The sequence below is a fragment of the Ptychodera flava genome, chromosome 10 (genome assembly GCF_041260155.1).
Source record: "Ptychodera flava strain L36383 chromosome 10, AS_Pfla_20210202, whole genome shotgun sequence".
NCBI lineage: Eukaryota > Metazoa > Hemichordata > Enteropneusta > Ptychoderidae > Ptychodera > Ptychodera flava.
In genome coordinates, this window is record NC_091937.1 from 9987881 (window position 1) to 10059969 (window position 72089).

The window sequence follows — 72089 nt, forward strand, 5'->3', positions numbered from 1 at the left end:
ATTGATAAGCGTTGACTTTGAAGCTGTCTCTTTTTAGATGTTCAAAGTCACCAGGAAGGCGGATATTCCAAAATACAACGAAGAACGCGGAAGCACTCATTATTTTGATGATGATGATGATGATGATACCCTCGTATATAAGTATAAACTTCCAGCTTTTAGGACGCATCCTTTAACAGGTAATTTCAACATATTATTTTGACCTTGTATTCATTTGATAAAATTCTTATTATCTGGTACTGTTATTGTTCCATTTTCTTGATGAAATTGAAGCTACAGCGGGCACTTCTTTGATCAACATGTAGCTACCATATTTATGTCTGTTTGCTGAACAACTGCAGCAAAGCCTTGAAAGTAGCATATAAAGTAAACAACGCGAAGGGCAAGAAAAAGAGTTTTCAAAATATACAAGTACGGTTTTTTGATAATTCGTTTGTGTGTTTCTTATGGACGTAAAGCAGTGATACAGTCCTCGTATTTTAAAAACTGGTTTGTCACTATTGTTGCTCCACATACCTGAACTATACAAAATGTTATTTCAAGCCTGATATGAGGATATACTTATTAGTGGCCTTCTTGGAGATACCCTCGATCGGTTCACGTTTCCGCATGTTCCGAGATGATCATAAATTAAACGATAAAGCCAATTGGTACAGATTTGTTAGATCTCGCATGTTATAAAGATGAAGAAATCCACCATTCGAAACAGCGTCTCGTCATTATAAACGTAACTTTGATCTTGAGAGATATATTACAATTTTTTTGCACAGGTTTTGTGTCCGTGTCATTGTATAAACCCAATACACACGTACTGTATGAAGTCTTATCAACTTTAATTATGCAGCGGGCATATCTGCCGTAATTTCACTGCATTGAATACCTTGTCCCTTCAGAAATTATAAAACCATGTAATAAAAAGAAGAATCATTTCCAAACTGCTTTATTCTGCATTGAATCAAACCGTAAGTCGCTGATTTTATGTCACGTTTGTGAAAAAAGCCCAATTTTATCAAAGGCAGAAGCAGTTTATTCTTAGGACCAAATCAGTTCCGACTTGACTAACTACATTTTTCACTGAATACAATTTGTAGGAGAAGAGGTTTGGTGTAATCAGATACAGTGTCATCATGCAGACTACTTTAAACACCATCCCCTGATGGCCCACTTGGATCTCCCAGACGACAAATATCCCTTTCACTGTTACTATGGTGACGGAAGCGCCTTTGAAGAGGAGGTACTGCAGCATTTGCGGTCTGTCGCATGGGAAGTAGGGGTTGGTTTCCAGCTGCAGAAAGGCGACATCTTGGCCCTGGATAATCATTACGTACATCATGGAAGATTAGGATTCAGTAAGCAGAGAAGAGTCTTTGTTGCCCTGACCAAGGATTGAACGTTTTCAATGATACTTTGTTAACCATCAACTCTATCGTCATTATTTTTAACAGAATATTATACCACACGGCTTTCCTGTTGTAATAGTAATTAATCACAATATCTCTTCAAACATTGTCGTCAGTTATCTTTACATCAATACACACAGAGTATATGCCATAAAACGAAAGCAATTTAATATCCCACGTGAAGGCAGATCCGAGGATAAATTTGCAAGATCCTCTGAAGGCTCGTCTTATTGGAATGTCACCTCAGCAAATAGAATCCAAGCCGACTTGGACACTCTTTAGACACGCCCTCACCAGTTTCCACAAATAATGGAAGTTTGAGTCTTGCCGAATGTATATTTACCTTTAGTGACTCTGGGTAAACTATAGCTCTTTGACAGCCTTAGGGAGCCTTCAGTAATTACAGGGGGTGGGCCGGGGGAATTTTGCGCACACCTGTACAGTAAAATGATACCCTCCCCCTTATCCTCTTTTCTAAAATGTGACTCCCGCCCTTGTCCAACATTCTAAAACTTGACCCTCCCCCCAACCACTGCGGTATTCTCCCCAGGAATAACTAATAAAGTATCAGATAATTTACATAACAATTGGTTCAATTGTTATATTAGGGACAAATTACAGAAGGGAGGGCTGGTGTTTTTGGAGGGACAGTCGCAATTTATCACACAAGAATTTTTGAAGAGATATGGTATTTCATACATTTGAGGGAGGGTTACATATTTTTAGCAACTTTAAGAAGGTATGATGTGGTTGATTTAGTGCTTCGTCCAAAAATATCAAATCATAATAATGGAGTATATCAGGCAAATTATTGACAATTTACCCCCACAAAACATGCTATATCTGTATATTATATACAATTTACCCCACAAAGCATGCTATATCTGTATATTATATATGTTTGATAATGTATTTGAATGTGCATTTGTGTACAAAAATTGATTTCTGAATTTCATCTAAAAAGTTGGTTCACTATCCATGGTGTCTATGATGAAATTATGAATAGTTTTTTCCAATACAAAAATAGGTAAATCTTTGCATTTGTGTACTCTTGATTATTGATATTAATGTTCTTGATTAGACTAGAGTGGTTACAAGTCTATGGTTGTGTAAGAAATTTGATTTTGGAATTTCACTGAAATGTTGATTCACTATGCATAGCGGTCTATGATGAAACTATGAATAATTTTTTTTCAGTACAAAATTAGATAAATCTGTGCATTTATGTATGCTTGATTATTCACATTATTGTTCTTGATTAGACTAGAGTGGTTACAAGTCCATGGTTGTGCAAGAAATTTGATTTTGGAATTTCACCGAAATGTCAATTCACTATATAATGTGTACATATTTTGTTGGTTATTTCCTATTCAGGAAATATCACATGGACAATCAAAGTTTTGGCCATAAAATCAGCTTCTGTCAAAAGTGACCCTCAAGATAGGTTAATAAAAAGTGACCCTCCCCTTGAACTGTTTTCTAAACAGTTACCCTCCCCCATTCCCCTGGCCCACCCCCTGTAATTACTGAAGGCTCTCTTATTGATTTTTTTGGGTCAAAATTTCGCATAAGCAAGGAACAGATCTTCACACATGTGTGTAAAGAAATTGTGAAACTCACATTTGGTACTTTTAAGTCAGAGTGTATTACCTTAACACAGACTGGTCTTAGCTTCTCGCCAGAGGTTTTAAAGTCAGAAATATTATTTCCTTCTGAAGATGCACAGTCGACGCTTACAAGGTCAATAATAGTATCGATTGTAGATCTGCGTGGCATGGTTGTGCGTTACCGGCTATAGGCCTCCATCGTGTTGTCAATAGGCTACACGAGTCAGTGGTTATTGGCCGTTCTGTCAATGGTGCCAGCACACCTAATGAATGCTAATGGTCGATCCACCCATCACCGACGTCACTGCCTGAAACCCTAATGGTACTTGCAGTACAAGCATGGGCAATTTCATGTATATTTTACATGAAGACAGGCTAGTCCTTGGTTAATACAGAAAGTATTCGCCGCGAATACGGATATCACGATTGGGACTAATTTGGGATAATTGGATCGTGAGGTTATCTGTGAATTTAAGCTCATCTGCTTTTCTTTCTGAGAAATACACTTGCTTTATGAGTAATTTGTAATATTGTAACATTCAGCTGTAGGGCACTTAACACGTTTAAGAAATTTGAAAAATATAATGATCCAATTATCCCAAATTAGTTCCAATCGTGGTGAGATATAGTCAGAATGGATAAACGTTGTCAAGTGTAAACACTCTGTATACCAGATAATACATTGCGTGGATTCATCTTTTTTATTTGAATTTGTCTTTATTCGTCTGTTTTTCTTTATTCACCACTGAATTATTCTGTATTAACGTCAAATTAATGATTTTGAGCTATACAGAGGGATTCTCTTTATATATGAATTAATGTCAATTTGCAAAACTACCCTATGTAATTTACAGCAACCATTACAATTCATATATGGCATATTTAACTGTTAGCACTTATATATATATATATATCTATCTATCTATCTATCTATCTATCTATCTATCTATCTATCTATCTATCTATCTATCTATCTATCTATCTCTCTCTCTCTCTCTATCTATCTATCTATCTCTCTCTCTCTCTTATCTATCTATATTTATATATACATATAGATAGATAGATAGAGAGATAGATATATATATATATCATAGGGCACACAATGCTATTACCCAAATGCACACGATGAAAACCATGAAGGGGCAATTTTTCATTATTATTTTATTATTATTATTATTATTATTATTATTATTATTATTATTATTGTACTTGGGCCTCAGCCCAAGTACATTTGTTTTCATTCCGTGGGAAAAAACTCTGTAAGGTATAACCATTTCTGGCTGAGACCAGGGAGGGCAAAATGTCTTGGCTTCATCTTTCTTGGCATAATAAATGGCGTAATGATGCTAACTTAATGGAAGTGCTGCTCTCAGCCAGTCATGAATAAGTGAGATGTGAATATAAATGCTTCTCTATCTGAGTTTTTGCCACAAAATCTCTGAATATAATCAAAATGTGCATCGAAATGCAACAATTAATGCACCCTCCGTTTCCTAAGCGATGGCACGACCCTTGCTACACCCACTGGACGAGCCAAAGTAGGAGGGGTAATTTCAGTTTGGTCGAACAGGAGGGCTCGAGACCAGAATTTAACATTTAAACTTGAAACATGTTAATCACTGACAAGATGTGGACCAGTGTTAATCAAAGTGAAAGTTTGAAAAGGAAAGGTTTTATATCCGGACACAATGAAAAACATTACGACTGGAAACTGTACCCCCAGTTGAGAATAGTAATGCCCACAGCGATGGAGAACACTTATCCTTGAGCTGAGAAAACCAGACCATCATTTCGAAATAGAGCTGCAGATTCGAGAAGCTCGTTCAAAATAGCTAGGTACACCCCATAAAGGGGTGGTTTCGAGTTTTGAGGGCAAATTTCGCCTCCTTCATATAGAAATCGTACGTTTGTTTTTCCAGGAGAACACACCATTTGACACAAAATTTGCATGTAAAGGGGTCGCCAGTAAGTACGTGGTCAAATCTGGCATAAGAAACAATATGAAATGTTGGGTAAAGCCAGTCCAAAATAAACTGATTTGAACTTTTGTGTTTTGTAATTTATACCACTGCAGTAACATTACCTTTTTTTGACAACATCACACAATGTAATACGTTTTGAAACTGAATACTCCGACGTATTCTGTGTCTCCTTTGCTAAAAAATACGGTATGCCGATTACCATGTAAGGAGATGATGACGTCAAGACAGATTTGTAGTGCGTTTGGTCCTGGATGGTGCACGAAGTTTTGTCGAGGTAGCTGTGTATTTATTTCCTAAATGGGAGAGATTAGGGTCGATCTAAACGAAGGCCGAAGAATGTTATGATACTCTAAGCGAGCTGAACTCTAACGCGAATGGTTGGATAATTTGGAGGATGTCTAGAACCGGGGTCTAGAATGATCTCGTCTCATTAAGATTATTTGGCGGTCAGTATTGAATTTCAACTGCGTCACAAGTTTGCGAAATGAGTATTCCGTCGAACGGTCAACGAACGATGTGTTTAGAAATCTGGAGACATGGCACATCGCATTTTATTTTAGTATTTTATATTTTACAAAAGATTAGAAGCAATGATTTTGTCGAAAATTCTGAAAAAAATATAGGAAGATTTGATCGCGAACACATTTTCACTTGGGGTCAACTAGCCCTGCGTACGATGCTGTGTGTTCCGCTACAGCTAATCGCCCCGCTCACTGGCACAGCCCTGCAAAGACCCGTACGTAGGGTCGGTGACTTCAAATCCATTTTGGGACTTCACGTAAAAAGCCAAATTACTGCCGAAATTCAGCGTTCTTGGGCCCAAGTCGTATCCCAGCCTACCTCAGCTACTCGATCGCTTCCAAAAATGACAGTCTTTTATTCACTTCTCGTAAATAACCGTCGATGTCGGCAACTCTCTCGCTAGCCCTGCGTACGATGCGGGTTAGCTGTAGCACATAGCATCGTACGCAGGGCTAGGCAGGGTCAACCGGATGCGCTATTTTGCGGGTTGCGGGCTGCGGGTATGAAAAAATGTGTGTTTTTTGATATCATTTTCGCCCTTCTCACACTTCAGATTAGTTCAACCGCCGATAAGAGCACAATTTTCAAAATCATTTTCAACGCCGTTTCAAATAATTTTATTGTGGTGAACACGATTATAGTGCTAGGAAACTTTTCAAAGTCACGCTGGATCAATGCTTGAAGGGGGCATACCGGCAATGGCATGGAGCGACTATCATACTGCAGGTGCAAGTCATACGTTCATGATATTAGGAGATAAATTATTGAGAGCTGCAGAACACAAACTCATCCAAAAATATTCATATTAGATCGATTCCTGAAAATAAGGCAACGCACCGGCGTGTTTTTCCCACTGAAATTCTCGCGTAAAATGTTAGCAGAATGTCGTTCTCTGAGGTCGCGACCTCGCTTGAACCGAAACGGCAAAGTAAACTAAGTCCTTTGTTGTACGTCTTTTTCTTTTTAAAGATTTCATGAAAAATACACGGCATTTACCATACACATCACTTCTACGCTTTTTTAAGTCACATCTTTCCTTATGCATTGCATTTAACTAGGCATTGTTTAATTTTCTGTATGAGTTGCCCTGGAACCGAATTGTGAATGGATGCATTACAGAGAATTTACTTCCTATGGCCTGATACTAGAAATGTAACAATTTTCATTCCGCGATAAGTGGCGACATTTCCGAGGCGCGATTTTTTTGTCAGTCTGGTATTACGTATATTTCTCACTCACATCCATGGCAAGAAAGAAAAGTGATTCAGATCCCTAATTATTTGTAATGGCCAGGCAGCTCGGAATAAATAAATTGGTCCTCGGAATCGCCGCTTTTAGTTTAGCAGATTTTGATTTTTTTCAGAAACATGACGTATTTTCACCCGTTTGGTTTGGTCTGTTATAGCATCTTTAGTCCAAAAAATCAAGTTTACAGCATTGATGTTTTCAACAGCCTTCAAATATACAGTATTACGTTAAAATACACCATATAGTAGTGTTTCATTAATTTTAACCATCTTGACCTGATGGTGAAATATGGACTTCGCAGGAAAAGGGATACTGTACGATAGACCTGATCATCATTATTGATAATAGACACATTATAAAGGTTTTATTTCTTATATACTATATGCCATATTACATATATTAGAAATCTAGCCATAATTCTAAAACTCGCAGCCCGCAACCCGCACTTTAGCAGATACCGGGGTCAACATGGGTCGCAGCCATGTTGCCTCAAAACTTATTTCTGTCTGCACTCAAAACTCAAAAATGTCGGATATGAACCTGAAAAATCGATGCAATTTCGTCAAAATTCGGCGAAATTTCAGCCTATAGACAAAATTTCATCTAGGTAAGGTAAATTTACTGAAATTTGATCGACAAATAATCCTAAGCTTGAACGTGACAGCTCGCCTTCTCCGGGAAGTCAAGTATCCAGCTGCCCATACACAGTTGCCCATATGGCCAGGTTTATGAGATTGTTTGCAAGCGAGCGAGCCAATAGAGCTAGAGGTCTGATTTTGGTATATAGGAATAACTTAGCAATACAATTATTTTGACAAAATGTCACGTGACCTCAATGACCTTTGACCTCAAATAGATATATTTGTCCACAACTCAGTAACCACAAGTGCTACACCCTTCATATTTGGTATGATGGGACACCTTATGACACCACATATTGTACCTCATTAATTATGCGCATATCTAATTCTGAGCAAGCCAATAGAGCTGGATGTCCGATTTTTGGTATATAGGAATAACTATAGGGTAGAAATCTAAATATGCCCATCTAAATATTAGACATCTACCATCGAGAACAAAAGAAATTTGCTGTAATTTGAATATTTAAGGAGTTTAAGCAATTTCACTATAAATAAAGAACCCCTGCCTCAAACTCCACAAAAGTTGCTAGACATATTTTGCCGTTGTCATGCCATTGCTTCGTTTAATAACCAGTTAATCAAATGCCTAATTGACAGGAGGAAATTCAAGACCATATTTGAATAGTAGTATATATTGTCCTCAAAATTACTCTATCACGGCCCAAGTGCTCATTGCCTTCAGCAATACTGCCTTGTTATTATTATTATTATTATTATTATTATTATTATTATTATTATTATTGTACTTGGGCCTCAGCCCAAGTACATTTGTTTTCATTCCGTGGGAAAAAAACTCTGTAAGGTATAACCATTTCTGGCTGAGACCAGGGAGGGCAAAATGTCTTGGCTTCATCTTTCTTGGCATAATAAATGGCGTAATGATGTTAACTGAATGGAAGTGCTGCTCTCAGCCAGTCTTGAATAAGTGAGATGTGAATATTAATGCTTCTCTATCTGAATTTTTGTCACAAAATCTTCTGAATATAATCAAAATGTGCATCGAAATGCAGCAATTAATGCACCCTCCGTTTCATAGGCGATGGCACGACCCTTGCTACACCCACTGGACGAGCCAAAGTGGGAGGGGTAATTTCAGTTTGTTGGTCGAACAGGAGGGCTCGAGACCAGAATTTAACATTTAAACTTAAAACATGTTTAAGCACTGACAAGATGTGGACTAGTGTTAATCAAAGTGAAATTCTGAAAAGGAAAGTTTTATATCCCTGACACAATGAAAAACATTACGACTGGAAACTGTACCCCCAGTTGAGAATAGTAATGCCCACAGCGATGGAGAACACTTATCCTTGAGCTGAGAAAACCAGACCATCATTTCGAAATAGAGCTGCAGATTCGAGAAGCTCGTTCAAAATAGCTAGGTACACCCCATAAAGGGGTGGTTTCGAGTCTTGAGGGCAAATTTCGCCTCCTTCATTTAGAAATCGTACGTTTGTTTTTCCAGGAGAACACACCATTTGACACAAAATTTGCATGTAAAGGGGTCGCCAGTAAGCACGTGGTCAAATCTGGCATAAGAAACAATATGAAATGTTGGGTAAAGCCAGTCCAAAATAAACTGATTTGAACTTTTGTGTTTTGAATTTATATCACTGCAGTAGCATTAACTTTTTTTGACAACATCACACAATGTAATACGTTTTGAAACTGAATACTCCGACGTATTCTGTGTCTCCTTTGCTAAAAAATACGGCATGCCGATTACCATATAAGGAGATGATGACGTCAAGACAGATTTGTAGTGCGTTTGGTCCTGGATGGTGCACGAAGTTTTGTTGATCAAGGTAGCTTGTGTATTTATTTACCTAAATGGGAGAAATTAGGGTCGATCTAAAAGAAGGCCGAAGAATGTTATGATACTCTAAGCGAGCTGAACTCTAACGCGAATGGTTGGATAATTTGGAGGATGTATAGAATGATCTCGTCTCATTAAGATTATTTGGCGGTCAGTATTGAATTTCAACTGCGTCACAAGTTTGCGAAATGAGTATTCCGTCGAACGGTCAACGAACGATATTTTAGAAATCTGGAGACATGGCACATCGCATTTTTATTTTAGTATTTTATATTTTACAAAAGATGTAAGAAGCAATGATTTTGTCGAAAATTCTGAAAAAAATATAGGAAGATTTGATCGCGAACACATTTTCACTTGGGATCAACTAGCCCTGCGTACGATGCTGTGTGTTCCCCTACAGCTAATCGCCCCGCTCACCACAGCCCTGCAAAGACCCGTACGTATATAGGGTCGGTGACTTCAAATCCATTTTGGGACTTGACGTAAAAAGCCAAATTACTGCCGAAATTAAGCGTTCTTGGGCCCAAGTCGTATCCCTGCCTACCTCAGCTACTCGATCGCTTCCAAAAATGACAGTCTTTTATTCACTTCTCGTAAATAACCGTCGATGTCGGCAACTCTTTCGCTAGCCCTGCGTACGATGCTGTGTGTTAGCTGTAGCACGGTCATAGCATCGTACGCAGGGCTAGGGGTCAACATGGGGTCGCAGCCATGTTGCCTCAAAACTTATTTCTGTCTGCACTCAAAACTCAAAAATGTCGGATATGAACCTGAAAAATCGATGTAATTTTGTCAAACTTCGGCGAAATTTCAGCCTATAGACAAAATTTCATCTAGGTAAGGTAAATTTACTGAAATTTGATCGACAAATAATCCTGAGCTTGAACATGACAGCTCGCCTTCTCCGGTAAGTCAAGTATCCAGCTGCCCATACACAGTTGCTCATATGGCCAGGTTTATGAGATTGTTTTCAAGCGACGGCGGCAGACCGTACGGGGCTCTGGATATGAACCTACCACCGGTGTAGCTGTAATAACTGTTGCGTTGTTTTTAGTGCCCACGGACGAAGTCCTGGGGGAGTTATTGATTTGGTCATGTCAGTCCGTCCGTCCGTCCGTTCACGCAGATATCTCAGACATGCCCTGGTCAATTTCTTTCAAACTTTGCATAAGAATAGTACCCAACCCCATACAGATGCACGCGGATTTGTTCACAATGCGATCGAATTTGGCCGTGTTAGAGGACTTTTTAGTTTACACCTCCATAGACTCCCATGTATAAGGCAGTTCTCCATAGACTCCCATGTATAAGGCCAAGAAAAATAAAAATTTAGTTCTCACCGATTCATATTGCCTAAAGGATGCAGTGACACAGTTTTTTGTCCCCACGGATAAAGTCCAGGGGGCTTATAGATTGGGTCATATCCGTCCGTGAGTCCATCAGTGAGTCCATCGGTTCACGCAGATATCTCAGACATTTTGACAAAATATCATGTGACCTTGGTGACCTTTGACCTCAAATATACATTATTGTCCATAACTCAGTAACCACAAGTGCTACACCCTTCATATTTGGTATGATGGGACACCTTATGACACCACATATTGTACCTCATTAATTATGCGCATATCTAATTTTGAGCGAGCCAATAGAGCTAGAGGTCTGATTTTTGGTATATAGGAATAACTTAGCAATACAATTATTTGACAAAATGTCACGTGACCTCAATGACCTTTGACCTCAAATATATATATTTGTCCACAACTCAGTAACCACAAGTGCTACACCCTTCATATTTGGTCTGATGGGACACCTTATGACGCCACATATTGTTCTTCATTAATTATGCACATATCTAATTCTGAGCAAGCCAATAGAGCTGGATGTCCGATTTTTGGTATATAGGGATAACAATAGGGTAGAAATTTTTTGACAAAATGTCATGTGACCTCGATGACCTTTTACCTTAAATATACGTTTATGCACCACAAGTGCTATGTCTTTATATTTAGTAGGATTGAAGACCCTATGACAACACACGCTTTACCTCATTAATTATGTACATATCTAATTCTGGGCAAGCGAATAGAGCTAGAGGTCTGATTTTTGGCATATAGGGATTAATTAGCAATACAATGTTTTTTTCAAAATGTCACGTGACCTTGCACTGGGCAAAATGCTTGATATACAACAATATATACACATATACTGATTCTGTACATGTGTTAAATACATTAAGTATACAGTAAGTATGCTAATAAAATGCAAAACTACAGTGTACACTTAGTGTGCAAAGATCTGCATTACGTATACTCATGATCTTCATAGAAATACGATACGCATATCAACGTATTGGAATGTTCCATATACAAAAATATATACGCTGCATATGCAATTAGTATTGTGTTCCATATACATCAATATACGTAAATATGCTACACGCATATCAAGCATTTTGTCCAGTGTTGATGACCTTTGACCTTGATTATACATATATATGCATAACTCAGTAACCACAAGTTCTATACCCTTCAATTTTGATAAGATATTAGACCCTAAGATGTCACATCTTGTACCTCATTTATTATGCACATATGTATTTCTTGGCTGGCCAATACAGCTAGAGGTCTGATCTTTTTTCCCGATTTAGAACCAGAACTTAGACATGCCTGATGTTTCAAATTGGGAACAACAACATAGACCTACGTGCCCATAGATCTCAACATGTACACTTCAGTGATACTTCTTAATGACCACATTTCCCTGCCCCATCAAGACTAATACTCCTATTACAAGTGGGGGGGGACTATGTCATTGTCAATGAATCGTTTTAAAAAAGCTTGCATGCATGCATGCAATCACTTCAGAATCTGCGTCTGGATACACCAAATTAGTGCTAACTCGGCCATTTCCTGACAGTATATTAATCGGTAATCCTGCAGTGTTAAACAAAGCAAGTCTACCAATTGTAAAAATGCAGTGTAATCTGTTGTGGTGACATTTTGCTAATTGTCATAAAAATAACCTTAAAAGCCAATTATGTTGTGTTTTTCACTTCCTCTCATTGTTCATATAGAATGGCAAATTAACCATGTTTCACTGACAATTTCCATTCAAACAACTATTCAACTTGTATAGATAATGAATGTTTGATAAACGTGTTCAATAGTTTCATACATGTGTAGGTTACCACTCGTTTAGTGGATAAATCTTGTATTTTTTCCAAACCCAATTGTCAAGAGAGTTACGTGTAATAATTGCACATGTTGTTTGATAATATAGTTAATTCATTTGTGTTTTTAATGTTACCTCAGGAAAAAACTCGCAAGTTGTGTTATTTTCAAAAAGGTTTCCAGATTGTGCTTCGATTTCTGGTGCTATGTTTGACACTTGATTAACAGTTCAAAAGTTTGTCTAGCAGTTCATAGATTAGTAGGTTATATCAAACACTCATTAAGTTGATGCAAATTTTGCACAACTTTTGAGAATATTTTTTGATTTTATTATTATATTAAAGTTAGTTCATGGAAATGTTCTTACTCTGCGATGTTTATTCAAGTATAATTATCCATTGAGTTGAACTACAAGGATAGATTTCTGTAAGGCAACCAGTTCTCTTCCCGAATATGGCCACAGTACTGCCATACAATTATGATAAACACCAAAAATGGTGCACGTGCAATCTTTCCATCTTTACAAATACAACATGGTGCAACCTACTTCAGGATGGGACAAGAATCCACTCCATTTATACCCTTTTTTCAAATAGTATGGCAAGCTTTGGAAAATGGCAGAATTAACAAAAATCTTTTCTTTGTTTCGCCTATTCTGCCATAAGCAAAATTTATAGATAGCAATGAATATCTGCGAAAATTAAATGGTAACTTGAGGTTGGTTAAATTTTGCAGTTACCTCTCAGGCCCTTTATCTGGCTCTAATAAAATCCTGTAATGTTGAGTTTGCTTCCCAGAACAATTCACTTAGGGACGCACCATTACACTTTGTGAGGGGATGGTCACGATCGGATTCTGAAATCTCCACCAAAATATAGTTAAACAAACACCATCTTATTTGTGCACATACAAATATTTATTAGACATCTACCATCGAGAACAAAAGAAATTTGCTGTAATTTGAATATTTAAGGAGTTTAAGCAATTTCCACTATAAATAAAGAACCCCTGTCTCAAACTCCACAAAAGTTGCTAGACATATTTTGCCGTTGTCACGCCATTGCTTCGTTTAATAACCAGTTAATCAAATTCCTAATTGACAGGAGGAAATTCAAGACCATATTTGAATAGTAGTATATATTGTCCTCAAAATTACTCTATCACGGCCCAAGTACTCATTGCCTTCAGCAATACTGCCTTGTTATTATTATTATTATTATTATTATTATTATTATTATTATTATTATTATTATTACAAGTTTAGGGGCTATAAGTATTATATAGAAATCTAATAATAGTTCATTGAGGCTGTGTGGGAATTCTGATAAAGAGGTGTTATATATTTTAATTTTGTCAATAGGGGTGACTTCCCATTGATGTACGTGCAGCGCAGTTTTCTTCCATCAAAAGTCACGACTATGAAAAAGATTTCCAATATAAATTAACTCTCTCTCTCTCTCTCTCTCTCTCTCTCTCTCTCTCTCTCTCTCTCTCTCTCTCTCTCTCTCTCTCCTATGAAAAAGATTTCCAATAGGCCTATAAATTAACACTCTCTCTCTCTCTCTCTCTCTCTCTCTCTCTCTCTCTCTCTCTCTCTCTCTCTGCAGTGAAATTTCTATGCTGCGACCACCGAACGAATATTTTCCATACATTAGGAATAACATTAAAGTTCATTATATAATCTAACCAGTGTAGTCTGGCGTTCTTCGCGTTCTTCTCTGTTGGAACACGCGCGCGCCCTTCAGAGGGACGACGCGATTCCCAGAGCATGCGCAATTGAGAGTGCGTGGCGTGACATTAGAACGTCTCCGATCTCGTGCTATCGTGTCGTTAGCTTTAAAAATGATGGAATGTCAACAGAAACTGGAATTACTGCAGAGAATACTTTTCAGGATATCACATGTGAGTGTCTAAGGTACCAAGTAGGACGTTTAGGAAATCCTTTCAGAAACTTCACGCCGCCTGTGGCCATTTTGTGGAGTATAAGCTTATAAGCTTTACGTAACTGCAGCGTAAACAGTATTTCTACTGTATATATTGCCGGAACATATGCGATGGAAATGTTTGCGTTTCACGTCTTTCAATTATTCAGATGGAAATGCCGCCCTCTACTCAAAACTTTGAAAAAAACATGGTGACAGACTTTGGAAGGCTAATCTTGTATAACAATGACGTAATTTTATGGGAAGACATTTGTATTCGAGCACGGCTACAGTACAGTTTTTGATTCGAGAACTCTCATCATGTCGGATTCACTGAAACAGTCAGTTGTATGCTCAACAATCCAGAGGGTGAGTCGAACTTTTTCCTATGTCCATGTAGAACTTGTGCAAAAATAAGCGAATCCACAGGCCTTGGCGAATCAATAAATGCGTTTTTCACCAAGCTGAAAGGTGGAAAGATTTATTATTTTGTAGCACGTCAGTAGTTTGATATGACTAACGCCTTTCACAATAATACTGGCTATTCCATTGAGCATCGTGCTACAGGTCAAAATCTTATTCCTCAGGTTGATATACATATGTAGAGATTTTTATAGAAACTATTCCATAGCTATTTACATTTCTTTATCACTTTTTGCGGTTTTGCGGTTTCCTGTTTTTTGTTAGCCGATTAGCCGGCACACGCCAAAACGACTAGTCTTTGCGGTTTTCTATAATTTTGGCACGCGCCAAAACGATTAGTCTATTGCGCTCGTATGGGCACGTTTAGTCTCACTGTTTACCTCCGGTTGGTTAGCAACCACAGTTTAATTGACAGCCGATTCTTTATATTTAGGGTAAATTGTTGCAATAAGTGTTTCCTACGACGTTCGCACAAGTGAGAGCCCTATACTATGTCAAGTAGGGCAGTATTAAACGTGATATCTTGTAAAATTTCCCCCTTATCTTGGCCTGCTGGGTTTTAAAAAGTGTTTAAAGGTATACAGGCACCATGTTCAAATTAAGCCGTTGCTACCATGGAAAGGGATCTAGCTAGTCATAGAGTTTATGGGGTCACGCCAGGTCACACTTAAATAATGCACCACTACATGGTCATAATTTTACTATAGTTAAACAATCAGAAATAATTTGTCTTCATTACTCTTCCTGGAATGGGACAAAGAAATTATTAATTGTCAATCCATAAAATAAATAAGTACCGGTGAATCTTGAGTGCTAAGGGGAATTGGGTTCACAAATTAATTTGAGATACTAGTAGAATTAATTTTATCACATAAAATTAATTTGAAGGCATAAACTTAATTCGATGAATGCGAAGTTAGTAATATACTACATAACACTTATTTGAGATGACTGCATGAAACAAAATTAAAAATGCTTGAAAAATTATTTCTGGTCTATATAAAATTAATTCTAACACACTAAAATTAACGGAAAACATAATTTTGACCAGAATGGCCCCAATATACATTATCTTTATCATTATACACCTGCGTCTGCAATCTTTGGAGTTTTCTTCGTACAGTAAATTTCGGTATCAGAGGACGCAGAGTCCAATACCTTTGCCGCGCAGTACAATAACTTTTGGTGTTATTGGACGCTATTTGACCTTTGACCTCAAAACACCATTACGTCAATGCGGGGAAATACTTCTAATATTGGGTACTTCACAACGTTAGTAGTGGTGAATCAAAAGCTGTGAATTCGGGTGAAATTATGCTGCCGGCCTACAATTTCTCACACGTACACTGCGCTGGGCGGGTTTGAAATTTCGTTCTGTGCGCCTAGCGGACGCGCTTAACGCGTTCTCAGTTTGCTCGCGATCGCTCAGTGCAGTGTGGGACGGTCATCCCCAAAAAAGCTTTAATTTTGATTTTTTCGAGGTAAAATTGGATAAAAAAGGTGTATAATAATGAGGTTATTCCCAAATACCGGGATTTATGTCCGAGTACATTTTTAATAGAAATAAGGGAAAAAGAAACATTTTCAATGCCAAAATAGTTACCATGGCAACTCGAAACATTAAAATAAGTCTGGTTTTTGTGTTCTCTGACCCAAATTCCCCTACTAGATAATTTTCATATCAATCAAAGTAACTTTCATGGGATATTAGAAAAATTGATATTTTCAACCCCTAAAATGGTTACCATGGAAACATGGGGCAGTGAAATCGATATCATATTTGGTCTTTCGACCCAAAATACCCTACTTGTGAAATTTTCACGGGAATTGAACCTATTATTATTCGCGTTATTATTTCTATATAATACTTATATTAATTATTATTATTCAAATACATGAAAATACAAAATGTCACCTGCATTAAGATGCCCTGTTAAAATACAAAATACTTGAATTGGCAAGTACAATGAGATTGATATAATTATAATTCCCTGTAGAAGAGGAACAAGAATATAAAAATGAAAGCAATCCGTCAAATTGACACTGATGCTGTGGACAAAAATAGTCTTAAACATTGTTAATTGGCATATGTGAGTTGTAATAAAATGATTGACCTTAGAAAAATACAAAATGGTTGTTTTAACCAGCGGTATTCTTTCTCATTTTACATGTGAACACTGTAATCCAATAAGAGGAAGACACATAAATAATACAAATTATTCATTTGACCAAAATTTTATCTTAATTCGACATGCCCCCCAAAGAAATTTCGCTAACTTATAATACAGATTTAACACCAAACAAGATGAGTCATGGTCGGTCTGTCAACCAACTGTTATATATGCTGCACTCCCCATTTTAATGAGGAATTTTTCGTGATGTCCTTCTTAAACTGGTGAAAGGACGTTTACGGACACAGGAAGTCAGTAATTTGTACCGACTGTTTATGGCTGAGTCGGTTGAATAACATATAGAAGCGTCCCTGGCTGGACTTTCATAAGTAAAGCAGCTATCTGGTAAGCAAAGTTCAACAGTTGAAAGGTCAGTGATCGCAACCAAAATACACCACTGAGCTTTTAGCGATTGCAAAAATGAAACAGAGATGCTTGTACATTACAAAGTGTCCTGTAACGAGTTGGCAGTGCTGCTTGAATTATCATGTGTCCCTCTAAAGGCCTATGGTGCACCATCCTTGGGCTCTGGCCTGATTGACGTTAGCCCCTAAATGCGAGGTATACCTTTGCTTTAGTGTAAGTGTTTTTCCACACACAGTATAAATTCAAAATCGTCTCTTTATATTTTACATTTCTTTTTCTGTCCCACAGCAAGGGCCTGCGAATATAGGCACTAATCTTGCCACTTTTGTCATGCTTGCTGTCCGCAGGGGATACATACTCAATTGTCAACATATCTGCATTTTTTCCCGTCGCCTCAGCAGGCCAGTCAACCTTGGAGAGCCCTTTTGTAAGTGCTTCAGTTTTATAGATAATGATACACAGAATAAACAGTTTTAACATTATTTACACTGTTTCTGTCTTTGTTTTTATACAAGTGACTAGAAAATGGCCAGAATTCTCAAGCTTTGCATGTGGCTCGGCCGAGCGTTTTTAACCAGGTCACTTCGACGTCCGAACTATCAACCTGATTTAATGCGGCAGCAGTGAAGTAAACGTCAGTTATTTGAAGGCATGTGCACTGCTTGGGTGGTCAGAGTTGGCCCCTTTTCTTTTGTTCAGAGAGCCTGCCGAGGCAGTACAGTGACCGCGCGCATCAAGTTACCATGAAATGCTACTGCTGCAACTACATTGACCATATTTCTGATGGCCTGTGCTACGACTGCTTGAATTGGCCAAAATACTGATCATCATTCAGGTTTCGAGTGCTGTCGGGTACTTTTGTAACTGTACAATAATGACAGGAATATTAATTATTACTAAAAATATTCGTAATCAAAATATTATTAAACATATAACTGCATAAATTTGGCATGAAAAGTAATCGACATTCAGAATCAGAGTGCGCTAGGCTACTGAAATATTTATTTTTTATCAACAGTATTCATAATCATTCAATTGACACTCTTGCTATGACTGATAGCACATTGTGAGCCTATTGTCAGACCAGGGCAGATATAGATTTTCTGTTTAATTTGTCAAAACTGTTGAGCATACATAGCAGATTAAATAAATAATATTTTGCATCACCATGATGATAAGCCACTGTGTTCAATGAGGACGTAATATGCCGTAATTATCTTTGCCATAGCAACTGTACTAGCCTATGTCCAGTATTGCAAGCTGAAACCTTTCTATCTGAAAACTGGCGATTTGCATCTAGACATTGACACAGAGGGCGCGTTTTAGACTCGCAAAGCGGCTAGAACTTGTAGATTCGAACGTGTAGATCCGTTTGTCCGTGCATCCGTCAACAGCGATTCCGCAGGCGTTTCTGACGCAATTTTTGAAAAAACGGGCCTAAGTATAGTACCCTATGGCCTCCAAATGCACGCCACGAGCTTTCACAAAACAATCAAATTTGGCCACCAAGTATCCACTTTTATGGATATTCAGTGTTTCATCTTTTTGATCAAAATTACCCTATTCAGACTTGTATTTTCTGAATCTGAATCCGAAATTTGTCCCGATGTGAATTTGTAAAGACACTTGAATCATTCGTGATATTTTAAGAATTACCGACTCGAATTTGATGAAACTTGATGAGACAGATGTTCATATATCATAACTATTAGTTGCAAAGATATATAGAGGTGTCATGTCAAAAAATCGCTAATTTGTATATTTGATGACCTTTCTAATTAGTATATGTCTAGAGATAATGTAGCAAAATTATGAGCCACTAGATAAGTGTGATATGCATTTTCCAAAACGAAAACCAGATGTAAACTGAATGTGCTCATGTGGTTTACAACAGGTTCATTACAGACTAATAAGTTTCACAGAACAATTAGACATCTGTCAGATCATTATATAGCAGCTTTCATCAACTTTAGCACAGTTCTTTTGGAGTTAAATCACTAATTACAAAACTTCACCTAATATGCAAATTAGCTGTTTAATAACTTGACACTGCTCAATGCTTCACGCGACAACTAGATATTTATCAGGTTTCACAAAATTTGGTGCCATAATTTCAGAGTTATGTCGCTAATTGCAAAGTTCATTAAATATGCAAATGAACACTTAATTAACTTCACACAACTAAATGCTTCACAACACAGTCAGAAATCTGTCAGATCATTCTTTGCAGCAGATTTCATCAAATTTGGTGCAGTCGTTTCGCCTCGGGGACAATTCTGTCCACCAGCAGAGCTATCATCCAAGGGTAGAAAAATACTGTGTTTTCAATCGGGTTCGAACTCACAACGTACAGTACCCAGTCACTTAGTGGAGAAGCTACAGACAAAATCGCTCGGCAAATCCCCACTCTCAAAAAAGGGTGGTTCAATCAGTGTGCAACAACCGAGCTAAGATGTAACAATTTCTCTGACTTCCACCCCTCCACACACTGTGTAGAGTTCGTGAAGCACTCACGCTCGTACACTCCCTATCACACATCGCACACAACCATGTGATTCACGGCCGGATTTCTTCAAACTTTTGAAAGATTAAGAGCAGAGGTCAACAATTAAACTCTCATATGGCCAATTAAATGAATTTTTTTACATTAGCTCTCGTCTGTGAACCACCTCTTGCGTATCGATGCTAGCCTAGTGAACATTATACTCTGGATATGAAACATTCATTCAAGTGAGCAATCCACGGGTTGTTATCTTTTTTGATTTCGAATGCATTCAGGTATGCCTTTGAATATGTCTTTGATGTCTACGTCACTTAGGGCTTTCTCAACTGACATCCTTTCAGTTGACTGAGTACTACACTGAGTACTAGACCGCTACCAATTTAATCTGACATACTTTGCAATGGATGTGGATAATATTTTATACATTTATGTGTCATGGTTTCTATTTGTAGAACTCGAATGATAACTCAAGGATACTTGTTTGTCAGGGAATATATCTCTGACATGTCTTTTGCTTTGTATGTCTTCTTCATTCATACCTGCGTTGTATAGGTTGATGTGACATGTCAAAAATAAACTAATATCTCTTAATGATAGGATATGTTTTAAATCGTAAATTCTGAGTACTTTGTTATCCTTCCGTACTATGTTTTATCAAAGATGCTTATCATGAATGAAACTCGAGGCAATCTTAGTACGTGCCTAGGAACGGATATGACCACTTGTTGACAATACGTGGGAAAGATTCTGACCTTAGTGTCCTTCTAGGTGTAGCTCGCTCGACCAAAATCGGTAAATACTATTTTCCAAACTTAATCACTTGGACTAAGTCCTTAAATTAATCTTTCAAAAAACACTGGTTTAGTGATCAATGTCGCCTCCCTGACGTCTCATGCATATCAATTGTTTTAAGCATTATGTGTCTTACCAACAGAGGTTAATGACAGTTGACATGAACAACCAATTTACGAATTCGAAGCCACGCCAATTCTGGCTCAGATAATTTATCAGGCCGTTTGATAAGATTTTTACGAGGCAGACAGGAGTGAACTTTGAGTCCGTTTTGTCCGCACTAATGAGACATTAATTTTGAAATTACTGTATTGTCATATCTCTATCATTTCCTTATGCTGGTATGAAGCCATTCTCATGTTTCCCTCATTTCCAATGCCCGCAACCTTGAACGTGAGAAAAATTCCTCACATTCCCCTCCTTTACCTCCAAAATAATAGAACAAAAGACCTGTCGACACATATGCGGCACAAAGATACCAGTATGAAGATTTGATAGCCGGGTATTACACGTTCACACACCCAGTAGCCTATGATCGGAATTCAAGACATTTCTCAACTATCAGCTAAATTATTCAAAAAAGTGTTTAAAAAGAGTGAAAGAAAGACTGGAAGAGGAATTCCGGGAGGCACTACGCTGGCGTGTAGATCTGGGTATGACCCCGTAGTTAGAGTAGTCTTAGTTTTTGACTTAGTTTATTGTTTAGTTTAGTTAGGGGCATCCTGGCGTCACTCCCTTAGCAGTAAAATTGCCAACCACCGCATATCTTCGTCTCCGTGTGAGTATATAAGGTTCCCCAGTATTTCCCAGCTTAAGTTCCCGTGTACCTCGAAGCTAAGCCAAGCGAGTAAGATTCCCCGACGACCAAGAGATCTGCCTAGACGTTCCCCACGACCTTCCTTTTTTATTTTGACAGTACAATCATTAGTGTAGGACTTTGCATTAATGAAAGCCAACAGAAAAGTGTTATGGCATTTTTGATCACTTTAAGCTTAATAGAAACATCCCTTACTTAATATTAAGAAGTGACCTTGCATGACCGTATCATCGATAAACGAATTATTTTGGGATTCTCATTCGAGAGTGTCAACAGTTCAAAGTTAATATATGCATCAGCCACATTTACTCTTTAAGACCTTCAATTAGCATTCTTTAAATGAGTATACTCAAATGCAATGGCTGAAAGAGTAATCGATTAGTCATGAATTGTTAATTTGATCAAAAAATATTGATGTGCGTAGACCATTCAACTATATCTCTCTTGCCTGTCCTCTTTTCCCTTTAAATCCCTCAAAGCAGGTCGGCTTATCCCTGTGGCTCATTGTAGCCCTGGTTCAGTATCCCGAACTCCCTGTTAAACAGTGTTGACATGATTATTATAAACAGGACGTTGAAAAATAAAATGAATTTACACTTGCTCTGAATTTGTTGTCTTGTTCACAACTCAGAAATATTTAGCCTAACCCAAGATCATGCCACAGGGTCAGTTACTCTCAAACAGAGCACACCTCAAGGTTTGAGAGCGGACAAATTTCATGAATAAATGCAATACTTAACTTGATTACGTGCTTAAAGTTAGCGATCGTTAGAGTCCAAAGAGGGCTTTCTGGTTGAGGCAGAGATGCGGCACATTTACATTTCTACATAATTCTCGGCCTTGCTGAATGCATTTATAATCATAAGTCAACGGATAGAATTAGTTGAAGGAATAGATTGAAATTGCGATCGTTCATCATGTTTCCCTCTTTATCCAAATTGTCTTAGCCATTGCCGAGACTCGGCTAACGTAAGGAAATTAGGAAATTGATAAGTAACTGAGCACCAAGCGGATTGTTTTGCTACGAAGGGTCAGCTTGTACACTATCACAGACTGGATAACTTATTGGAACGGCTAAGTATGGTGGTATCTGTCTGATTCATGCCAAAATTAGACATCTGTGATATGAAGTCAATGTTAGTTACACATTGACTTCGTTCAAGTTTGTGATTTGTGAATGTTTGAGTGAGATCAATGCGATGATTTGTGTTCCGTTTTCATGTGACATGCGTGAGTGGGCTAAACACGATCAGCGGGGTGAACGCTATGAGTGGGGTAAACGCTATGCAGGGGAGTTTCTCCCGAAATCACAGCAGAAAATAACTCACTACTGCGCAGACTCAATCGCTGAGAAACCTGCCCAGGCTGCCAAATTTCAAATAGGTTCGTATGAAATAGGAGGGACACTAGAGAAACTATTACATCTGATTTTATATTTTTTAACTTCACCGACTTGAGCCAAGTCTAGGTTACACATTAACTGCGTCTTTTTTCAGTGGTCATCCTGCTTTACCAAGTGGATGACTGACGGTTCAATTGACAACAGAACGTGTCAATCTTGTGCGTTCACATACAACAAGTAAAGACGAGAAAGTACTTCAATAATTATTCAATATAGATGTACATGTAATGTATAATCAATAACTCTGGCCACATCGCAAATATACGATTGCAAGACTTTAGCTATACATCGATTTGACTTTATAAGTTTCTCAGTTAAATGAATAAGTCTGACTGACCTAAATTTAACAATTTGTGTGCCTCTGGATCAGATAACGGTTCACTTGTCTATATCCACCGAGTACGTACACAGAGGTTGTACAAGGCTACCTAAGTATAGCAAGAAGAGAAGCATCTTTCCAGGTGATTGGTAAGCAAGGCATTTTAAAATCCGGGTTCGGTCCCCCTGCCCACTCGTAAATGCGTGACCCCTTCTGACATAACATCACATACACGCACACACAAAGAGCCCATAAGCTCACGCTGATATGAAATTTCAATCAAGTTAAAGTTTACCATTCCTAGTAGATTGCTTTTGATGAAGATAATTTTAGAATACTCCTCTTTGTTAAGGAAAAGCCAAAGTCAACAAACAGGATTGAACTAATTTGGGACAATTGGATAGTGAATTAATGTAGATTTAATCTGCAAATGTAAGCTATCAGCTTTTCTTTTTAAGTTAATACCTTGTTTTTATGAGTAATGTGTCATGTTGCAACATTCATCTATAGGGCACCTAACACTTTTGAGAGGTTTGAAAATATGGAGATCCAATTATCCCAAATTAGTTCCAATCGTGTCCACAGTAGACGAGAGTAGATCTACGGACGGTCGGCAAAAGACATATGTAGATCTACATCAGGGTTTTGCTTTAGGCGGACAAAGTGTCATCTACTTCTACTTCAAAAGCACAATGTGTCTACATTTTAATTAAGATGACAGGATGGCGAAATTGCTCCGTGCTACTGCTTTTCCTTATTTTGCATACTGGGGAGTATTACTGCCTTACAGAATGGCTGGCTGTGCATCAAACATACAATTCGTTATTTATTCATTTGAATTGTTTGTTATAAAAATCGAATCTTCAATTCGCCCAGTATCTTCCAGCAGTGAGATGTAACAAATGCAATGATCGTATTTTACTGCAAGAAAATACAAGGACAGTTTGGTGCCAGATGTGGCATGTGCATAGTAACTGTAACAACTGGGTCAACAATTTTGAAGATCAGATAACATTTTCATTTATTTTCGTTATTGTGTAGACCACTTATCTGATGTTTTCATCAAAGTGGTGATTGGAACGAAAATAATATCCAAAGTGAACCATAAACAGTAAACTTATGCTATTTATGTGTATTTTTCGTAATTCGTTTGAAATGTAATGTTTTCAGATTGTAATTGTGTTCTGTAACATGCAAGCGTCCTCATGTCAGTATTTTGCACAAGATGTCGTTCAACTTTAGTTAATATTAACCTCTATTTTTTCCCGCGTCCTTCGGGTGTAACGTGAATCTACCCGCCACTGAATACCAATTTTCTCATGTGTCAACCAAAGTGGTTCATGCAAAAAGCGGTAACAGTCGTGGTTAGCTGGTATTGCAATCTTGAATACTCCTTCCCTTGTGTATGAATGTTCACGAAAGATGAAATGGCGGCAACATAAATTGTAGAAAAACTTATCATGAATCATGATATCACCCGAAAATCTCGTAGTGTGGTAAATACGTACATCATAGAGACTATTCGACAATTTCATGAGAGTACGGTCATGTCAAATCCTTGCGTTGCAAACTCACATCTAGGATAAAGAGTGTCAATTTAACCGAAACTTATACACAAACATTCTTCCCTGTAATTCAATCACTGCAAGCGTAATTTCGTGCATGCTGGTTCCATGCCTTGTAGAGATTATCGTATTGTGGCCTTGAGCTTGACAAACGGGAACTTGACAATTGTACCATTCACGTAAAGTCATCCGTTCGTGGCGATGATGTATATTAACATCAAAACCGTTAGTCCACCATGGGATCGAATACAAGTCCTGTGTAAAAGTAAAGGCGTAATGTCACGAATTTCAGCTTCGTCATCATTGACTTGTGCATTACGTACTTGTGGCAATGCCATTTCAAATTTGACGAGGAGACAGCTGTTTTTCGTATCTTCTAAACAATTAATATTCAGATCATTTGTGCAACAAAACAATTCAATGGTAATTGAATTATATTAGATACCATGGGTACTTCATAATTACTTTCATTTATTGTTTACAACTTTCGTGTTACTTTTGGACATTGTTTTATGGTCGTACTGATGACGTAATCATGCATTACACAGTACATCGAATTGGCCAAGACAAATTACGCGTGCCGCGAAAAAGGTCGGTTAATACGTTGACGAAACCCTAAAATATTGTGTTGAACGTAAATTTTGGATTTCACACGTGCGCGTTAAGGCAAAACGTGTACCCCAACCTGTCATACCAAGTTCTGCCTTTTAGATCGGGTGCTTTTTGTTGCCCATGTCATGTCAAAAGATGAAATTTTACATGGCAAAATTGTAAAATGGAGCTGCGCCTGTCTAGCTTTTAATATTGAATTGGACGAAAATTGAGAGAAAACTGTCGAATCACGGTTCTCCTCATACTCGACTCGCAAACATGTGCCCATCGAAAAACGACGCTTGTGAACCTAATTTTATCTCACTGATAAACGAAAACTGTCAAGACTCGCAAATATTTGTTCCGCGAAAAACGACGCTCAGTTTATCAAACTTAAATCTCATCCATAAAAGGGCGCGTATTCCGGTTGCTTGACCCATCCTGTACGATTGATATTATTCAAGGTCCCTGGATATATATTTTTTCAGGACCTGCACCGTTCCCTCAATAAGATAGCCCATAAAAAGTGCTGTGTCCGAGAACCTGCAGTTCGTGATATTTGTATCAAATGCATTGAAATGTAATGATTTATCTTGCGACGCGAAAATCGTAGGATCCGAAAGAGGGTGAGTAATTCGTTGTTACTCAGGGTCCTGGATCCACGGTATACCTTTCACTTAATGTTGAGGATTCCATGCCGCTGACAACTTGAGACCAAAGTTCGGTAGCCAACAGCCGGGACAGAAAGACACTCCTCCCAGTGCAGAGAAAAGGACGGCAGCGCCCTGTCCGTTTAAAAAAACATGAAAAAAATCTGCGACGAGACGAAACATACGCCTGCACGCAGAAGATGCGTTATTTATGAGACTACATTACTGGATGGAGTATGATTTGAATCATGATGTTTCAGGAAGTAAAGAAGGAATTGGACATGTAGTAGATCTACAGAAAAATCGAGTCAGAATTGAACATTTGATGTTACAACCATATAGAACAAAATAAAAAGTTGAGAGATAGAGATAAAATTTGATTAAGTCAGAGTAAGGGAGAAGTATAAGTGAAGTGTTGTTGTTGAAAGCTACTCAAAATACGAAGTTTACGATTGACAGCGCACGTGAAATCAGGAATAAACTTTGGTGCGCGGAATTCTCTGATTTTCCGACGAAACTTTAATTGAATGTCAGAATAAACCTGGACACAAAGACATGCATGCTTGTAGAAACAGACTGAAATCGAATATTGACAACATACTTCGAAAACAATGGCGCAAACTCTACTTAGTACCGAACATCTCTCAAAATAACAATTAGTACGCATTCGGGTATTTTGTGTAAACGACAATGCGTCTCCAAACTGCGGAAAGGCATTTACGGTGTATGTTTTAAGCCACCCTTTCTTGAAATATAATCGAATCAATTTGTAGTTGTGCCAAGTTTAGGGCTTTGCATAGTGTGCAAGTGCAAATGAGCTCCCTCCCATTGGTAACATGTTCTGAAGAAGGAGAGGAAAGGGAGTTTATTGTTTTACAACTTTCGTGTTACTTTGGAACATTTTGTATTCGTTGTGCCGATGACATTTCTACACCGAATAGGCTACGACAAAATACGCATGCAGCGCAGAAGTACGGTTAATACGTTGCCAAAATCCCCCTCCAAAAAAAACCATTTGTGTTGTCGAACGCAAATCTTGGATTTACACGTACGCATTAACGCAATTACGTGTAGCCCAATCTGTCATAACAAGTTATGCTTTCAAGAGCGGGTGCTTTTTGCTGTCTGTATCATGTCAAAAGATGCACTTATACATTAATAAATAATAAAATGCAGCTGCGTCTATCTTGCGTTTAATATTGAGCAATATTCAATGGAACGGGGCGAAAATGGAAAAAAAAACCTGTCGAATCATCAACTGATGGTCTCCTCAGATACAACTCCGCAAATATGTGTTCACAGAAAAACGACGCTTGATAACCCATTTTTTTCTAGGTGATAAACCAAATTGTCAAATCATTAATTTATGTTCCTCTCAAATAAGAGTAATATTTGTTCCTCAAAAACGACGCTGTGTTAACCAAGCTTTATCTCATTGATAAAAGGGTGCTTGTTCGGGTTACATGGCCCTCTCTGTAAGGTCGATATTATTTAAGGTCTCTGGATACGCGATGTCCTAGGTAGAGCCCCTAAATAAAGCTCTGTCCAAGAACCATTCTCGTAAGCCAGAGCATAATCCCCCCCCCCCCCCCCCCCCCCCGCGGAACTACGCAAAAGCTGTTGCCGCAAAGTGGCACGTGGTTTACGACGATGTCTAAGAACCAGCAATTCGCAATATTTGTATCAAATCCATTGAAGTGTACTTGTATATCTCACTTGCAAGACGAAAATCGTGTATTTACACGCGATACACGAACCTGGAGCCAATGATGGTGGTGACTCAATGTCGACTGGAGACCAAAGTTCGGCAGCCAACAGACGAAACCGGAAGAATGTCGTCCCATTGCCGAGAAAAGGACAGTACTGTCCTGTCCTGTAAAATCATTCAAAAAAATCTCCTACGAGACGAAACATACACCACGGCCTCTCCACGATCTCTCCTTTTGTGGAGGGACCGTGCATACACCTGTACGCAGAAGATGCGTTCTTTATGAGATTAAATTACTGAATGGAGTGGTTAAGGGATGTGAGCAAGGAAATACAGTTCTGTTGTTCAAAGCTACACAAACACAAAGTTTCCATGATTGGCATCTCACATTATTTCATTTAAATGTGCCAGAATATCTCTGACTTTCGAATGCAACTGTTGTTGAATGTCAAACCTGGACACAGAGACATGCTTGCTTGCACATCGAAAGCCATGGCGCAAACTTAAGTTTTAGTAGCCAACATCTCTCAAAATAAAAAAAGGAATTTTGTCTTAACGGCTTCTCTGAACTGCGGAAGGGCATTAGGCCTAACGGCGTGAAATAAAACACTGACCGATCGACGGGAGATAAAACATCTGTAAAAATGCAGAGGATAATATAAACTACATCAAGTGCACATGGATACAATAAAATACTGACCGACCAGCAGGAGATAAAGCATTTATAAAAATGGATCGGAGAGGATACAAGTGTTTTACTGTTAAACAATGCCCTTTTTGTTATTTTTGTTATTGTTTACAACTTAAACAACTCTGCTTGGAGAATCAAGTACTGCGTATCACTTCTGAAAACTTACAGAAACGTGTAGAACACACTGAAATGATCATCAGCACTTAGCATTTCGCGATGTCGCTCTGTGCTGTGTTATTTCAGGAGCAAAATGCTTCCATTAAGTTTCTGGAATTTCAGCCAGTCCGTCAACTTTTTAGCCATGTACCTTTTCGAACTCTATCGTTTTAATTTCAGACTGTGTTGAGCACAGCAAGTGATTGTTTCTATGTTCACTGAGTTCTACTGCAAATACTTATGCTATCTATCCTGTTGCAGGTGGGAGCTTGATTTCCGTTCTGTGACTGTTGTTCAATCAACCTACTCCTTTTAGAATGTCAATTCCTTGGAGAAACTCATCATAACATGGCGGTCGAATTTGATATCATAAGTTAGTATCAATCAACGGTAACTGTTTATTACATTAATTGTTTTGCTTTTGGTACAACTCGTTCTAAATGGCCTTCCCTAGGGTACAATGCGCTTCGGGGTCAGATATTCGGCCTAACAGTTTTAATTCGGTCTCACAGGCTACTTTGAAGTTGTTTGAGTTAGTAAAGTTTTTGCCTCCTTAGTTTCGTGACAATCAAATTCGTAATTTTTAATGCCATAGTTAACCGTACTGATCCTCGACGGTGTGAGAGTTGGCGGCCTTTCTAGATTTCGACTTTTACATACATCTTTCTCTACAACAACAATTTGCACAGTATCCTCTGACTTTCAATCTTAGTGACAAAATGGTTTTGCCGAGGAAAGTTTGAGAACGAGTGAACTCCTTTTCGAGGCGTGTTAGCGTCATCCATCCAATTTGAATAGATCACAGTCTCTCGTGTATGGAGGGACTGTGAATGGATGTGAGAGAACACGCCAGTGTTTGAATGTTTGTTAATGCAGGTGGCCATTATCTGTTATGTTAATGCTTTGTTGACATAACCTCCGAAAGCATCACTCACTATAAATTCTTAAATTAGAAATGATCTCAGAGAGATTCTGTTGGTGTCAACTTGTACACATACTTAGCTATGCTTACACAGAAGAGTAAACTACAAGTCAAATCGGAGTAAGACTCGCGACATTTGAAATGAGTAACGATATCATATCGTCGAAAGCCCCAGTGGCGGTTGAAAGGCATTCACACGACCCTGACGAGAGTTCCGGTAAACAAAATGAAAACAAGCAGGAGGCTCCACAGCTGCTGCAGTTATTTCAGGCGGTAAGTTAAGTCATCGGAATCATGCTGTATCTTGGTCATCTGCATTTTCACTTGAACTATTCATCAATAAAACGGTAAAACATGACTACTGAACCAGGTATCGCCTTGTACCCTGTATCAAAAGATATGTACGCTTATATGTTACAGCATTCATTTACACTTTACCTTATAAGAATATCAACTCACTCTGCATTATTTGCAAATGTGTAGTTAGCATTTTTATCACAAAAGACACCGCTGTCAGCAACCAAAATTCACTGACAGCGGTGATGATAACGAGAGGTTCTCAAAAATAGCGAGAAAGGGTCAATTCCTCTTTCTAAGCTCCCATTATTTAACCATGGCAATTCAAAATGCTACGCATATTTACCACTCCCGGCCCAATTTTTTTCGACACCAGCAGCCAGGGCAGAAGGCCATGGACGATGCCAAGTCATACGATGAAACCATAGGCCGAGTCTTATTGACGGTAGACCACCTCTGACTTGTTACTGCAAATACCACAGCAGTACGAGAAGCAGTCGACAGTCTACAAACTTGACCCTTTGTCATGTTCAGAGATTTAATAGAGATATGACCGCCTTCATGTTCAGTGCAACTTATAATTATAGACGTCGGTGTGCATCGTCACTTTTAAATAATGAGTTCAGGTCATTGCAGATTTTTCGGCTAAAGCTAAATATCACGTTGTTAAAACTAATCATTCTTAGCACCAAAATAATATGCTTCTCACCTATCGCAGGGTTGCTTTTAATATGCTGCGGACAAACATTTTTTTTCTATCATGACGACCTTACTTGACAGTTATTCTTCAGGAAGGAAAATTTAATATTCCCAACCATTATTTTTTTGAGAGAAAGACAGACACAGAGACCGAAACAGACATACAAACAGACATAAACAAAGAGACACAGTGACTACATTCTTGACCTCAAAAATTGGCGGCCTATTTGATTTAAAGGGATAAGAGTTTGAAAAAAATGTTGCTGTCCATTTATTGGAAAAAAAATTTCTCAACCAGCGTGCAGAGGAAACTTATTCCAACGAAAGATGTTAAAAATAATTTGTTTCCATGTGCCCTAAGACTGTGTCTTCATTGATCTCTGGAGCCACCGCCTACGGCTGTTGATTACGGCAGCTTTCACAGATTGTTTAATGATTAATCTGTTACACAGGATAAATGGTATGAATAGGTTTGTGAAAATAAACAATCAGAAACTTGGGTATGCAGGAATGTGTACTTGCATTTCGGATATTTGCAAGCTGATTTCAAAGGCATACTGCTTAACGTCAGATAATGCATCGTAATGTTTGACAAATATCAGTGTATCGTTATTAAGTATGTTAAACATCACCATTTTCTCTTGTACCAAATTTTATCGGCATAGAAAACAATTGTAATGCCAATGACATATATGTAGAATGTCATTTGATATAATCATCAATGAAAGAAGCAAAACGTTTCAGCTGCAACTCAAATGTCAGTAAACTTCATATTTTGTATTCTGTCACACCTTATGTTGACATTTGCTTGCCTCTTAAGGGTTTTAAAAATGTTAGGATTGGTTTATTTTCTTAAGAGGTTGTATCCATTTTTTTTCAAAATCCGTTTCAGCATAAGTAAATTTCCAGGATTTTCCTATTTTCAAGCCATTTTGTACAGTATTCAAGCGAACGTCTTACGTACATTGCTGTATTTTCTATGACCAGTGCTAGTCACTAACAGTGCAAACACAAGCCTTTTAATAAGCAGTATGACACTAACAGGCAAACAAAAACTTGTTTTGCCCCTCCACCCATTGCATTGTGTTATAACACATATCCCTGGGAATGCACTGACGTAAGCTCCCATTGACAAGCCCAATCTTGCGTCCTCGGGGGCTAGGAGAAACACGTGCTTTACCTTATAACACGTTTCCCTGCCAATGCACTGACATAACCTCCCGGTGCCAAGCCCAGTCTTGCGTCTCTGGGGCTTGAAAAACATGGGCTTTTCCACTTAATAATATTATAACATGAATATTTCCATCTGCCTAGAAATTACCGTTTCATGTGTCATGTATTAATCAAAACAACTAATATTCTTGCAATAATTACATGTTCGTTTTCTTCGGCATTCTGAAACAAACCGTAAATATCCAATCTTTAAAAACATGATTTGCTGGCATTCGTTGATAAAGCAAAGAACAATCTTCTGCAGGTCATCATCTTGCAGCCTTTCTTAGCGATCTACTTGAAGGATGTGTCTGTTTATCCTTCATAGTGTTGTCTGTTTATCCTTCATAGCGTGCACTACTCTAGTTCAATACAGAAGCTATATTATCCCGATATTTTTTAGAAACTTTGATCTTTTTTCACCAAATCTCACTATATAGTGCTTGTATGCAGTGTTGAAAACAATAATATTTCAACATATCAAAATTCTACCAACAGCACGTACGCAGGTCATATAAATGCATGCACATTTCTTCTGGCTGTAGGAACGGGAATGATAGTCGGCAAAGTCAGGTTTCTGCAATTATCCCTGCATAGGCATTCTCATGAAGATTGTTGCATTTGTCACACTTAGCACCCTCTCATAAATCTGCATTGTATAAAGTATCTTTTTGCTGCTAATAAATTAGTTGCTGTTGTACATGCATGGTACTCGACCTGATAACCTTTGACCAGGGATGGAACCTTATTAAACCAGATGTGAACTGAGTTTGCTCACATGGTTTACAACAGGTTCATTACATAGTAGTATACTTCACAGAACGATCAGATATCTCTCAGATCATTATGTAGCAGGTTTCATCAACTTTCGCACAGTACTCTCGGAGTTAATTCACTTGTTACAAAACTTCATTTAATATGCAAATAAGTTTTTTTTTAAACTTGATACTGCTAAATTATTCATTGGATAATTAGATATCTAGCAGATCGTCATCTTTAGCACATGTCATTAAATTTAATGCTGTAACTTCGGAGTAATATCACTAATTACAAAGTTCATTTAATATGCAAATGAACCCTTGATTAACTTCACTCTAAATGAATGCTACACAACACAATCAGATATCTATCGGATCAGCATCTGCAGCAAATGTCATCGAATTTTGTGCAGTTATTTCGGAGTTATAGGACTAATTACAACAGTTAATTAAATATGCAAACTAGCTATTTATTAACATGACACTGCCCAACAGAGTACAGTTAGATATCTATCTGATCAATGTCTGTAGCAGGTATCATCAACTTTGGTGAAGAAATTTTTGAGTTATATCACTACTTACAAAAGTTCGTTAAATAGGCAAATGAGTACATAATTAAATGACACTCACAGTATCATTAAAATGTTCTAAGATTGTCATCTGTGAAAAGTTTCAAGAAATTTTGTGCGGTATCTCTTGATGTATGTCGACACTGTCATTACTATTTTCATAAGAAACCATTACATGAAAAAATGAGAGTTCATTACTTCATAAATATGCAAGCCACACTAACCAAAATCTAATCAGCTCTTGTTACTAGCATACAGTACCTGTCTACCAAATCTGACTTGAATCCCTTTTGATATCGTGTAATCAGATACACAGACAGACAGACAGACAGACATACAGACAGACAGACACACATGGACAGACAGACAGACATAGCTATGGTATAAATTCACGTGTTTACATACGTGAGCTAAAAAAAGTAATATGATACAATAAAATTATTAAATCGAATTTCGTTTATTTCTTCCACAAGGCAAAGCTTGGTCATAGTCGTACAATTGAGCGAATAATACAGAAATGTTTTAATAAAAGTAAGGATGACATAAAAAGAGCTGTCAACTGCCGCGACAAGGACAAATTGGGCCCTCTTCATCATGCTGTCCGCCATAATCACATGAATGTGGTTACGGTACTGATAAAAAATCATGCAGGTAAGCACTTACACACATAGTATTACAATGATCGTAAACAATGTTCGACACAATGTACTAGAGTGGAATAATATTGTACAATATTTCTACTCTGGTCACTTTTAAAAGCATGATTTCCAATGATTTCCTAGGGAATCTATTGATCATATATATATAATATATATATATATATATATATATATATATATATATATATATATATATAACCACGATTATAGAAAGATAATCGGATTTATATACATGCAGTTGTAGTTTTCATATTTTCAAGGGTAGACTGCCCTCTACGGCAAATAGAGTTCCATTCATTAGTGCCTTAGAGGGGGGTCACAACATTGACCTGCCTCTTTTCGATCACACCGCCAAACAAGCAGCTGGCATTTTGGTTTTTCAACAATTTTATCCTCGTTTCAACATTTTTCAGGCAAGCTCTCTTTTGTCTTAGGGGTCCTACCCTTATATAAGTGCTGATATATATAATGAGAAAATTTCATGTGCTATGCATTTTAAGTTACACATTTCCTTTTTTTTCATTTCCAAAGTTGTTAACCAGGTGACATCACAAGATGTGACACCACTACATATTGCGACAAAATATATTCACGGCAATGATGTGAATGACCAAATGAAGCCTGAAGAGGTATGTGTTGTAAGCAAAAACTATGTAAATACACTTTTCTCTTTTAGTTGATGATCTAATCAAAAGTCAAAGTATGGTACATTTTCTGAATTTCGTACATGTTTTGCTGATTCATCATAGTTATAACAAAAGTCGAAGTAGAAAAGTTCCCTGAGCTAGGCAGACTAAGCGAATTAATATAATCAAACCACACCTGTGGTTTGATAAATAACATAAACTGAAATAAACAGAGAAAGACAGGCAATATCCTGTTTGAAGTAAGGTTTTTAGGGTATACACGCCTCGAGCTGTTTCATAAATCGGTAATTTTGTTATCAGCAAATCACACGCCAATATATTGTTCCGAAGGATTTTCATTTCCCCATATTTTGCATTGTCGTACTTATAAAGTCTAATGGTCATGGCGCATCCCTCCCAATGCCTCTTTAACTGCTCCTTTTTAATTTTTGATAGATTAGCAAATCCCACAGCACGCCGAAAAAAAACTTGTCAGGGAACACTGGCATTTTTCTGAATTTTTATATGTTCATTTCTTTATGCAAACCTATTGGACTGGCTGCTTTGTGCAACCCTTTGGTAGTCGGCAACTTTAAGTGTGGGAATTGTACCTCCAGTAAAACGAAAGTATGCGAAACTTTTGTGTAAATGATTTAACACACGATGGTATAACTTCTTTCAGGGTGTAATCAACTACCTTGTCAAAAAGGGCGCTGATTGCACAGCAAAGGATTCGTATGGTTCTACACCATTGCATTTCGCTGCAATGAGAGGTAATACACACGCTGCGAAAGAACTTATGAACGCAGCGAATGAAAGGAAGATATTTTCGAAAATCTCTACCCTTTGTAAGGTAAATACCGTATATTGTTGTTTCTGCAATCATGCTTTTTGCAAATCACTTATTAGAATCATATTTTGATACCAATCATAAAAGGATTAAAGGAAAAAGTCAATGAGAAAGAGTTAGCCTGAGTTGCAATACTCATGCGTTCTCGACTCCGTATAGTTTATTTAACCCATATTTCTATAATTAATAGTTTACTGTATAGAAAGCTCTTTAGTGAGGTTGAATAATGAATGTTTTACAATGAGGTTGGGAAATAAGGCAATTTTTTACAGTTACGTGTCTTCATTTCCATGAAAAATTTATGAAAAATTATTCGATCAAAAATGTTTTCGTCTTTTGGTTCTACTCTATAATACTACAGATTCAGTACAACCAACAGATCATTTGATATCGGTAGCAACAAACCGACGTGTATAAACTCGTTTTGGTGCACGTTTGTGCTGGTTGTTTTGTTTGTACCGTTTGTACCGTGCTCAATTTGAATTCCGTATTTTTTACAGCTGAGATAAACTCAGTGGCCATCGAAAACAAACTTCCTTACTCTTCTTATTGAGGTTTTCTTATTATTTGAGTTGATATTGTCTATCACATTAACTCATGAATATTTTGACATCTTAGGCAAGAGATATACAGGGAATGACACCCCTTCACGAGGCATGCCTTCATGGAAACGAGTCGGTCGCTAAGCTGTTACTGGAACACCAGGCTGATCCTTGGGCAATTGACTCTGAACGACGAACACCCTTACATCTGGCATGCCTCAGCGGGTCTTACAATATATGCCGAGCCATTATTGATAATATCAAGAAAAGGATGAATACGACGAAAAAGGTAATGTCGGATATATATATATATATATATATATATATATATATATATATATATATATTTGATATATATAACACTTCAAGAACAAAGTAATGATAGATGTTACTCTTAATGTCGGGCGTCTGGATAGCTACAAACCCTGCCGAAAGGGTTTTAAATATGTCACTGCTGTTCACAGAATACTGAAATGTTTACACAACTTCATGACCGCTTGTTGACAATTTCGGCCAGTTATACTTTCAAAGCCGGTGGCAAAAACTTTGCTGAATTTGAAGGGGCGTCAATTCAATGCAGCTTGCAGTCCGCCGAACTGTTTCCCTGTCTTTTCAATCATGAATCAAAAATCGCTGCCTTTGTGCTTATTTAAATGACATTGTATTGAACCACAAAAACCGTGTCGTACATGTCCCTTGGCCGGTGATAAATACATGCAAGCATGTACAAGGCAAACTTTCCACTTGCAGTATGGATAGTTTCGAGGCGATCACAGTCGCGATGATTGACTGTGACTGCAAGTGAACTCAACGGATTGCATTGCTATGGGTTTGTATGTCCAATGTGTAAATTAGTAATTAGATGAGGTAAAATGCAAAATAAATTCAAATAATATTGTATCATAATATATTTAATGTACATAGCAAGTTGCGTCACCCTCGATCAAGTCAACCAAAATATATATCCTTAATTAGAAAAATTCGTTTAATATGCCAATTCGTAATCAGCTGATCTCAAAAGGCTAAATAAACATCCATAATGTCATATCACACTATCTTAAATACATATCAAGCTTCGTCAACAATTAATATTGTATCATAGTATCTTTAATGTGCATAACAAGTTTCGTGACCTTCGAAAAGGTCAACTAAAATATGCATCCCAAATTAGAAAAGTTTGTTAAATATGCAAATTAGTAATAACCTGATCTAAAAATGCTAAGTGACTTTCAATAACGTTATATTATAGTATCTTCAATGTACATAGCAATTTTTTACAACTTTGATTGTGTCAATCTAGAAATATCTGTCATTCTGAAAGTTTATCAAATATATAAATTAGGATTTAGCTGATCTCAAAATTCTAAATGACTTCTTGTTATGTAATATGGTAATATCTTCAATGCACATATCAAGTTTAATGAATTTTGATCTGGTCACTACTCAAATTTAGTCCTTATAAGGAATGTTTGATTTATATGCAAATGTGTAATCAGCTGATCTAAAAATGCTTATACTGATTTCATGTAATGTAAATATCATAATAGTTTCTTAAATGTACATATCAAGTTTCGTCAACTTTGACCTAGGCAACTTATTAATAGCCCGAATAAGGAAAGTTTGTTAAATATGCAAAATCAACTGATCTCAAAATGAATTTCAAATATATCACAGTACTTAAATAACAATATCCGGGTGCCTGTACTTCGGTCAAATCAATCCATATATATATATATATATATATATATATATATATATATATATATATATATATATATATATATATATATATATATATATATATATATATATATATAATATATATATATAATATATATATATATATATATATATATATATATCTCGGTAATGAATACAAATATTAGTAATTAGCTGAAGTAGAAAACATACGGAATGTTTTTTGAATATGCAAATTAGTAATTAAGTAATTATACACCATCCACTTTAGAAGCTAAAACCGATTTGAAATAAAATTGTATACTGTGTTCCAAAATGTTTATGTGATCTTTTAACCAATTAAACGATACAGAAACCTTAGGTGTTATGATTTACTTTCCTTGGATATTCTTTTGGTTGTCAATTAGGTGACAGTACCTTAATTATTACCGTGTTGATCTACGTTTTGGCTTTTTTTGGTTATAATGTTCTAAAGGATGGTTCATTTAAGAACAACGACATGGGACATATATTCTCACAGCCACAATTATTTTAGCGGCATAAACGTAAGACAATTTTCCAGAGAAAGTTCAAATATTGCTATCTATTATCATTAATAGCTAAAACACACTGATTTTTTCTCAATCGTTCATAAACTAAAGCGCGACAAAATCATCAACATGGCTGATATTGCTGGAAAGACCCCGCTAGAGAACGCTGTGGAAAGTGGTCAAAAGGAGGTGGTCAAATTTTGCATTGAACAGGGTAAGTTTAATTAGATAAAGGTATGATATTTGTCGATTTTCGTTTGCTTATGTCAAACATCTAAGATCCGCTTCATCCTTTCCTTCTATTTCCGCAAATGATCATCGTCATCAACATCACAAATCATGGTTGCAAGATTGGCATAGCTCATTTTTTGTTACAAAATAGACCTGTGGATATCGCTATGAATTGAAACGACTGATAAATTAAACCATGATCTCTAATGAAGCTGTTATCATGTTTCTAAATAAGTTTCGATGGAAAGTATTGCCGTCAGGGTAAACTCTAAAAGTACTGACTGTAAATAACATAAAGAATTTTTTTAAGTTAAGCAAACATGTAACACACTCAAGGAAAGAGCTGTTATTCTATTCATTGATTTCTATAAATTTAAACAGATTTAGAACAACTAAACTATGATAACTGAACATATTTTCCTCGTCATTTTGCGGTCAAAAATTCTACCTAACTGTGAAATTTCGAAATATATCAGTATGCATGTTGTAAAGTCATTCACACTGTCGCTCTGATGATCTGAACTCATTATGTTTTGAAGGCGCAAATATACCAGATCCTGTAGCAAGAAAGCGATTGATAAGAGAAGCTTCGCTGTCAAACTCATGGAAAGAAATAATGGAAGAATTGGTCAAGGAGAAAAGATTCAAGCAACAAGAAACCATGCTCAAACGAGAAGTTGTGCAAATTGCAGCAGCAAATGGCCGGCACAAAATAATCGAACTTTTGATGTACGTAAGTCGACTAAGAAACTAAAAAATGGTTTTGATGTATGTGAATATTTATGAATATCTGTAAGATGGTCTTTTTCATTATATCTTTCGGTGACACACCATTATCAATAAATTACACTCTTTGCATAGAAAAAATGCAAAATACATTCTTAGTTGCCTCTTGCCAAGAGTGGTCGTAAGATTGTGCCCCTGGCGGAATAGTGAAGTCCTTGTTCACAGGTGCGTAAATATTTACACCAATCAACCTCTCCATTTGGCTGTCTTATCCTGTAAGAAAAGGCCTGCACAACAGATTCCCCGCATATTCATTTTCCTGCCTTCAGCTATCGGGAAAAATCTGAGGGCAGTGATGACAAGAGTACTGGTGAGGAAGTTGACACGGAATTAATAAACCATACAGACGAAGAACTCAGAACTCCTTTGTTAATCGCAGCTGGAAATGGCCATCACAATACTGTTAAATATCTTCTGAAAGTAGAAGCAGATTTGGAAGCGACTGATAAACATGGTAAAACAGCCCTTTTCTTGGCTGCTGAAAATAATCATGAAAAGGTTCTTAAGGTAGGTATCACAATCGTTTTGTTGAAATACGATCAGTTTATAGTGTTAATTTTAATGGGAGTATACGTTCCACAGAGATTACTAGAAGGTTAAAAGTTGTTGCTCCAATTTGTTCTGAAACCGAGACCACAACGGACGGGTAAGACAGAGGGCACATGTTTTCACTAATTTTCCTATAAGGTTGAGGCTCCGCCATGTTTCAATATTACGCCGAGTCATCCTGTAATTGTTCATAATCTATCACAGCACAATCAAGTGTTCAAGATGCTAGTCTTGCTTTCCTGTTGTCTACATAAGCTTCTAGTTCTTCTTCCTCCTTCCATGTTCAACTGAACTTTTTACGGACTTTCTTCGACTTCCATAGAACTCAACAGATAGGATAGCATTGCATGCTTTATCTGAGTCTCGACAGCTTATGATTGATACATTCCGGTGATACCAGATAGACATCGGACGACTCTTGTCATAGAAAGTATTTAGCGCCCAGTAGGAGTCTCGTTTGAAGTTTCTTATTTGTTGAATGCTTGCCATAAGTCGAGCAATATTTTGGGGAATATTATGGTGAGACCAATATATTTTGTAATTCAATTGATAACCGATTCCACATTTTAAATATTTTGTTTTCAACGTCATATCAATAAATAAAAATAAATTTCAGATCTAGTATATATTCAAACAGTCTAACTATGAACTTTTTTGTATTCATTTTTCGTAAAAGTAATTGCTGACTTATTCAAAACCGTCTGGTTAAAAGGGATCGTTCTCAAGCAGCTAAAAATCCCGTTGTCTTACAGATTGAAGTCGATGTAATTTTAACACTATCCCTTTTCGTTTATTTAACCGTATTATTATATAGAAATTGTTATTTTTATTTTTGTGTTCCACTCTTCTAATTTTTAATTCAAATAGGTATTACTGGACATACTGAAAGAGAAATCTGAACGAAAAAGATGTGAAAAGGAGTCAGAGACGAAGGTAGCTTTTGTGGATCGAAAGAAGGAGACACACACGTGCTAGATGAGATAAAAGTATCGGATCAGGTGATATACTTACAGAATCAACATTCTTTTATTGTCACCCTCAAGGCAAAGGAATTTGAAAACGTTTGTAATGTTTATCCTGTTAATGTTTTATTCCGATGTCTATCGTTGATACAATAAAGTTACTTTGCGACAACTAATCTCAATTTTAAGGGGGCGATGCCTTGGTGGGGTTCACCTTTTAGCTTGTCAAGCAGTCGTAAGTTTCGTAATAAGGAAGTGTTAATTTATGGAAATGAATGCAAATCACCCAATATCCTGGCTTCTGTTTCCTCCCAATGTCAAAATTTCCAAAGAATTTAACTCCACTCTAGCTGGGTCAAATTTTCTAAAATTTTCACATTCTGTTTTTTAAATGCTCTTAAAAACGACTATTTTGTTTGGCAATAAACCTTTTACATTTTAAATAAAAAGCATTTGAATTTTACTAATTATGATTTTAATCACTTTTTTTAAGTGTCAGTTTATCAATCCTTGCCATTTTAGAATGAGGATAGATAATGCAAAATAAAGATGTCGTTTTTTCTACATATACTCTCTTTCAAGTTAATATTACATTTAGAAAATAGTGTCAAGATTTTTACTTAGATTATTTTTATCATTAATACCAAAATTGAGGGTTTTTACCGCAAATATACACTTACTTCATCTTTCGATTAAACTACTGCTACCATACTAAATTGTAGAGTCTCTGCTTTTTGAAAATGTATGGTGTGAGGGGTTTCATTGTCATCTTTGATGAGAGATATTGCTTTGAAAAAACTTTTTTGGCAACATGCAGCTCCACCTTAATTACTTATGATAGGACGAACATGATGAAAATAAAAAAGAACACAAAGAAGAAGTCTGCATTCTATAAAATGATTTACATGTTACAGCCAAAGTTTACTTGATATTAATAAAGGCAATTTGTCCGACATTAAGAATTAACGTTGCCAGTATCAGGTTTACTTTAGTACTTTAATCATTAATTCTTTAGACTTTGATAACATCCTACATCCAAATCGCATAATAATTACTTTCAAGATCTTAATAAATTTTACAATCTTCCATTGTAGCTTTATGCAATTTTACAACTTAGTGTTGCATATTGTTAAAATATTAAAAGTGTAATTACGCAACTTGCTTAAGGATGTACGATCGGTAAAATTAAAAGTAATGTCATTTCTCTAAATTGTCGATTTTTGGATTCTCCTTTGTAAGTATTATCAAAATGTGTGATAAAATATAGGGGTCACCGCGCTCTTTCTGAGATAAATGACTCTGAATTTTGCCATTTAGGAGAAAAAGTGCTGAGTCATCATTTTTTCACCAATGCATTTTCTATGGACGAAATAATTCAATGCTGTTTATCTCAAAAGTTAGCGCGGTGACCATATCATTTTATTTGATCACTATTATTTATTTCTCTAGACTGAGCTTCGTGCAAATTTTCATGAAAATGACAATAGTAGAAATTGATTTTCCAGCAAATTTCAATGTAATCCTATGGGAAGTGACAAATTCCACGCGCGCGTACCGCTCGTACATCCTTAAGAGAACGTGCTTTTATTTTCTCTCTGTAATGTTCCGCTTTCTCAGACAACAACGCCAGTAAGAGCTGATCTGAAGGAACCAGCGATTGAACAGTTACCAGACAATAATGCTCAGGATGAAAATAGAGAGAAAGAAGTCGAACACGAGGAAGGAGATAAAAGAACTTTACCAGAACGGAAAAGTCTAAATGGTTATCGTGGCCAAACTTCGGAAAGAAGAGGGATGGTCCGAAAGGCAATGACCGCACCATTGAGGAAAAAAGTAAACCACCACTGGATATTTTAAACCATTCTGATAATTACGGCAACACACCTCTCCATATTGCATCTCAGCGTGGAAACAAACAAATTGTAGAGGTTTGTAATCATAAATGTGATGCGCATTTAAAAGTATTCATCCCTAATAAGTGCTTTAGAGAATCAGTACATTAGATATACATGATAATAATTGTAACATCCTTTCCACTTCAGCAACTGATAATAGCCGGGCTGACTGAATGGAAAACCACAAACTGTGAGGAAAATACGCCCTTACACCTTGCAGCTGCCAAGGGGCGCAACTTGTGAGTATCTATTTTGATTTCATATAATACCATTCATTATATCCTCCCTCTTTTCCTGATTTACGCAATCAAACATATCCCTCATTGGTCAGTTTGACATACACAAAGAAACCACTGGTTAGATAGAAAAAAACATCGAGTAATTTTAACATTGATGATCTACTGACTTTTGAATTAGAATGAAGTATATCATAGAATAAGTTATCATATATAGGTCTATATACTAGGTCTATAAAAATTATCTGTTTCCTTTCCCGTTTTACTTAAAATTAGCATTATACTTAAACTGATCGAATACGTTGGTCAGGAGTCCACATGTACAAATAATGATGAGAGCATGGATGAGGACAAGCAGCATGGTGGAATCAATATCGAGAAACATGAAGAAGGGCAAACGGCGGATGGTAAACCTATCGACTTGCCTAAAGACGTGACGAAATATGTGGATGCAAAGAATGACGTCATGAACACACCACTCCATCTAGCAGCACTTGGAGGTCATAAACACGTAGTAAAACTCTTGATTGAAAAGGGTGCGGATGTTAAGGCCAGGTAAGTATATGCTTATGTAATGTAACCGAGGCTCATAACGTACGAGAGCAAGCACGTCATACAAAAAGTATGTACACAAGCACTGTAGTATATTCAAGGCAATCCTATGGTAAGAGGAAAACAACAACTGCAAAATCAGTGTAAATATAGCAGATACCAAGTTTGCTTCAAGTCTCAATCGGTGATAACATAAAACATATTTTGAACCTTTCATTTCTCTTCAAATGATCTAACCTGCATGATTTAATCTTCGATTGTCGCCTGACAGCCAGCCATGCCGAATATTATGTTTTTGAATTGTCATATTACAGCCAAGCAGAGCTACGCTTCCGATCAATTTGCCACAAATTTATGTACATGTTTATGCCTAGAATTTTTTCATAAATTTTGTTTGATATGAAAAGCAGTTTGTATTATTTGGCGTGAAGTCTTGAAATGCCGAAATACTAATAAACTAATCACCATCTAAACTCTGCTTGCATCCAGACAAGATTAAACATTCAATGAAATATTGTACAGTGTGAACAAAACAATACGGTTCTGAAATTCGAGTGTAAAACTATCGCCATGTATTGCTGAACATTTACTATGAGGTTATTACGAAAATACCGCAAAGGATGCACGAGGACATTGGCGCAGCGTATCGCCCTTCGCGAAACCTTGTTATTATAGATCTTAAATTCGTGACTGAGTCATCAAATTGTCAGAGTAGTGACCATTTTCGTGCAATGTCGACAATTTTTCTTCCGATTTTATCGCGCCAGGGTGGAACACTATCTCGGACGCGCTTAGCACTTCTTCTACACAAGTACGTACGTACAGAGACATGTTCTGGCACTCGTCCAATGAGTCCCTTGAAACCGTCACAGTGAACGCGCAGATACAGCCGCAGGGGATGGGGCGCCAGAAACCGTACGTGTTACGGAACGGGCGATACGGCTTTTTAGCGCAGGCAAAATTATATTGTTCTCGCTGGTAGATGTATAATAAGTAATAGATAACCACCAACACCGAGGAGTTTCGGAAATAGAATCGCCGAGGCCGTAGGCCGAGGCGATTCTATTTCCGAAACTCCGAGGGGGCGGTGGTTATCTGACTTAAACCACGCGGTCACTTTTCATTCAAACCACAGTAACTGTTCGCTCCATTACTGTCATTACATACCTAAATGAACAATGGTCGATACCAAAGGGTTCTGGAGAACTGACCGCCCTTTGTTTTCCAAGTGAAATTTTGAATACGAAAATCGATGATAATTTACATATTAACTTGTCCACCTGGTCGAACTTCTCACCTGGTCACCACCAGTGTATTGGAAACATTCAGCGTTTCATTGGCTGATGAGGTAAATTGCACTGATTTGAATTGCTAATGTGATATAAAATACACCGAAGCACCAAATTAATTTCAGTCTCGCCACGAGTGTCTGACCGTGAAATATGGCAAGTGACAGCGATAGCGACTCGATCTTTATCACACAAAATAAGGTCAGAGAAGCTTCGTCAGACAATGCTAGCTGTAGCGAATTTGAGTTTGACGCTGAAGAATTTCTGGCAAAATTTCCAGTGGTAGGACAGCAGAAAAATGTAAGTGACGGCAAACGACTAGGTGATATCAAAAGCGACGAGGAGATAGCAAATTTGATAAAAAGTAATATACCCCCAAATACTAGAAGAAAGATGACTTGGGCTTACAATACATTCGAAACTTGGAGAAATATGAGGAATGATTATTGCAGTAAAAATGAAATTTCGGGTCTCAGTGTAATTGGGCCTCAGTCACTCGAAATGACCAATGATGAGTTGAATTACGCGCTTTCTCGTTTCGTACATGAAGTAAAGAAAACTGATGGTACCGACTATCCCGCAAACACCTTGTTTGAAATAATTTGCAGTCTCCAAAGCATCTGCACGACAATGGTCGTGTTGTGAGCTTATTGAAAGATGATATCTTCAGAGAATTGCAAGGTAGCTTAGATGCCGTCATGAAACTAAGGAATAAGGCCGGGCTAGGTTTAGTAAAAAAACAAGCGCAAACTAGAAAGCATTTGCAAGCAAAAGCGAAGTTCCAGAGACCAGAGCAGCGGAAGAAACAAGAGAATGTGTGACAAAGATAGGTGCAGAATGAAAGAGTGCTTTGGATTTAATATTCAGGGCTGATAGCAGTAAACACCATAATACAACTAAAAGCAAGGCAGTCCGGGGAATTACAGTACACAGATTACAAATGCCTACATGTACGGTAAAAACGCAACAGATACATACGGGGGCGACGACGCACGGAAATGTTTATCAGACGACATTCTCGCGAGCCAGAGCAATAATTTTCGCTCCGCTGACCTACGCAAAAATCAATCGCTTGACGGGTAGCGCTGAGTTGTTGCCGTAAAGAGGCTTGTCATTTACGACGATGATCAGACGAGAGGAAACATCGGACCTAGGCCGTTGAAATTGAGCCACATGCATTTTCATTTGATTAAAAGCACAGACTAAAACAATTTTCATTGCTATGTCGCTGTTTTCACAAGATACTGACCATTTGATCTTGGAATGTTGAGTTGCTTTTACGTGCAGCCATGGAGGTAGGAAGAGACTACCTCCATGGTGCAGCCAACGCATGCCGGTGCATGACAGACAGTACGTTCACTATGAATGCCTAGCTCTGCATGGCACGGCTGTGTGTTACCGGCGTTAAACGGCCTCCCACCACAGCCCCGCAGACTATAGGAAAAACCGCTGGTGGCTCCTCAGAAATACGGCGGGCAGTTTCTCCGCCAAAACAGCCGATTTTGAGTCCAAATTTTGCATTGATCATCGTTTTCGAGCACACCCACCTCGCCTAGGTACACGATGTGCCAAGCCGCGCTTGTAAAGTTAGGGAAAGGCTACTTTTCTGTCTCTGTGCGAGCGAGGCGATCGATACGCGGCCATGTTGTTTCATGAGCATTCGGGCGAAACAGTATAGCGCCACGTACGGCGAGTATTTAGAGAAAAATAAAATCAAAAAGCAACAAAAAACAAAGCGAAATAAAGCTAGAATTATTAATAACTGAACGCAATATGATAGTTGAGCAATGCCAAATAAAAAATAAATAAATAAACAAACAAGAAATGCCCGTAAAACCCGTCCGAGCTGAGCGATGACGTCATAAGCGTGTCGCAATGCATTCTGGGTAATTAAGGTAAAATTTGTGTGTAGCATGTTCTATGGTAGTAAAACCGGAAATAGAGAAAGAAAGAAAGAAAGAAAGAAAGAAGGAAAGTGAGCAAAAACTAACAGTTCCAGAGCTGGTCTCTGGAACTAATTATAACACTGGATGAAGAAAAAATTCTTTGGGAAAAGGTTATACTAGGAAAACAAAATGGTCAGAGACTCATGGATTCTATGGTATATTTAATTGGACTGAATTTTGCGTTGAGGGGAGGCCAGGAACATCGAAACATTAGATGGAAAAATTCACAAATATCTTTAAAAGTGTGTAGTAGTGGTCGCCGTTATTTGGAATATGTAGAAGATGTAAGCAAGTGTAATCAGGGTGGTTGAAAAAACCGTCATATTAAGCCGAAAGCAACCCGGGCGTACGAAAATACTGACGACCCAAGTCGATGTGTTGTCGCTTATTTCGAATTCTACAATTCTAAATGGTAAGTGCAGTTTTTTTTTTCGTTCTGTCACCAGCACATTGATGTGCATTTTGCGTACACATAATGAACAAGACGTCCTTCACCATTGCCATGTATTGTTAACGGTGTCTCATTCACATTTGCAGTCCTCCTGATAAACCAAAAGACGCTTTCTATCTGTACCCCTTGAAAAATCCAACGAATGACGTATGGTTTTCATCGAGGATAATCGGGCACAACCAACTCAACACCGTTGTTGCAAGAATGTGTGCGGAGGCAGGATTCGAGGGATTTCGGTCTAACCACTCTCTACGTGCCACAGCTGCGACAAGATTGTATGCAAGTGGTGTCGACGAGCAACTGATCCAAGAGAAAACTGGCCATAGAAGTCTAGCCGTAAGGAACTACAAAAGGACAGCTGACGTACAGAAAGAATATGTAAGCAACATCGTGCAAGGTACATACTTTTTCAAATGGCATGCGTGTGCTTGCAACATGCATCCGTAAGATGCGGTTTTCAAGTGATATATATTCAAAACATTTTCAGCTCTGTTAAAATGACGTATACTTTAATCAAGGCGCGTCAAATGTAATTACCTGGCAGCATAGACAGTTTTAAAATATCTCAAAAAATGCTCCATAATTTTGCAATTGTTCAGAGGCGACTTTATTTAGCGGGACTAACAGGTACAATTTGCCTTATTTTGCAGGAAGAGATGGTCAGCAAAACACCAAGAAGATCAAACTTGGAGGTGGTTGCACGAATTCGGTTGAACCAGAAAAAAATGAAAATATTGATGCAGTACCAGGAATGCATATAAATATCAACATTATGAAATAAATTGATGTGTATTTCGTAAATAAAGATTAGACTGAAAGAAGTCAAGTACAATAAATATGCAAATGTTAACCTGTTATGTGTTTCAATTGAGCTAATTACTACCAGGTGTTGAGGATTCTGTCAGAATCGCCTGGTGTCTGTCAGAATCGCCTGGCGGTTCTGTCAGAATCGCCTGGCGGTTCTGTCAGGACCAGGTAGTTCGTTAAAATAAGTACCGCATAGACAATAGTGTGACGTCAGAAGCGTGGTTTAATGTTACGTATGACCTTATGCAAGCTTCTGTAATGCACGCGTAATTGAGAAGGATAAGGAGAGCAACTTTCCAATACATTGTATTTGTTCGTCACAGAAAAGCAAGTCGGAATAGGATGGCCGATTTTGTTTCGATGTCACAAACGAAACGATCTGTTTGCATTCAGTAAAGCGTTACGTCTTCACACCTTCAGTTAACAGATATGTACCGTCGTTATTTTGTGCACTCGGAAACTTCACGCGAGTACTACAGTTTTCTTTGTATCACAAAGACCTCAAAAGAAGAGCGACTTGAGTAAATACGCGCGGTAGTGTCATTGCCGTACGTAAAAAACAGTGGTGGATGCCCCACTTCCGTTTCACTGCATTCCCGTTCTGTGACACGGGAGTGTAAAGACGTGTGGGCCGAGAAATCTCGTTTCCTCGACTTGTCAGGTACCCGGTTGTGACGTCAACTAAATGAATCGCCAAATCGTAAAAAATCTAGCCTTATCGTTCAAACTATCAAAATTTATCTTGAATTGTCAGGCAAGTGTGCCAACAACAATGCGTTAGACGTCAGCAACGGAAATCGTACGTCATGAAAATAATATGATGGAAATATTGGATTTTGCAATTAAAGTAGACAAGAACATCATTAAAGTATGTAGTAGGGTATTTTTGATTCAGCATTGTTGTCCGTGTCATCAACGAAAAATCATAGGCTTGACAACTACTGACGACGATTTCTATTTTCCAATTCCGAAATATTTATGTAAGAAAATGTGCACTTCGAATGCAAAACAATGCGTTGGCAGTTGCGATGCGGGTAGGATATGTCGCCCGAGGCGTGTGTAAATGTAACATTCCCGTAAAACTATATTTCTTTCACTGACAATAACACACTGCAATATCTAGTTTGTATAATGTCAACATCTAGTTAAGTGAAGCCAATGTGTCGAATTAATGAGATCCTCATAAAAACCCGTCACCCTTTTATGTAAATCTAGCCTGCAACCTATCTGCGGTGAAGGTGTCCCTTACCCTGTCATAAAAGTTCATTGATATGACATTTTACGTTGCTAGTTTGCTGATGACAAATTATGACCCAATAACAAGGATTAAGATTGTTGTTAATGTAATAAAATATGAAGTAGTACTTAATAATAACACAAATTGATAATTATCAAAAGTACAAACGCACCTTAATTGCAGTATATATACGAGAGTTCATTTCACCTATCATAAAATGCATCGTCAAAAATTGACATTGTTTCTACAAGTCTTGTTACTTTACTACGTTCCATTAACTCCTCAAGTTCTTCATTAATTCCTCTTCTGGCGTGTCCTTCTTTCTACATTCTGCCATTCATTTCTTAGTTCATTCATTCATTTGCTCTGTCGTCCAGTCGCTGTTTTATTTTGTCCCTTTATAGTCCCCCAGTTACATATCATGAATTACCAAAGCATCAGCGAAGCAATAATCTCAATGTCTTTCAACATCTGTTCGGCGTACAAATATAGGAATGACATCTTACATACTCCATTGGACTATGCCGCTTCAAGGGGCCGGAAAGAAACAGTTGACATTTTACTAAAAACGGACTGTTTAATAGATCCCCTCGACAAGAAAAAGGTAATGTGTCATATAAAAAATTATGTGTTAATTTAACAAGCAGACCTGTTTTCACTGTTTTGACAATACACGTGATACGAATATATCTTCCTATGATGATCACGCGGACCCCCGAGAAGCGTCTGAGAAAACTCAAATGAAAACAAAAAGGCCTGTGTAAAATATATCAATTGCAACTTCACGCTCGTAAATGGTCGAAAGCGGTGAAAATCTGTTCCAAACATATAAAATTAAAAGTAATGTGACGTGCCCGTAAGATATTTGTTATTTTACGAACTTAATCAAAACGTCTTTACATATTCAAGAATACTCCTCTTCACCTGGCGTCTGCAAATGGTCATTCAAAAGTGGTCGAAACGTTACTCAATCATGATGCAAACATCAAGAAGTGTAACATTTACGACAAAAACTGTCTTGACCTTGCCATCGAGAATTATCACAGGTACGAGAAAAAAAAAACTTTTATCATTTGTCTAATACATTCTTTTTGTAAGAGATTTGAATGCCAGAGTTCCCATTTTAAAGCAATAGTGGAAAGCTGACAGTAGGTCCCACGACCACCTTTTGTTTTCATGCTAAAAATATCGTATGATTGTGTTCGTTTGCAGACATTCACATTTCAATTGTGTACACTTTTAAGAGTCGGCCATATTTTCTCCTTCAAACAAAAGTTCTTATTTAAACATAATTTGTTGATAATCTGTACTTTCATATACTGTCATTTTCTCAGTAAAAATCTTATGTTATTGTTTTATACACGTCAGGGAAACTGCTCTTGTTATCATTAGACATCCGAAATGGAGTGATGCAATGCGTAATGTTAACCGTGACAGAGATTCTGATGAGTATGATACACCGATGAGGAAATTATCAGGAAGATGCCAGGTAATTACTCAATCACTTTCCTCTATCTTACGCCTTCATTATCTCAGTTTTTCCTATCTCAAAAATGACATTGTGTAGCATTTCTAAACTGGGCACGTTGATAGCAAAATACGAAACAAACGTAAAAAGTACAAACATGCACATTTGATGTCAATCATCACTAACACTGCTACGCACCAAAATCAGGATAATAATGCGAACGTTCTGTTCACAAACTTATTATAGAATACGGAAAAAAGCAACCAAAAAGTAATATTGACATTGTATGAAAGCAACATTGAGCCATTTTTCTGAAGAAAGAGAGGCTATTAAACTATGCATAAACTCCTTTACAAGGTTGCAGTTTTACATGTTTAGATTTGAAATTTGTTATATGGTGATTTCGGTATGGTTCATGGTACACGGATGGACATATTTTCTGGCATTCAAATGATATTTGATAGCTCTGATACAATGGAGTAATTTGAAACAATTATCTATACTTTCACTTCCCTAAGCAGATAATTTGCTGCTACCTTGTATAGAAAAAGATGAAAAGTATGCTACAAGTATATAATGCACTGTACATTTAGGGAGTTTTGTCTTGTTTATACTTAAGAATATTCGGACGAGTTGATCAATTTCTCTAAACTTGGTCTTTACCTGAGGAGAAATAGAAAGTTAAGGCCATCAAGACTCAGAAATTGTAATTAAGAGATGAAAGTGTAAATTTGAAGTAAATTTTAAACCATAACTGATGTTGCCGTTCTGTTTAGTCAGCATATCACTAATTGTCTTTTAGTCCCTGCGCAGCTCGCGCAACGGTGGGGACTTATAGATTAGGTCATCTCCGTCCGTCCGTCCGTGCATCCGTCACCACCTTAATCAATGTGGAATATTCATGTACCGCGGATCTTGTATTGTATACATTTGTGCAGCAATTTTTTGACAACTTGGCCTAAGTACAGTACCATATAGCTTCCGAATAAACGCCACATGTTGTCACAAAATCAAATTTTGCCACCAAGGATTTCGCTTTTTTGGAATATTCAAAATTAGCCTTGGTGTCTGGTATTCAGGCTTGCATTTTGTGAATTCGAATCCGAAATTTTTCCCAACGTAAATGTGTAAAGACACTAGAATCATTCGTAATATTTAAAAAATAATTGACTCAAATTTGATAAAACTTGGTACAGATGTAGATATACCGGACCTGTTATAGTTGCAAAGATATTTTAAGGTATTATGTCAATAAATTGCTCATTGATGAATTTTACCAATTAGTGTACTATATCCAGAAATACTGCATCAAATTTAATGAAACGTGGTAAAGATGTAGAACTCTCAGCACTGTAACAGAGTACAAAGATATTAAGCAGTATCATCAAAAATTTGCTAATTTCCATATTTGATGACCTCTTCTGATTTGTGTGCTAGGTACGAAAATACAGCATGAAATTGAATGAAATCTCAGTATATTAACATCGTGCAAAGACATTTAGCACAATTTTGTCAATTAAATGCTAATTTGCATATTTGATGAACATCATAATTAGTGTGATATGTCTAAATACTGCGAAAACTTTGATGAAATGAAGTACAGTTGTTTATCTTACAGTGTTGCAATAGTTTGCAAAGAAATTAAGCAGAACCATGTCAATCAAATGCTAATTTCCATAATTATTTGATGAACTTTACTTACTAGGGACTTCGGTTATGTGTCTAGAAATATACGGATGTTGATTTCACATTGTTGTAATAGCATGCAAAGACATTTGGCAGTATCAGGTTAATTACGAGCTTATTTGCATATTAAATGAATTTTTAGAATTAGTGTGATATGTCTACAAATGCTGCATCAATTTTGATTAAATTTTACAGTGTTGCGAGAGCCTGCAAAAACATTTAGCACTAGTATTGTAACTTAATTGTTAATTCGCACATTTAATGAATGTTCCTAATTAGTGTGATATATCCAGAAATACTTCTCATCAAATTTGATGAAATGTGATACAGATGTTGAACTCTCAGTGCTGTTATAGCATGCCAAGACATGTAGAAGTATCATGTGTGTTAGTTTCTACTTTTTATTAGTAGCGTGCGTAATTAGAGTGATACGTCTAGAAATACTGCGACAAATTGAAAACTCTGTACAAATGTTGATGTCAATGTTTTTATCGATTGCAATGACATTTAACAACATCCTGTCGGCTAGTAACTAATAGACGTATTTGATGATCTTTCATAATTAGAGTGGCAGTCCAGATTGGCTGAACATTTTCATAGCCATGGTACACCATTTTTTTTCTGTAGTAAAGTTGCGTCTCTAAACAAGGAACAAATGTTTATAACTAGTGTATATTCTGAATGACTGCATCAAAGTTTACGACACTTGCTACAAATGTTTATCATACAAAGAATTAATGGTCAAGAAGGCACTTAGCAATATCAAAAGCAATTTACAGTAAGTCTCTTCTGTAGTTAACATAGAGGCATTTTTGGTTCATATCTTGATTCTGATTTTTTTAATGTCAAGAGCCATTACTCAGGCATGCCTGTGCAGTACCTTTCAGATCAGTTGAATTTTGACATTTCATGAGCAAATGCATGACAAACCCTATTTTGTCAACTCGGTAAAAGTACATAACCCTATGCCTTTCATGCTAATTTCTATTTTAAACAGTAAAATCCAGTATGGGCATCAGTCAAATATAGTTCTTTGGTGCTCTGATTTCTTTATTCATGTGAATTATATTGACTTCAAATTATTTATTTACATTGACCAATTCCCAATTACAATCGGGGACTATGTCATTTTCAACGACTTGTTAAAAACGTATTAATCCAAATGATTCCGACTTCGTCTAAGGTCTATCATCATATCATATCACAGTTCATGCTTGTCATGAAATTGTCCAGAACTTTTATTTCTAAACATGTATTTCGATGTCATAAACATGATTATCTATCAAACGTTTTCATTGTCTGTTTTCACAGATGTTGCCACGGAAGTGTTGAACAGGTGTATGAGTGAAAATAAGAAAGATCGAACCGATCAAGGATACAGCATTGCATTCGACTTTTCCTTTATTGATGATACATTTTGTAATTTCAAAGACTTTGGAGGTTAGTTACTTACGCAATCTAGTCAAAACGTTCACAAGACTTAGTCGTGGGCCAAGTACAATGTCTCCCTATTGTTCTGATGATATATTTCTGGTAATGAGCTTTCCTTTCACACCCGCCAAAAAGAATTTACGCACCCAGCGTCAGCGGTGAAACTGTTTTGAAAATAATGAATAGCACACACTGTACAAGGTTTTCAGGACAAATTAAACTATATTTCGTAAATAGGTGACAAGTGAAAGACAAAAATCGTAAAATCTTTGATCTCACAAAATTTCAGGACAAGAAAATCACGGCATGAAAGAGTTGTATCATAATGGTCTTGAAATCGTTCGATTCTCTATGGAAACAGCAACGTTAAAGCATCATGAATATTAATGAGGTCAATCGAACGTTCGTACCAACTGTCAATAAGGCCAAAGTAATTAAGTTATTTGTTTTGCGTCCCTACCCGCCTAGGTTTTTAAGGTTTTCGCGAAAAAACACACACAGTGTATTTGAATAGGAAATTTAAGACATAACCGCTTAGCTTTTCTGAACTAAAATTTTGTTACAATTTTTATTTGCTGCAATCAAATTACATTGTGTTAATTTTCTTGTGTCTGTTTTTCAGCCGCTTATATAGACGCGTACCTTTTCCCATTTGAGAGTGGACGCAAAACAAAGAATTTAATCACTTTGGCCTAACAGGTATGTCCATCCCTTCGCTGGATGACCTCTCGTAGACGGCTTGGCATAGTATCGACAAGTTTCCGGCAAACATCTTGTTAAGAATGTTCCAACGAAGTAACTATGCGGTTGTACAGGTCATCAAAATTGTGTATTGGACGAGAATGTACCTCTAAATCGATCAATTCCCATAGATTTTCGATCGGACTCAAATCTGGAGACTGCGCTGGCCAATCCAATGTTGTAAAATTGCCAAAGGGATAGCCGTAATCCTGGGGATTGTAGAAAAGATTTGACATCCAAGGCAGTATGTACGGGAGCATTATCCTGTTGAAATATAAAATCAGGCCAGACAAGTCTCAGTGCCGATGGTAGCATTTCGTTTTGGAGTACGTCTAAATACTTCCAACGATTCATGGTGTTCTCAACACGATCAACTAAGCCAACGCCAGCAGCTGAGAAACACCCCCAAACCATGGCTACCACCACAAAACTTGACAGTTGAACTTATGCAGTGTATTTCATACTACTCGCCAGGTCGCCGTCGTACGTACACTCTCCCGCGACTTCAAAATACCGTAAATTTCGACTCGTCGGTCCAAAAAACACGGGACCACTGAGCCGGTGTCCAGTTTACATGACGTCGGGCGAATTGTAATCGTGCTGCGATGTGCCGGGTTGCAATTTCGGCTTTTTCCTGGCAACACATCCACGAAGCTAGCTCCTCTGTAAAGCCGTGATTTCACTCTACTTAAACTCAAGAGTTTCCCTGTGTCCTCGTGAAATTTTGCACGGAGTTCACGGTCCGTTTCGAACCTGTCAGCCAGACTTGTCCGCAGCAACATCATGTCTTCGCGTTCAGTCGTTCGCCTCGGACGTCCAGACCGTTGTACGTTTGCCATGGTACACCATGTTGCAATAGTTTTCGGATGTTGTACCTCACAACTGCCTTCGGATATGCCCAGCTGCCTTGTGATTTCCCGGTTTTTGACACCTTGAGTATGAAGTGCCTCTATTTGGCCTTTCATATATTCCGGGAAGTTCGCGAACTTTGGGCACGGTTTCATTCACACAATGATTACAAAAAAATTATACAGTAACATCAGAATTATATTTTTAAAAACCCCCATTGGTCGATATTTGAAAATGAATGGATGAAATTTAACAGCATGGAATTTGGCGCCAAAGTTAATTACATGCAAATGATATGCAAATGGGTACGTCGTCATTGAGATTCCCATAGGAATTTTTGCTAGCGTGAAAACACACTCTCCGTACGTCCGTATTTACTGTTCAACAAACAGGACTGTATTGATTAATATGGGTTAAACCTCCCGTAGGTTAGTTAATTTTGGAAATAAGTCACATTGGTGGGAACTTTTGAGTAACATTTTATGCAAAATGTTTATTTCTAAGGTGCGTAAATACTTTTTGGCAGGTCTGTATGTCATAGTGCAATATGCTAGTCTGAAAAAATGGAAAGAACTGTTCCTCGAAAAAGTAATGCAATAATTTCTTACCAACAAAAGGTAACTTTAAGAAGGCTTGATCTGCTATCTTACCTATAATATAAGAATCAGATACTAATCAAGTTACTGATTTCATGTCATATCTTGATGTTAGCAAGATAAAGTGGCCTTAATGTGGGATCTTGTTATTGCGCCATTTCTACACAAATAAGAGGAGCACTCTTTTTCATTAACTTAATTTACCAACGTTATGGACAGATGACAGGAGCAGGGACGCAGTATCGCCTTTTGAGGACCCACTTGATGGCAAACTGAAAGAAGACGCAAAGCCATACACCACCAATCATACAATTCTCAAGAAAAATCACCCCTTAACATTAATGGTAGGATGAACCTTCATATCGATTGCATATCAATATGTATAAAAGCACAGCATTGGATACTTGTACAGTTTCAGTATTGTCCCATTATGAGTGTACGCTGCATCACTTTATAATTGTTTTCTTGCCAAGATTAAAATTTGCGCGAATAACGAAGAACTTGAACTTTGATAGAATGAACAGATATGTTTTAGTTGCTGTTGGGTCGACCCTGCCTTAATATTGGTCCAATCGGTTCACCAAAACGTTAGTTGCGGTAGATTTACATATGACAAATCATATGTTAAATTTTGATGTATTGTTAGGTCAAACACGAACGAAGTTCTCTTCTTGGACATCCGATAGTGAAATCACTGATACGTCACAAGTGGAACTCATACAGCAGACATGTATACTACACTGGAATGGTTATCTATCTTCTTTTCGTGCTTTTGCTGACTGGATATCTTTTATCTACGCCCCCACCGTATTATTTCCGCGAGGACAATGGTACAACAGTTTGGTATGCTAATGGTGAAGATAAGTATGGCCAAGAAGCCGAAAATTATATGCGGCCAAATTTCACAATTTTTTGCAAGCGGCTGGTATTTGTTCTTGGCATTCTTGGAATGGTAAAGGAGGTACATTCATTATCTATTTTCTCTTCTTTATTGGAAGGGGAAGGTTATGTAACGCTTTCTGTATCGAAAATCTTAAATCTGTCATACATGTTAGAACAGAGCAAGACTTTCTGCGCAAACTACAGCACAACGTCTTACGTGGTTTGTAAAGGAAACATACTTATTGCCACTATGATAAGCTACCTATTTGCGTGACGAAGAGTTTGTCTGAGCCTTCAACCTTACACTCTGAAACGAAAGTTTGCAGGAAACTGCATTGCTCAAAAAGGACTGTCTCCGTCTAATTAAAGACGGACATGGGAAGAAAGACGAGTTATGCCAAGTACTTTGATTCATCAGAGGGTTCGATATGCATTCCAATTTCCTTGCAATCTTGTACTAAATCTATACTTTATTTCTTTGGAGAATGAGTTAATGTGGCAGCATTATGTTGAATTTGCTCTAGACAACATAGCGTACCCATGTTCTTTGGAAATGCGACGAGCAATGCTGTTCCTGTGAACTACTTGATCCAAAAAATCCATTACGGCATTCACCTCACGGCTAATGAACGACCGAAGTTTTGTAATAGCGGCATGCATTGGTTCTTTCTATGTACACTCCAAACATCACCAATTTTTTCAGATCTTCCAGGCATACATGCGGAGAAGCGACTACCTTTCCGTTGAAAATATTATGGAGTGGTTCATCTACCTGTTGAGTGTCCTCTTTGTATTTGACTTTGATTCGGATCAGCACCTGTCCGGACTAAGATATGTATGTTCTTTTCTATGACTGTGAAGTACATTGCAGTTTCCTTGCAATCTTGTACCAGCTCAGAACTTTAATTCTTTGGAGAATTAGTTAATGTGCCAGCATTGTTGAATTTGCTCCAGAAAATATGGCGTACCCATGGTTTTTGAAATATCAAGAGTAATGCTATTCCTGTAAACTACATGCTCGAAAAACTCACTAAAGCATTCGCCAGTTTAATTGGACGTTATCGACGGCATGATCTAATTTACTTATTCGTTTCATTTCAGCAATGGCAATGGTGTTTTGGTACTTTTGCGATATTCTTTGCCTGGATGGAAATGATCATTTTTATTAGGAAAGTGGCATATGTTGGTACATTCGTGGTCATGTTCATAGGTAACATTTAACTCTTGATTTCATTCTTCCCTCAAACTGCATAACGACATATGCAATGCATGTTCATCGCCAAGATTTCACTTTCGATAAAACGCTGTGGACCTGGCAAAGCTGTCTACTATTTTCACATTGTTAAGTCCTGAACATCATGAGATAATTTATCTGTCTTCCCTTATGTATAACAGTTGGGAGAATTCTAAGTCGATGATTATTCTCCTATAGATATATACAGAATTTTTCAAAGCAAAACTGAATTGTGTCTTTAATTGTACTTTATAATTATTTACATCATTTATAAGGTAGGTGTATCTTTGCTCGCGTCAAACTTATATTTCTATCACGGAAGAACCACTTGCCGCCACTTTGTTTGTTCGCAATGACAGATATATCAAAGCTCGACAATAAAAATGTTCCACTGCTACGAAGAATGATGAGATAGAATTTATTTTCGTGAAGTAGAACAACCAAAGTACTAGTCTATTATGTTTGTCGCGAGAGGGCCTCCTCGGCTTGTTTATGTGAAAAGTCATGTCATACATAGCATTGCTCCACAAGTTTTGTCCGAACATTTTTCAAGCATTAATTGCAAACACCCTCTCCTCGTCGATTCCTCATTATGGCTTCAGACTCTTTTGGGTTTAACTTGGGAATCAATTTATGTATTTAAAGTGATGTTGCCTGAAGGCTAGCAAACATAATAATAAATTACAGAGTCAGCCGGTTTTTTTTAAACTGAATGCTACTTTTCCAGATTTTCACAAAACTAAGCCGGTAAAAATATTTACACCACATGCTTCAAATGTGCCCCCTTGAGAAGTAGGCTAAAAGAACACTGTAAAGTGTTAGTCGGTATATCTGTCGCCGACGCGTATGCTAACTTAAACTTCACCCATGTGAGACTGATAGTAGCACTATAGCAGCAGTTTCACTCATTCTGGGCGGACAGTATTACGAAAAAGTCAAATTCTAACCATTTAGTTTTTGAAACGTAAATATATGTCATTTGTTATATCCAGGTTCCTACCTTTATACACGGAAGAGTTTCTTTATTATTTATTTCCTTTGATACTTGTCATTGAAGTGAAATTAGAATTTCAACCATTTATGATAACTTGTTAAAAATACCCTTGTTATTTGCCCTCATAACGTGTGACTTGTAAAAATTCTGCTAATTCATCTGTAATCGATTTTTCGAGATTGCTGAATGATAACCTACCTAAGCTCAGCCAAATTTATTTCCCCAGCAGGGCCCACTAGTCCGGTGCTGGCGTTCACCTCTCTAGAGCAGCAACAAGGCATGGGTTGTAAAATGAGGAACAAACACACAGTCGTCTAACGTAACAAACAACATCTCTGTATTACTAATTGCATAAAGTCATCGACGTCTACATAGACTGCGTTCACAAATAACGATGGGGGAGGGGGGCTGGAGGAATCCCTAATTAAATCTTATTTTTCAGATTCCCCCTCAATAACCTCATCTTTCGATACCCTCAAAAAATTTAAAGTCTCCCCCCAATTATAATAGTACCGTACATTTATTAGGGATGACGCAAAGAAAAAATAAACATGTATTTGGAAGTTCTGCTCGCAAATGTTCAACACTACCTGTTATTAACAGTTGTAGAGCCATGTTCCTACGAAAAATTCGTAAATTTATTCATTTTTAAAACACATCAGTTAACTTTTTGATTTATCAGAAAAAAGTCGACTTGAGTTAATCGAACTCTGGCTAGGTCAATGGCACCTGCTGAAGAGCACACAAATGACGATCATGAGAGAGTATGCAAATTGTGAATTCTTGCCTACATTAGTTGCTACTCATAAGTTTTACAAAATTGACATACTTGAGAGTTAAAATATCCAATCAAATAAATGTTTTGATCTCTAAGATTTGGATGTAATAATGGTAAATGTGGTAAAATTAAAATAATTTCATTTAGTCAAGTTTTTTAAATTTTAATTAGCGTATTTACAAAGTTGTATTTTATGTTACTTTAGGATGAGAATGCGAAATATTTAGAAAATCAAGCATGGTAACCTTCATCTTTTTTCTTTGATATTTGATTATTCTCATATGCCAGAATTCAAAAATCCCTGATAACTTTCAAGTCTCCTGGTCTTCCATGTATTGCTTTCTGGCCTGATCTTGTGTACAAGTATGTTTCACTATTATGAGCGTCACATGACCCAAACTCTTCTTCATCTACTCCATAGTCAGAACTCAGTATCTCTGTCACTGCCGGCATGCAATGACAATGACATTGCCCGTAGCCAATAGCGGGGCAGTAGTTGTATTAACTTTAATAATTTTAACAATAATTTTGTCCAGTTATATACAACTGCTTTCTTGTTCTACTTCCTACACCATCTTGAACTGTCCAATATTAAGCTTGCCAACACAGCCTGTGAACCCCGCATTTGTGTCATTGAAAAATGACTTTCAGTTTGGACTCTAATTCAATTATCACCCAATATTCATATATGCAGGGTTTTGTAGACAAACTAAATATTGTGTTTCAGCATGCTGTAGTAGACATCAAGAAACTGTATTTGATATATAGTGCATAGAAATATTGAAAAAATTATCAAAGGTTGCAGCTTCTGCCCCTATACTAGAACTACTTATTTATTCTTCTATGAAAATTCATACAATTTTAGACTTTATCGAGACAAAAGTCATAAAATATTACAAAATGTTTAAGATCTGTTTAATTATTACTAACATTAGAATAATTGGATGACATTAAAATCTTATTAAATTTTCATGGCACTACCAACAAAGCCTTGGAATTGTAAAAAAAGGAACCTATTTCTTTTCAGGTCCCCCTTAAAGGCAGAGAGAAACTTTTCAATTCCCCCATAATAACCCAACATTTTCGAATCCCCCTGAATTCTTGCAGCCCCCGTTTTTTGTGAACGCAGCCATACAAAATCGTAATATTGTTCTTCACAACTGCAAATATTAGTCCATGGTAACAATTACTGTAGGCCTACTATCAATCTCCAGACGGCAGGAGTTGGACGCACTTTCAGTATAAAAACTCTATTTCAAGCTCTTCTAAATGCTTAACAGTTTCTACAGAAATATTACATAACTACTGAGATACCTTAGACGTTACCACATGACTCAGAAACACGAAGAAGTTCAGTCACAACTTTAACGCTTGTTCATCGCTGAATGCAATTGCAAGTCCGGTTACAATGTGCGCACATAGAAATTGGCTCCAACCATGGGCGCAGCAATCTTGGATCTTTGTTTACTTCCCTTTGGCTCTTAAGAAACACCCGTACTTCTGCCAAACTAAAGCACGTGGAATACAGCAAATCTGAAGTCCTTACAATTTAAACTGAGCGAATCGACGCACGTCCAGTGAAACCGTCACGCGATATATCTGCCTGTTCGCAGTCGGCACACAGTTTGCTCTAGAAATACGGACTTCCAACTCATAGTACGACTGTCATCTCTGCGTACAGTGTGTATCACACATATACGTACACGGCTTTCGCTTGTGAGCAATGTCTGTTCGATCGACTAAGTAGAGGAACAAGCACCGCCGTAGTTGATAGCTTTCTAAGTGTAGTAGAAAGGGGGGTGGCGGGACACACTCGCCCCTCAGTTGAAGGTTATTCGCTGTGAAAAACAATCAAACTCTTTTAATGTGACCAAATAAATGCCATCGATCGATTGCTATATCTGGACCCTCAATATATTTAATCTTTGTGCGGACAGCTGCTACATACGCCGGCTATTTGAAATCACGTTTTTAACCCACAGTTCAATGCTTGCCCTTTACCGTCCAACTTGTGAGCTGTACCGTGCTGCTCCTGAGTGCCTATTTCTGCTAGTGCTATCTTTTCCACATCTTGGCTACCAGATAATAAAAGCAGGCTTTCCTGCAGAACTTCTAGTTGAACTCGAGTTCCATCGACTGTGCCATTACTTCTGTAGTTCTGTGACAGCATAGGTTATCACCTTCATCTTTTTTGTGATTTTACATCTAATCTACGTTGAATAAAAGCGGTCTGTATGGATTAAGACCAATCGCATAATCACCTCCCACCACTGCAACTTAATACTTTCACTATCCCCCTCCTTTTGATCTTACTTTGATCTAGTGATCGGTTCGTGCTCCTCTTTAGACTTGAAAAACATCACTGAGCTTAGCTACTCTGGACCAGGTAAAGAGTGGCAGAGTAACAACAAGTTAAGATGAACTATCCTCTGTCTTCCCTTACCAGACTTGACTACATACACTGCTACATCTTCATTAATCCTACGAATGACTACGTAGGCTTCTTCTTCCCACCTATTTGCAATCTTAGTCTTTTCTACCAGAACTATATCTCTCGCGTGCTGATCGTAGCGAGGCTAGATTTGTTGTCTGAAGCTCTCTTCTCAGAACTCTTTTGATGCGATATCCTATACATATTTCGTAGGCTTACGGATGATATCAACATACTGTTTGCGCGTCTAAGGGCTGTGTCTTTTGCTGTACACCAAGTTACACGTCAATTGGTAGTCTTGGTCTTTTGTGTCTCCCAAACATACAGTAGTAAAGAGAGAAAGCCGTACTATCATGTACCGGTGTTTCATAACACTTCCATCTTTCGTGCTCTCATTATCTAGCTTGCCTAACATATCAAGGAGAGCTCTGTTAAATTGTCCAACATACCTTTCAATACCTGGTTGACTTTATCGTAAACTGCTGGTTGTATCCTGTGATGACGATCTCTAATGCACTGATCATGAAAAACATGTAGTGCGATGTTTGCGCACGGTAATCGAAATACAGCCACCCTCCCCAAATGCACACAGAACATGCATTTTACCTTGCACGTATTTTGTCCACGTACCCTAAGTAGAAGATGGCGTCGAGTTAAAATAAATAGTCCGATCAACATTGACTCTCCGTCTTCATACATATCTGCTGACTTGAGCGCAACTCAAAATACAGAAATATTATAACTAAAAAAAGCAAACACCGGCACTCAAACCTTCAATGCAGCGTGTGAGTTGAAAACTCACTCTCTGACTCCCCACAGTATCAACACGCGAGAACTCCCAACAATATAGAAAATACACAGCCTGAAAAATCAACTCATTACACATCTTTGATATAACTTTAGAAATTGGTTTTACTTCTTTCTTAAATGACTTCCATGTATTGTAGATTTTATCTTTTCTGTTGCGTTATCAGACATGCTAAGGACATTTGGACGTTTTTCTCTCATATTACTGCTGTTCCTTCTGGCATTCAGTCTCAGCTTCTATGCGCTTTTAATGAACCAGGTAAGAAGGCGTGTAATTACTCGTCAGTACATGATATTTTTGTCCTGTCCAAAACTGTGATATAATTTAGGGAAAATGCTCACAGTTATACATTAACAATACAATCACATACGATAATTTTTACCAAGTGATACTTGATGTGTTAATCTTATTAACTGAGTTACATTTAATGTGAAACGATCTACGTGAAAAAGATGTTTTCACTGTAAACTTCAATTAATGTGGCGGTGCATTTTGGTATGAAAACACAAATGAGTTTTTCTCTCATTCCTTAGTCCACATTCAGCTCATTTGGGTATGCTCTCATGAAAACGTTTGTTATGTTGACTGGAGAATTTGATTATGACGAAATTTTTCACGGCATTGGTTACCTGGATAAAGACGAATTTGATGAGAAGTCACATGATTACTTTGAAGAGATGGTCTGGTATGAGGGCGTAACATACATCATATTTGCACTGTTCATCGTAATAGCTGCCATACTGATCATGAATCTACTGGTAAGTGTAAATCTACTGTTCAATACATAACAACCACCAGAAACTGCGGAAATTTCTGTCTAAGTTCTACCAAATGGACCATTTAATGTTTGTGTATTTTCGTTAGCGGTATTTAGTACAATATTTATGACAAATTGTTTGACTTTATTATTAAGTGGTACTCTTAGTGTATATTGACGTTGTAGACAATCATATTGCCCGAAGAATTGCATATTATTCACCTCACTGTTATCTATACACGTACTATATTATCTATCTGATATCTCTTGAAACACTGTAGCCGCACTAAATTGCAGAATACCATATGCCATTTCTAACAGAGGATTAAAAATGTGGAAATAATAGAGGCTTGAAAACATTTATTGTAACAGAATAGTTACTGTCAAGTTCTAAATCGGCAGCACAACAAAGAACTTAACGTAATTATTCGGTATTTATTCACTTTTTTCAAGAAAAATGTGCAAGAAGATCCTTAAATGTAGCTAGGTATTGGTTCACTGTATTTAAAGATCTTGATGCTATAGAAGTACTAGTATTTGAGAAAACCGCATTAAAAGTTTATTGTTGTTCTTACCGAATAACATTGTGATTGGCCTTTTCAAATAGAATTGCTTAAGATAACTCTATGAAATGTACACACTATAAAGGGTATACTCAGATGAATGCTGATATATCAGAATCACGGAAATTTCAAAATTAAAACCTCAGATGATGGTGTGATTATATAAGATACTGAACTTCATAAACACGTCAAAAATCTGTTAGAAGTTCAAGGCTAAATAAGTGTTCTGAAAGCAACGTATGCAAAGATTAGTGCGTCAACTTGATTCTGTGTACGGTCGAGCAAATACATCTTGGGCAACTATAGTGAATTTTACGAAATGAAAAAATCTCAGATTTTGATCTCAAAATGTTTGAAAGCCAGGGAAAACTTAAAGTCAAGATCAGTTTCTTGGGAACGTAAATTCTGAAATTCCATTGGTTTATACCGTGTTGTATTTGCAACTTGGTAAAATCAAATAATGTAAAGGGGTATCAACAAACAAAAGTTCTTTCACAAAATATGATTTGCAAACTGAGTAGTTTCAGACACACAGTTCCATAATTGTCTTAAAGCAGAAACTTATACAAATGGGTGTTAAGATTACCATATGCATGTAACGTACACTTTGTATACTATGTGACCTCTTTGATGGTAATTGTAAGTACTTAAAATTACCGGCGTAGCAATAATGTTATTTACATCCAGATAGTTTGGCAGTTGATGACATCAAGGCGGTTCAGGAAAAGGCGGAGTTGAAGAAAGTGCTTTGCAGGTATGTTTATATTAACGCCAACTCGAGACAACACGTTTGCAGCAACATTCACCGCCGTTTCAGCACGTACCTCATCAAGTTCATTCGCTGTGTATGTTCTGCATCACAATGGCTTCGTAAGGTGCACGAAACTTGCTCGACAGGAATTAGGCTACATTTAGTACATTATACGGGGGAAGCCCCAACGACAGTGCCTCCGTTTTTCAAACTTTATTTTAAGTTGATATTTAAACTTAAGTACTCTTTTGTGAGTTGTTTGATTTTCATTTTGCTTTTATCAGTAAAACAAAGTACGACCAGAATAGTACAAATTAAGAAATAAATTATTTACTGGCGGGTCAAATGTTATCACCAAGGTTTACGTTGGACAAGTACTCCCAATATTGAAAAAAATAGAATCACTTTACTCTGTATCCTGCCTATACAAATAAAATTACTTTTTTCCGCTGCTGGTAGTTATCTTGGGATATTCTTACAAGTATTCCTGACTTGACAACGGTATCACTAACTGTTTAATTGATAGCACTTAAGCGGCCAACTTGATAACACCCATGTAGTAGAGGTTCATTGGCATTCAATTATACCAGACCTATTAACACTTTGATTAAGGTCTTCTCCAGCCAGCTTCTGCATCTCCTGGCATAATCCTTACACAACCAATACCCGGCATTGTGATGTTAGCTTCTGTAACTTCCAGCATTATATACTGTAGAGTTCTACTGCCAGTGTTTCTTTCACCTTGTCGTATATTGTAATCATTCGTTTCAGATTGAGTTCGCTCTAGATGTCGAACAAATGCTTCCGCTGCAAATTAGGAAACAGTGCTACAAGAAGACTATGACAATTGAACCGAACAAGAAGGAGAAGTCTGGGTTTTTACGGGGAATGGAATCAAGTATTTCCGTTCAAGCTATTGCGAAGTCACTCAATCCTGATAAGGTAAATAGTGAATAAGCAAATGCCGGGAAAGTTATTCCTTCCGTTTTCATTTTAATGAAATTTGGGAAATATTCCCTGTCCGTAATCATTTCCTTGAATTGAGCGTAAATGGACTGTGTGGAATGATAATTACTGTTACTTGACCAATGTCATTCCACTTATTGTTCAAAATCTTTTGCAGTTTCTTAAATGTTTTTTGGATGAGACAAATTCTCAGAGGAACAGATGACAATAAGTATCGACATTGTTAGCAACAGTCTGCCTCTTACGGATCAGACTAAAGGTCGTTCTAGAAGTAAAATTCTGATTCAGTTTTGAATCTGGACAGCTGATATCATATTAAGCCAAGCTTGTTTTCTCTGTGCAAAAACACTTGTATGTATAAAACACCTGATCGTTCTATGTCATGACAGCCATGGCAATTTGTCTAGTCCTAGGAGTCAATGCTTGATTTTTTTTAATACCACATAATAATAGTATGCCTTAGAAAAATGATTAAATATCAATGTACCTCATCCTCAAAATGACCGTTAATTCTCATGTCGCCTTTCGCAATGTGATACAAGTAACATAAAGGTTTGACACGTTGCCAAAACGCTTTTGCAGTTTCACCATTTGTCATTATCGTATGCTATGTATATTTACTAATTGCAAGGCATTCTGGGGCAATCAACAAAGTTAAAAGAAAAGCATATTGCTAGTTTTAAAGCTTGGCGAAAATCTTATGTTGGTTTTGAGTTTAACGTCTGGAGATATCATATTGGCGGCCAAAAGTTTTAAAGGGGAATTTCACCAAGGATGATTTTTTTTGTTGTCACTTACCCCAGAAAAGCTGTTTTCGCCTGGAGCTTTTTCCCCATGATTCAAATTACATTGATTGATGAAGCCCTAAAATGCAACTTCCTGTACCATTTTTATAAGTTTTTGTAAAACATCGCGCGAGTTTATAAATGGCGAAAATAGCTTTTCCGGGGAAAGTGACACACAAGTTAGAACATATGTAAAACTCATCTTTGGTGAACTTACCCTTTACAGGTGTGTATTAATTGTGCTCCGTGGTTGCAACAGGTTCATTACACAGTACTAGTAGTACGCTTCACAGAACCGTCAGATATCTTTCAGTCGTTATATATAGCACGTTTCATCAACTTTCGCATACTACCTCTCGGAACTTAAAGTGTCCTATGCCATGCCCAAAACAACAACTTATAAATCGATCTGCATGCCTTGGAGTTGAGTTCTACCAATATCTCACATTGATAGATGCACATTGTAGATAGTTATAAGCAAGTAAAGGTTGTAACAGAGGCAGTTAGATGGTTGAATTTCACACCCAGTCCCTGATCGTTACATAAATTGATATCCCCTAAAATAGAGAGATTTCTCACACGTCAATCCCGGGCAAGGAAGTTCCAGATTATTCGATCGATGTATTTTTTTCATCGTCGATTTACGCCTTTTTCAACTTACAACTACCAGGGAGTAAAAGTGGTTTCAGTACAAATGCATGTATTATTTAAAAGTACAGGTATATACATTACTTTGTTTCGTTTTTAGTCAAAGCTCGAACGATTGCAGGAAAGTCACCATGATGATATGCAAGACAGCCTTACACAATTGAAGAAGCAGATTCAGGTCAGTATAGGTTGATTGAAATTGGCCCCAAAGGCATACATTCACATGACGACGTTACATTGAATATCACGAATGTGATATCTATATGTCAGTTTTCGAGTCTGTAGGTTAGTACCGAAACTGGGCACAGAGTAATACTTTACTTTATCAAGTAAATTATTTGATGATTTTCAGTACACGTAAAAGTCGAATGAACATATTTGAAAACGAATGAAAGAGCACACAATATCTCTTAGACTTTGAATAGCTTTACACTGCTCGTTTTATGTCCCATTTCTATCATTTAGATTGCAAGAAAAAATATACAATATCGGCACATGTTCTTTAAAAACTTGCTCTGATGAGAAGGGTGCGCAATAAATTGTGTTTTTTTATTGTTGTTTGCTCTAAAGAATTTTGGGACGGTTGGCTATTACTACCTGAAGTCTGCGTTTAAGTATCAAAGTATCAACACTATAACTAAGCACTCTTTTTAAACAATGTTGTGATCATATCTTAATGGACGTATGATTGCCTAAGGATTAGGTACTAATTTATATTTCAATTTTTCTGTTAGGCAATGCAGGAAAATTTGACTAAAGAAATCGGTGTTACATTTTTTCAAGACCTCAATGACCGCATTGAAAAACAGGAAAGCAAGTTGAGTAATATGAAAAACAAACAATCGCATCGAGCAAACGTTGGAAGCCTTGTTACCGAACGAATCTGGTACGTAACGGATGTTTCACGGAACAGAATGTTTTCATTCGTACGTTTATTCAGCTAAAGGATGACACGCTTATAGTTTATGTTGTGCTTTCATTAAAATTTACTATCCTCTTATTTCTTATCCCTGCTCTGTCAGTGGTCTGAAAATTTCACCAGTGACATTGTATTGTTGTATGATCTTTAAATACGACTTCTTAGAGTTGATATTTCAACAATGTCTAACTCTGACGTGCCTTCGATTGCTTTTGGTCTTTCTATTGAAGACGCGTCTTGTCAGTCCTAGTGTTTGATTGTGCAGAGCAGAATTTGTCGATTTAAATGCTTAGCAGTAGTCAGGGTATTGGATTTATTAAATATTATCTGTTTTTTGCTTTCATTTACGTAATGTTGGTTAAATTTGCTCCGTAGTTGTTGAATGCATTCATTTTCGATTATAAAAGCAACAATCGAAGCAAAATGCAACAAAGTATGAATTTTCGACTGTTATTAATATTCTTGGACACTTATTATTGTTAATAGAAACCATATGACGCATGACTCATTGACATTATACAGTCATGTTTCTTCAAGTTTCGTCTTTGAATTATTTGTGGTTAACGCAGTCTGATACAGAATCTGGCAAGTGAACGCTTTTGTTACACATTCTTGCCTTTGAATCTTTCACTTTGTCGGTTTGTGGAACGCACTTAACAATATTTTACACTGACCACGCTTCTAAATGGATTATGTGTCTTGCAATGTCTAATTTATCATAGCACCACGAAAGATGGCCATTCCGACATTTATTAACATTCGATATTGTTCGGTAAATAGAGTAAATATTTTGATAAATTAAAGCATATCTCAACACCAGTGAGCTTTCATATTCCCATGACAACGAAAGTAAAATTCAACCACTGTCTTTCAGATGAGTAATACCACAAATAAAGTATGCAAATAACACAGAACGCCAATGGTAGAGCAATCTGGTAGTCAACTCGAATAAGAATAGTTTACAGAAATAATCGTTGCGTCTACACAGGAAGTACAAACTGGACCTAGCTAAGTAATTTAAGTTTTATTTGTACTCTGTAAAATGAAACCACATGGAAACGTAGGTTTAGGCTTAAAAATTAACGACACTATATTAGAAACATCTGACCTCTATTTTGAATGTGTGAGAATTTTGATTATTCAACTCCACTTTGGATTATTCAACTTCTAGTCATGAGCAATTTAGGTTTTCAACATAGCTTACAAGTGAAAGATACAAATTTTATTTTAACTTAATTCTGATCATTACATTACTATTAGTACAGGAATTTAAATGTCATGCTGTGATGTGGTAGAACTATTTTGTCAATGACTTCAGATTGTAGTTTGTTTCATTGGACATGTAGTTTAATGCTGTAAGACAAAATTCCAATAAAACAATAAGTCTGTGTTTCTTAGCAAGCCTTGTCATGTATTTTAGAATTTTAACTTTTGTCCCTTGCTATCATCATTTTCTTCTGGTAAATAGAATAACTTTTGATGAAACATTTCAATGGAATAGACTTTTTTTCGCTTTTGTGCAAGACTAAGTAGAGGAATTAAATCATAACTAGAAAGCATTTGCAAGCAAAAGCGAAGTTCCAGAGACCAGAGCAGCGGAAGAAACAAGAGAATGTGTGACAAAGATAGGTGCAGAATGAAAGAGTGCTTTGGATTTTATATTCAGAGCTGATAGCAGTAAACAACCATAATACAACTAAAAACAAGGCATCCGGGGAATTACAGTACACAGATTACAAATGCCTACATGTACGGTAAAAACGCAACAGATACATGCGGGAGCGACAACGCACGGAAATGTGTATCAGACGAGAGGAAACGTGGACCTAGGCCATTGATTTTGAAAAACGAGGCCACATGCATTTTCATTGCTATGTCACTGTTTTCATAAGATACTGACCGTTTGATCTTGGAAAGCTGAGTTGCTTTTACGTGCAGCCAACGCATGCCGTGTGCTGACAGACAGTACGTTCACTATGCTTTGCCTAGCTCAGCATGATAGGGTTGTGTGTTACCGGACTTTAAACAGCCTCCCACCTCACCCCTGCAGACTGATATGGAAAAAACGCTGGTGGCTCCTCAGAAATACGGCGGGCAGTTTCTCCGCCAAAACAGCCGATTTTGAGTCCAAATTTGCATTGATCTTCGTTTTCGAGCACATCCACCTCGCCTAGGTACACGATGTGCCCAGCCGCGCTTGTAAACTTAGGGAAAGGCTACTTTTCTGTCTCTGTGCGAGCGAAGCGATCGTATCCGCCGCCATGTTAATTTCATGAGCATGACATAAACAGTATAGCGCCACGTACGGCGAGTATTTAGAGACAAAATAAAATCAAAAAGCAACAAAAAACAAAGCGAAAGAAAGCTAAAATTATTAATACTGAACGCAATATGATAGTTGAGCAATACCAAATAAAAATAAATAAATAAACAAACAGAAATGCCGTAAAAACCCGTCCGAGCTGAGCGATGACGTCATAAGCGTGTCGCAATGCATTCTGGGTAATTAAGGTAAAATATGTGTATAGCATGTTCTATGGTAGTAAAACCGGAAATAGAGAAAGAAAGAAAGAAGAAAGAAAGAAAGAAAGAAAGAAAGAAGGAAAGTGAGCAAAAACTATTTCTTTTTTCAAACTCTTTAGAATATGAAAAATATGTTGGAAATGAAGTAGCACAAACAAATACATGCACCTATTGATTATTACTCTTAGTCTATTACTGCAGGTTCACGTATATATCGCAATCGTAAACAAAACTTCCAGAAGTCTACATTTGGCCAAACCTGTCAACCGGCAAATAGCAGACACTTTAGCAGTGCTGTAAGATAGACTTATTACGCAAACATAGCGCCTCAGTAGATTTGATGATTTTGGTGTATTCTGTACGGGCCTGTTGCTGTTATGTAACTTTTGATTATGTTTTATTCTATTTCTGTTTTGATGATGTCAACAAAAGGGTTTCAAGGTACTGGGATACACCGTATGAATCAGCTTCACAATCTGTGCATGTGTATTGTTATTGTTATAACTGTATTGTTATTATTGACAAGTGAATTTTGCACTGGAATTTAATACACTGATGCAATAGTGCATTCTACAAGTATACTCTCGTCAACATGGTGTATACAAAAGAGCTTTTTTCAATTTCTGCAGAGTAGGCCAGCGTGCAAAAGGTTAATTATTGGGTAACAATAAAATATTTTCGTGAAATTACCTGATGCGGGTATGCGTAAATGTGTTTTTAACTGTTGTGCCTTTCAGTTATCACGCGTGAAGCAAAACATTTTTCGTGCCTCCAGCTAAGTTGATTCAATGTCAAACATACAGAGAAAGGATATGAATGGGGAAAAACTCCTGAAAAACCCACTCTCGCATATTTGGAAGCTACTGTATAGATTCAAGATCGTTTTCAGTGAGATAATGTTTCCATATTGTGGGGATTAAACAGCTGAATTGTCACTTCACAAAATAGTGCAATATCCCTTGCCCTCTTCATGGTAATTATATCTCGAAAAATATTGTTGGTGTTGTTTTTCTTTCGCCTTCTCAAAACTAAAAATTTTAAGGTCAACAATTTCACCGCAGGAGCACGAGAATTGCCAATTAAAATAAAAGAATAATAACTAATAAAGAATACTGCTTTTATACATTATGACAACACTGAACCATCAGGACTCAATTCTCAAAGCGATGAAACATAGCGCAAAAAGGTAGAGAACAAGGAAGAAAGGGTCGTACACAAAACAATGTTTAAAGCAGTATTCTTTATTCTTTCTCATATTTTAATTGGCAATGCTCGTGCCTCTGTGATTTCACACGATCGATTGTCATCATAGCGTATGTGAAAATGACTTAAAGTTTTCCACCATGCTAGATATCATTTCCTATCTTCCACACTCTATGTGATACAATAAAATACCTTATTAGCCGTGCCAAATATCCTTTCACTCATTCCAAGCGATAACCCTGCATCGGGTTTGAGTTTCATAAGAAACTCTTTTGCCACAGTTCTAGGAAATTGGGCTCCCTGTTGTG

General features: G+C 37.2%; 1 protein-coding gene and 1 long non-coding RNA gene across 2 annotated transcripts; both read left to right on the forward strand.

The window, feature by feature from the left end:
• Positions 1 to 37956: 37956 nt before the first annotated feature.
• On the forward strand, positions 37957 to 43537 carry LOC139142991 (ankyrin repeat domain-containing protein 50-like). The gene is made up of 7 exons (XM_070713184.1): positions 37957 to 38041; positions 38598 to 38787; positions 39114 to 39351; positions 41973 to 42188; positions 42398 to 42489; positions 42763 to 43041; positions 43528 to 43537. The coding sequence occupies exons 1-7, from the start codon at positions 37957 to 37959 to the stop codon at positions 43535 to 43537; spliced, it is 1110 nt and encodes a 369-aa protein (XP_070569285.1).
• Positions 43538 to 46463: 2926 nt separating this feature from the next.
• LOC139141946 (uncharacterized) lies at positions 46464 to 47528 on the forward strand. Its single transcript, XR_011554273.1, has 3 exons — positions 46464 to 46685; positions 46811 to 47121; positions 47375 to 47528. It is a non-coding gene; the product is annotated as an uncharacterized lncRNA (long non-coding RNA).
• Positions 47529 to 72089: the final 24561 nt, after the last annotated feature.

What these genes read in the sequence shown, in the direction of transcription:
- LOC139142991 (XM_070713184.1), top strand. Translation starts at nt 37,957, where the DNA reads ATGGCTGATATTGCTGGAAAGACCCCGCTAGAGAACGCTGTGGAAAGT. An exon ending in ATCATGAAAAGGTTCTTAAG is followed by an intron (nt 39,352 to 41,972) that starts GTAGGTATCACA and finishes CCGCTTTCTCAG; the next exon opens with ACAACAACGCCAGTAAGAGC. An exon ending in GCTGCCAAGGGGCGCAACTT is followed by an intron (nt 42,490 to 42,762) that starts GTGAGTATCTAT and finishes ACTTAAAATTAG; the next exon opens with CATTATACTTAAACTGATCG.